Source organism: Triticum aestivum, chromosome 4D, assembly GCF_018294505.1.
Source record: "Triticum aestivum cultivar Chinese Spring chromosome 4D, IWGSC CS RefSeq v2.1, whole genome shotgun sequence".
In the NCBI taxonomy this organism is placed as follows: Eukaryota; Viridiplantae; Streptophyta; class Magnoliopsida; order Poales; family Poaceae; genus Triticum; species Triticum aestivum.
The window spans coordinates 120,202,255-120,274,343 of NC_057805.1; positions in this window are offsets into that span (position 1 = coordinate 120,202,255).

Here is a 72,089-nt window from a genome sequence, read left to right on the forward strand (position 1 = left end):
CTTGCCAACAGCCTGCATGTATTTCCGGGTTAATTAACAGTTGTTATATAAGTCCCAAGCGCTTTCCAAGCAAAGGCACTTGGCACTTGGGGGCTAATGCATATTGAACGTATCTATCTACGTACTGCCGGCTCAGTTGAGTAAGCCGGAACCTAAGTCTACAACATATTCAAGTAGTATAAGTCGTCGACTTGGGGGCTAGCATGGCAAAGGTAGCTATGCAGTAAAGTAAGAAGACAGTAGAAGGGTACCTCGGATTTTTGTTGGATCTGGTTGACCATGGCAACCTCGGCGTCCCGGCTCTTGTGGACTTGGTTGATGTAGCCAGAGACGAGCTCTCCAATGCTCAAGTCGGTGTAGCCGGAGAGGTCCAGGTTCACCCGGTGGGGCTGCAGTAACTCCCCCTTCACGGAGCACTTGGCCAACGCGGTCGGTCTCCCCGGCTCAACGAATTCCGTCCGGGTGATTACCACGTCCGGGTCGTCTGCTGGTGGGGCTGAGCCGGAGGCCTCCGGGTTAACCGCCGCTTCGGTCCTTGTCTTGGTAGTCGGGGCAGGGGCCTCAGGCGCCGTGTCCATTGGAATGGTGGCTTCGGGGGCGGAGGTAGCTGGCGGCTCTTGAGCCGTCGCCTCCGGGTCAGGCAAGTCTGGCACTCCGGCTGACCTGGTTTTCTTTGCTCTTTTGGTGAGCTTTGCCTGGGCACTGAAAAGACAGAAGTGTTAGGCACACAAAGAGTAAGTACAGACAGGTAAGGTAAGGAGATTGTTATTACCCGGGTGCAATCTTGAAGGTCGGCAGACTCGACTGCATGGAGTCACCCGAAGAGGGGGAGGTCTCCTGATAATTGGAGTCAGAAGAGTTGAGTGGCTGACGGATAACACCCGCCAACGGATGAAAAGGGTACAGGTGAAAAAAACCTCAGTGCAACGCTTCCTGGTTGCGTCGGGTAACCCGGCGGAGAGGTCGGTGTCTTTGCGGGCCCGGGTGTGACGCCAACTTTCGTGAACCTGCTGCTTCAAAAGAAATTGAGGGTCTTGATGAGCTAATGGATGTGAAAAGCTTACTTTCCGGGTTACTCTTCGGACTTTCAGCTGTGGCAAAGGCTCCGAGTTGGAGGAAAGTGACATTACCTCTTCAACCACCGGGTTACTGGCGCTGGTGTCATCCTGTCAATGAGCAAATGTTGATAAGGCGGACAGCAACAAACAACAAATATGGCAAGAATTTAAAGGTTTAAGGATTACCTCTGACTCGGAGCTGTCGCTTAATTGCAGTAGCTCCGAAGCAGTGGGTCTGCTTCCCTTTTTGTGAGGGGCGGCTTTCTTGGCGGCTTTCTTCGCCTTCCTGGCCTTCTTGGCCGCCTCATGGTCATATTTGACCCGCCAGAATTTATCATCAGCCTGAGAAATACAGTAATGAATTCTTAAAATGGTTCAGATCAAGGTGACATGCAAAAGAAGTTGAAAGGTTAAAGTCAGCGGCTTACCGCTGGGGCTGGATTGGTCTTGCAGAACGGGGCTAGCCCGGTCCTTCCACAGTCTGCCAGACTCTCATTTAACAGAGCCTTGGTCTCTTCTTCAGCAACGTCTTCTGGAAGATCATTGCGACTGTGCCTCTAAGGGTCATCCTTTCGCCCGGTGTACTCACACATTAAGCCGGGGCGGCGGCTCAATGGGATCACCCGCCATGAGATCCAGACCCGGACCAGATCAATTCCGTTCAGACCGTTGCCTAGCAGGGCCTTGATCTTATTGATCGTTGGAAGCAGAGGCTGGCGTTCCGCGGTAGTCAGTTTGTCGGATAGCGGATGAGTCGGCTCTAGGCGCGTTGGGCGAAAGCCGGGCAGTGGGTTCTCGTTAGCCGGGGACGTATCTTGGCAGTAGAACCAAGTCATATTCCAGTCCTTAGGGTGGCTCGGCGGCTCTGCGTAAGGGAACAGACAGTCCCTACGCCGCTGGATGGAGATGCCGCCTAACTCCAGACTTGGCCCGTTGGCACATTCATTTTGGCGGTTTAAGTAGAACAATTCTCTGAAAAGCAGCAAACTGGGCTCTTCTCCAAGGTACACTTCGCAAAAGACTTGGAAGTTGCAGATGTTGGATACGGAGTTGGGTCCTATATCCTGAGGCCGTAGGTCAAAGAAGTTGAGCACGTCCCTGAAGAACTTTGAGCCGGGCGGTGCGAAGCCCCGGCTCATATGGTCTGCGAAGATCACTACCTCCCCGTCCCTTGGCTGTGGTCTCTCTTCCGACGAGTCAGGGGCACGGTAGGACATGATTTCCTTTTTAGGTAAATATCCGGACTTAACGAAATTGGCCAGGGTCTCGGCGGTGACGTTGGACCTCATCCAGTTGCAAGTGATGGGAGCCTTGGAAGCATGGTGAAAGTTGGTGGTCTATGATAAAGAGAAAAGTGTCCGGGTTAATTATAAGCCGGAAATCTATTGTTCAAACTAAGATGGCGGCTTATGAAGGGGACTAATGATATATATTCAGATACGGTGGTTATTTAAGCCGCAGGGGGATTCAGAGTAAATTGGTTATTTACGGCTTTACTACAGTTAAGCCGGAGGATTCTACAGAGCATGATTCTCTTTAAACCGGAAAGTTCTACTGCGCGTGTTTTCTTTAAGCCGGAAATATAAGCCGCCAAGATTCAATGGTTGCATTTTTTACTAAGTGTGGTAAAACAGGTTTCGCATACTACCGTAACTTTTTTGGATCAAAATGGTTGGAGCAAAGAAAATTTTCTAGACCTAAAATGCGGACGCAGGGAGTTCTTGAGCTCGAAGGAGATTTTATGCAGTGGAAAGAAGTGTGTTTTGCAGGTGAAATGAGTAATAAACAACTACTGCAGCAAGTCTATACATATCTAAGATCAAGCAAGGGTGGCAACTACAAGAACTACTGAAGCCTGCGGACCATGGCGAAGAACACGGATGAACTGTTTGAACTCTACCACAGGTCTGTTCTAGCAAGGCAGAGGAGACTCACCGGAGTTGGGGAAGAGCAGAAGTCGCCGCCGTTATCTGGTCCGAGTCAGGTTGATGCAGCGGCCGGGTTGATGAAGATCAAGGGCGCGACGGCGGCGACAGTGGCAGAGCTTGGGCAGAGGAGCGACGGCGCGAGGAGGAAGAAGAGAGCGTGAGAAGAGCCTGTTGGGCCGGCCTATTTATAAGGCGAGGTCATAAGTGGGCGCGAGATTCAAGGAGACCACGGTGTGGTTATCTCCCCCCCACGACGCCTCGATTTTCGGAATGGCAGTAAAAGCAAAGATCCGTTGCGGATCTGGCGGAGTAAAAAACGGACTTAATGGAGGATGACGTCACGGCGGATTATCCGGAGTCCAGAGGATGACGTCACTCCGGGTTATGGCCTTCACATGAATGGTAAGCCGGAGATTTTTTCTGTCAGAAGGGTTGAAGATTGACATGAGCCGGCTCAAATCAATCTGGGGCCTAATGTTGAGGATATAGACCTTAGAGTCACCCGCCAGGAGGGGCCGGGTTACTCATACGGTCGTTGCCAGAAGCCCGGAGCCAAGTTTCAAGACGATGGGCCAGAGATGGGCTGAGACCCGGATATGGCTTAAGGCCCGTAGTTACAATCATTGTTATAGTAAAACTTGTAGCGTAAGGCATGTATAGTTTAGAGTCTGAGCCGGACACTCTTATGAGCCGACCGGGACTTTAAAGGCTGCTGGGCGTCAGCCTCCCTATATAAAGGGACGACCCGACAGCGGTTTAAGGGCGACAACAATCTCATCGAGAGCCGGGGATAGTTGTTTAACTCCTGGCGATCGTAACCCTAATCAATATCACCCCAAACTGGACGTAGGCTTTTACCTTCACCGTAAGGGGCCGAACCAGTATAAACCCTCGTGTTCCTTGTCCCGCATAACCCCTTCAAGCTTCCTAGTTGCGATGGCTCCACGACTAAGTCCTAGCTCAAGGACATCTGCCGTGACAATTCCATGACAGTTGTGGTCTTTCTTCTTGGTGGCATACACATCCAAGTCATCTTCATGTTCTTCAGGGGCATTGATTAGCTTGGCCCATTCTTATACTGTGGATTGGTACCTAGTACCCTCAGACATCCATATAATCCTCCCATCTGGATAGAAATGGGCTGTAGAATAGAATTGCATGATCAGCTCATCATTCCACTTGGTGAGCTTCTGTCCAACAAATGTATCTACTCCACAAGCCTTGAAGCTGTCATAGACTCCTGGATAGTGATCTTCATTTTCCTTGATGTACTCCCAATCTATCCATCTCATGTCACATACTATAGGCTTCTTGTCAAGAAGGATTGTCTCATAGAAGTCTTGATGTTACTTTGTGTGGAACCTGTAATCAACTGCTGTTCTCCTCCTGACAGCATATGGATCAGACTGTCTCCACAGTCTTAGTCCTACATCCTTTCTGATCCTCATATCTTCTGCAACAGGATGTGCATCATTATGATCTGGGATCTTTGGTTTCAACGTTCTCAAGACAAGAGAATCATCATCTTCTTCTTCTTCTGCTTCAGGCACCGGGGCCTTGTTCTTTTCCTCAGCTGGAATACTCCTGGGTTCCTCTTGGGCTTTGGGGGCTTCTGAGTTTGAGCTTTGAGAGCAGACTTGGGCTTAGATGGAGCAGCCCCCGATCTGATTGCATCTCCCATAAGCTTCTGAGCTTTGGGTGCTGGTGCAGCATCCTCTTCTTCTTCCTCTTCTCCTTCAGAATCTCTCTTCATTGAGGGCTTGCCAAGAACTCTGGCAGTAGTGGTTCTTGCCCTCTTGTTCTTCTTGTCCTCACCAGCTGCCTCTTCTTCAGATTCAATGGTGAACTTCATAGTTTCACCTGTGGCAACTTCCCTTGGCTTTGACATTGGCATCCTCCTTGCAGGTGCCTTCTTGTTCAGTCCTGGATTAACTGCAGCAGCTGTGCCATACTCCTTCTTTAGCACCTTCTTCTTGTTGCTTACTTCCTCCTCAGTGGCCACATAGTCCTCATCCTCTGATTCTGAGGTTCTCTTCTTCCTAGACCTGGTGGCTGCCTTTGGCAAGTTTCTTGGAGTGCTCCTGCTGCCATCATCAGAAGTGCTAGAGGGATCTGAGCCCTCACTCATCTGCACATGTTCCTTAGACTTGTTCTGGCTGTCACTTTGATCAGACATCTTGCAGGCAAACTGTCAGCAGACCCTATGAATAGGTTGTAGATGAGGTAGAATAGATGAGCATCACAAAGTACAGAGGTTTTTCAAAACAATTGAGTCAAAAAGCTTAGTTTTAGTTCTCTACAGAAGTGATCTCGGAGCTACCGAATTGACAAACTCGGTGATACCGAAGCAACACTTGGAACCTAAACTAGTGAACTCGGTTGGGCCGAGTCACAGTTCGGTGGCACCGAGATTGCTAGGGTTTCATAGAATCTTGAACTCGGTCACACTGATTTGCATGTTTCGGTCGGACCGAAAAGCGCATGTGCAATGGCCTAAGCCGAATCGGTGAGACCAATTTCTACAGTTCGGTCGGTCCGAGATGAGTTCTGCGGAGAGCTAACCCTAAATTTTTTGAATCAATCTAGTCCTAAGGAAGTTTTAGCTAGATGGATCAATCTCAATCATGGCAAGAAACATGGCATTGTCCTTGTGCTAGGAATCGGAGTGAAAAAGACAGCACAAGGGGTCGAACACTTACCCTAGAGCGGCGAGTGTTTGCTACGGCAGCATCGGCGGGGCAGATTGCCGTTGACGGCGGCGGAGACCAGTGGCGGGAGGTCGCTGGCGGGGAGAGGACGATCCGGAGACCCGAAGAGGCAGAGCAGGTCACGCGCAGGTGAAGGCTTTCGGAAATTTTTCCAAAATTTGACCCGTTAGTATATATAACCTGACCCTGTCGGTGTGACCGAGTGGAACAACTCGGTGGCACCGAGATGCAAAACTGCAGGCAGTTACTACAACTCGGTGTGACCGAAAGGTTCTAATCGGTTGCACCGAGATTGAAAACCTAGATCAACTAAGTGATCTCGGTAGGACCGAAAATGATGAATCAGTCAGACCGAAATTCACAAAGAGGTTTTGGAAGTTTAAGTCTATGACAAATCGGGGACTCCGAGTGCTCCTCACACAGAGTGGTTCGAATCTGACTTGATCAAACTTTGTGATGTAGCATGAATAGAGTTTGAGACGAGGAAAGCATAGATAGCTAGAGGGAGTTCTTAGGCATTCTTGTCCATCCATTTGGCAAAAGAGAAAAAGCCAAACAATCAAAGCAACAAATGGATGTCCTCGAATGAGAGAAATATGCATCCAGCATGCTCACACAATAATATGGCAAAAGAAATATGTGACAAAGCATGCACGAACACTCTAGCATCTATCAAGCAATTGGCGATGACTAGGTCATCTATATATGAGTATATTGACTTAGGAGTCAAATGAAAACATTTGATCATAGGTCATACTCATCGTTTAAGCACAAGTGGGGTTACCACTTTTACATAAAGCATCGTTGTGTTCACATCATTAGAGTTGCTTTAGCTCAATTCTTAGAGTAAAGCTCCCCCTAGATGTGATATCCCCCCTAAGAGGGATGAACTAACCTTGGGTTTTGTCGATGATGACTTCATGTAGGTAATGAAGATGCAGATGCTCAATGTTGATGTAGATCATTCGGAGCATTCCCTTGGAGTGAGTTGCACTTTCAATACCTTCACGGGTTAGTCCCACAAGGAACAAGCAAGGATATCCATAGACATAGAGTGATGTATACACAAGATGATGTCCATGAAAGCATTAGGTTACCTTGTCCCTTGTCTTACCAACAAGAGGGTTTGTGACTCCATGAACTAGTGCAAGATATGGAAGATGTTTGCACTTGTCCTTGCCAAAATGATAAGAGTGAAGTATGTTGGCGGAGTCACCCTCAAGAACTCTCTAGTTCTTCTTCTTAGGGATCCACACCATCTTGATGGGAATCCTTGGAGTTGTAGTCGTACTTGACGAGGTAGAACTTGATGTAGTCTTGGGAACCCACTTGACCAAGGCCTTAGGAGCTTCTTCAAATGGATCAATTTCCTCTTGAAGCTTGTCCTTGCCTTTTAGCTTGTAGTCTTGTGGTGGAAGATCATATTGATTTTGTGTTCCTTTGAAAGAAGTAGGATCATACTTCTCTTGTTGAGGAACAAACTTCGTCTTGGGGTATTGATCTTCTTCCCACTCAACTCCATTGGCATTGAACTTTCGTTCAAAACCAACACCTTGATTCTTCCGGTGCCTTCCTTGCTTGCGTACAATTTCCTCAAATTGCTTACTTCAGGCAAGGCTCTTGTAAACACCTTTCTCTATGATTCCCTTCAATAAGCTATTTTCTTGCTCAAGTGTAACTTGGCTAAGAGAATCATTAGTGGAATCAAGAGAACTACTAGAAGCAACAACATTGGATTTAGCATGATTGTTATTACTACTAGATGAAGAATCTTTCTTGTTCTTGTTGCTAGATTTAACTTGTGGCATGTAAGTAGACAAGAGTAAACGTTTGGTAATATAAGAAGAACTTTTCTTGCGAAGATCATCATTGATTGCTTTTAAGAACTCATGCTCTTGCTCAAGGTTGAGCTTTTCAAAGCGTAGCTTCTCATGAGTCTTTAAAAGTTCTCGATGATCTTCCAAGGTAGTTTCATGAGCTAACTTAAGAGTATTTAGTTCTTTAGTTAGACGCTCAATCTCCTTCTTATCATCGTCATTCGTTTTATCTTGATTAGCATGATTAATAGCAAGTTCATCATAATTTTCATAACTAGAGTTGTCAACAAGTAAATCATCATCTCCTAGCAAATCATCTTCATCACTATTGAAATCAACATACTCGGGATGTGTTACCTTTGGACCTTTAGCCATGAAGCATCTTCCAATTCCTTCATTTGGTGAGTCAAATATGTCGTAGGAGTTGGTTGTCACAAGTGCTAGTCCGGCAACACCTTCATCTTGAGTATATTCGGAGTCGGAGTGATAACTTCTTTCGGAGTGATGGTCGGAGTCGGAGCCGGATACCCATTCACCAACATGAGCTTGATGTCTTCGTTTTGTGTAGCTCCTTGATGACTTGTCCTTCCTCTCCAAATCCTTGCTTCTCCGAGAGGGTCTTCGTTCATAACGATCATCTCTACTCCTCCTCTCTCTTGATGGTGATTCTTCTCTCCTACTCCTTCTCTTGGGAGAATCTTCTCTTCTTTTGTAGGAGCCGTACACTCATTGGAATAGTGTCCGGGTCTTCCACAATTGTAGCAGTTACGCACGACTAGAAGATCTTTTGTCATTGTAGGACCTTGACTTGGAACTTCTTTCCTTGCTTCTACTCTTGTAGAACTTTTTGAAGTTCTTCACCATTAGGCTCAATTATTCATTGAAGGTTTTCTTCTCACTTGATGATGTGGGGGCATCACATGAGGCTTTGTAAGCACCACTTGACTTGTTGTGAAGCTATTCCTTATCCTTAGGTGACATCTCATGAGCAACAATTCTTCCAATGACTTCCATTGGCTTGAGATCTTTGTAGTTGGGCATCATTTGGATCAATGTGCACACGGTATCATATTTTCCATCCAAGGCTCTTAGGATCTTCTTGATGATGAATCTATCGGTCATCTCTTCACTTTCTAAGCCGACAATCTCATTTGTGATGAGAGAAAGCCTAGAGTGCATTTCAGCGACGCCTTCACCATCCTTCATTTTGAACTTGTCAAGTTGACTTTGAAGCACATCCAATTTGGATTCCTTGACAGAGTCGGTACCTTCGTGCATATCAATCAAAGTATCACAAATTTCCTTTGCATTCTCAAGATGGCTGATTTTGTTGAATTCCTCGGGGCACAATCCGTTGAAGAGAATATCACAAGCTTGAGCATTGTATTGCAGCATCTTCAACTCTTCCGCGGTAGCTTCATGGTTCGGTTCTCTCCCATCAAAGAATTCACCTTGCAAGCCAATACACACAATAGCCCAAACGGCGGGGTTATGTCCAAGAATATGCATTTTCATCTTATGCTTCCAACTAGCAAAATTTGTACCATCAAAGTAAGGACCTCTACGGTGGTAATTTCCCTCGCTAGACGCCATACTCTCCTAGGTTGTGAAACCAATGCTATGACCACCAAAAGCTATGGAAATCAAAGCAAATGGAGACCAAAGCTCTGATACCACTTGTAGGATCGAAAGTATGTCTAGAGGGGGGGGTGATTAGACTACTTGACCAAATAAAAATCTAGCCTTTTCCCAATTTTAAGTCTTGGCAGATTTTAGCAACTTAGCACAAGTCAAGCAATCAACCTACACATGCAATTCTAAGAGTATAGCAGCGGAATGTAAAAAAATTGCATATGAAGGTAAAGGGAGGAGTTTGAGGGAGCAAACGCAGTGTTGACACGGAGATTTTTTATCCATGGTTCCGATAGGTGGTGCTATCGTACATCCACGTTGATGGAGACTTCAACCCACGAAGGGTAATGGTTGCACGACTCCATGGAGGGCTCCACCCACGAAGGGTCCACAAATAAGGAACCTTGTCTATCCCACCATGGTCGTCGCCCACGAAGGACTTGCCTCACTCGGGTAGATCTTCACGAAGTAGGCGATCTCCTTGCCCTTACAAACTCCTTGGTTCAACTCCACAATCTTGACGGAGGCTCCCAAGTGACACCTAGCCAATCTAGGAGACACCACTCTCCAAGAGGTAACAAATGGTGTGTTGATGATGAACTCCTTGCTCTTGTGCTTCAAATGATAGTCTCCCCAACACTCAACTCTCTCTCATAGGATTGGATTTGGTGGAAAGATGATTTGCGTGGAAAGCAACTTGGGGAAGGCTAGGGATCAAGATTTATGTGGTTGGAATGGAATATCTTGACCTCAACACAAGTGTAGGTGGTTCTCTCTCGGAAAATATAGGTTGGAAGTGTAGGCATGTTCTGATGGCTCTCACACGAATGAAGTGTGGGTGGAGGGGTATATATAGCTTCCACACAAAATCTAACCGTTACACACAATTTACCAAACTCGGTGGGACCGAATCATGAAACTCGGTCGGACCGATTTGGTTCATAATGTGACCGTTAGGGTTTTCGGTGGGACCGACATGTCAACTCGGTAGGACCGACTTCGTTAGGGTTAGGGCATAACGTAATCTCGGTGAGACCGATTACACAAACTCGGTGAGACCGATTTTGGTAATAGACAAACAGAGAGTTGGTCAGGCAAACTCGGTGGGACCGATTCACTCATCTCGGTTGGGCCGAAACGTTACAAAAGGGAAACAGAGAGTTTGCATTGCAATCTCGGTGGGACCAATCGCTCATCTCGGTTTGACCGAAACGTTACAAAGGGAACCAGAGAGATTACAATCCCATCTCGGTGAGACCGAGATCCCTATCGGTGAGACCGAAAAGACTAGGGTTTCTGGCAGTGGCTATGTCAAGTGAACTCGGTGGCGTCAGATAGAAATTTTTGGTGGGGTCGAGTTTGACTTTTGGTTTGGGACATATGTGGATATGAGAAAGTAGTTGAGGGCTTTGGAGCATATCACTAAGCATTTTGAGCAAGAACCTCATTAAGCAACACCTCACCCCCTCTTAATAGTATTGGCTTTTCCTATGGACTCAATATGATCTTGGATCACTAAAATGAAAAAAGTAGAGTCTTGTGCTTTGACCTTGAGCCAATCCTTTTGTCCTTAGCATTTTGAGGGGTCCACTTTTCTAATCCATGCCATGCCAATCATTGAGCTTTCCTGAAATATTTATCTTGAAATAGCATTAGCTCAATGAGCTATATGTTGTTAGGAATTACCAAAACCACCCATGGATAGTTGTACTTTCAGTAAGGAAGCCATGGCATCCGGCCGCGCCGCGTTCCTTGCCGCCCGCAACCGCACACATGGTAAGGAAGCCATGGCATCTCGCCGCGCCGAGTTCATCACCGCCGGCGGCCACACAGTTACGTGGGCGGACTTTGAGGCTGCCATGGCCGAATGGGCGGTGGATCTAGAGGCGGCCAAAGCCACACGGAAGGAGCGGAAAAGGCAGAAAGCAGTCAAGAAAAGGAAGTCCCGCCACCGCAAGAAAGAAGAGGTTGCACGACGTGCTGAGGAGAGCTTGGCGGAGATCGAAGAACGGTGGGCTGCCGCCTACAAGGCCGGGAAGGAGAATGCCGACGTCTGGCAAGCATTCCCGATGGCAGCATGTGAGAAGTAGTTAGTGCGTGTGTTGCCTGTAGTCTTAGAGAAAATTACCAGTAGTACTTTAAGGTTGTACTATATATTATTAACTTACAATGTCGGTAAGCGCATCCTTTGAGGGCTTTGAGCGTTGATTAGCATGTGTTCACTGAAGTTTTGTAGCTGTACCCCAGCCCCAAATACTACCAAAATGTCCGCCCGCAGCCACCGGAGGAGACTAGAGCCAGCCACAGCTGGTTTTTAGTCCCACCTCGCCGTGCGAGTTGGCCGCACACTGGCTTAAATTGCCGCGCCGGTGGATGGCAGCAAGCTTCTCTCTTGTTGCATAGGATCAAATCTGGCTACGCGAGCGAATCAGGTTGACACTTGATTGCATTTCATAAACCGACGATTGCTCATTGGATGTCAGCTTGCCTCGTTCATGTATATTGAATAATCCTGATACAATGAAGGAGATTTTTGAAATTAGGTGCGGTTGGAGATGCTGATATATATATATATATATGTATGTATTATATATATAAGAATTATTAGAAGATCACAAAACACACGGTTTTTATGGCGTACCCATGTGCATTTTTTTGCGTTAATGATCCATAAGTCAGTTACCTGTGCGATGTTTCCTAATAAACCAGGCGTACCATTGACCGAAAAAATCAACTACCCGTGTACATTGTTTGGAGATGGGATCTGTCAATTTTCTCTTTTCTCGCACACGAGTATTTTCCGCGCTTCGTCTGCGTTGTGTGTTTCCCCGCCCAAGTTTCATGTTTTGCAGCGAAATTTTCATTAGGCGCGTGATTTCAGAATTTATTCCTCCAACCACATCCAACCATCAAGTTTTCTCAGTATCGCCCCACCCCCCCCCCCTACCGGCAGCTCAAACCGCCGCCACCGCAACCACAGCTTCAACCACATCTATGTTCTGCTCGGATCCAGTCAGGTAACCCACCGATCTCTATCACGGCCCCATCCTGATTGCTTAAATGGCGCCTGCGAAACATCCTCATGCCTCTAAATCCCCACTGCCCCTACCTCCAGAGCATCGTCGTGCAAGCCCAACCACATATCACGTGGAGGTCGAGGAGTTGATGGCGGTCCATGACGCGATGGCCGCTGTGCGTGTTGAGGAACACCTCGCCTCCGCCGCCGCCAACATGGTGCAGGATCTGGCCCAGATGAAAGTGCCCCAATGACTACCCCCGAGGACTTAACAGGTATGATCTGGCCAGTTAAATCTTACCAATACCACTTGCAATGGCTATGTTTTGTACGGTTGATGTATTAAGCATGTTCGTGCCTTGTTTATTTTAGTAATGCACAATGTGTGATGTTCAAGTATTAACTGTAACATCCTAAAATTCTAAATTTTGGAATGTTATATTAAATAGATAGATTTGATTGATTGTTTGATTGATTGTGTGAAATTGAGTGAAATTTGAAACTTTTTGAAAGTTAAATGAGAGGGAATAAAAGGACTTTCCCAAACTTTCATTTTTTGCATTTATGATCTCCATGAATTCAAATTCATTTCATCATAAAACCCTAGAGAGAAGATGACATGACTTCTTCCATTTAAATAAATGAAAAGGGTTTTGAAAAGATTTGAATTTCATTTGAAAATATTTCAAATTCAGAAACTTTATACAACTCAATGATTTTCACGAGAGGAGATAAAATGACTTCTTCAAAACATATGAAATATGAGTTGGAAGTTTCGAAGAACTCAAATTTATAGTCCTTTTGAAATTATTTCCAATTTGGAGTTATTTGAGTTTTATTCAAATTATTTTTCTCCAAAAATAAAATATATGGAAATTAGGGTAAAATGATTCCCTACATCAGAAAAGTGGATATAAATAAATTTGAATTAATTTTGGTATTTTTAAAATGATTTTTATTGGGTTTTATTGCAACAGTAGCACTATTTGCTTTATTTAAATTTTTTAGGATTTAATTTGATTTTATAAAAATGTTCATGTCATAGAAAATCTTTTTCTGAAAATTTTGATATATTATATGCCTAGGTTCTATTTTATTTTATTTTGCTTTATTTTATTTCTCGTTGTGTTTTAAAAAAACAAATCTCTTCGCCGACTGGGCCGGCCCAGCACCCCGCCAGGCCGCGGCCCAGCCAGCCCAGCTCCGCGGCATCCCCGACCTGGAGACGAAGACCGCCGCCCGCACGCCTCGCCGGCTGAGGGAGTCCTGGATTAGGGGGTCCTCGGACAGCCGGACTATATCCTTTGGCCGGACTGTTGGACTATGAAGATACAAGATTGAAGACTTCGTCCCGTGTCCGGGTGGGACTCTCCTTGGCGTGGAAGGCAAGCTTGGCAATTCGGATCTGTAGATCTCCTCCCTTGTAACCGACTCTGTGTAACCCTAGCCCCCTCCGGTGTCTATATAAACCAGAGGGTTTAGTCCGTAGGACAACAATAATCATAATCATAGGCTAGCTTCTAGGGTTTAGCCTCTACGATCTCGTGGTAGATCAACTCTTGTAATACTCATATCATCAAGATCAATCAAGCAGGAAGTAGGGTATTACCTCCATCGAGAGGGCCCGAACCTAGGTAAACATTATGTCCCCCGCCTCCTGTTACCATCTGCCTTAGACGCACAGTTCGGGACCCCCTACCCGAGATCCGCCGGTTTTGACACTGACATTGGTGCTTTCATTGAGAGTTCCACTGTGCCGTCACCATAAGGCTTGATGGCTCCTTCGATCATCGGCAATGATGAGATCCAGGGTGTGACTTTTCTTCCCGGACAAATCTTCGTATTCGGTGGCTTCGCACTGCGGGCCAACTCGCTTGGCCATCTGGAGCAGATCGAGAGCTACGCCCCTGGCCGTCAGGTCAGGTTCGGAAACTTAAACTATACTGCCGACATCCACGGAGACTTGATCTTTGATGGATTCGAGCCCATGTGAGGTGCGCCGCACAGTCACGACGAGCATGATTTAGCTCTGCCATCGGACGGTGTTCGGGAGATCACACTTGTGGCTACTCCGGCCCTCGATCCGGAGCAGATTGCGCCGTCCGAGGATGGGTGGATGGACCCCGCCACGGAGGCCGCACACTTAGTGGCGATAGAGCCGAGTACTGACTCCACCTCCTATGAGACCTGTGTTGCCGGACTCTTGGATTCGTCCCCGGCCACGGGCTCCGAACCGCCTGCGTCAGTGCCTATCGAGTCTGATTGGGCACCGATCATGGAGTTTTCCTCCACGGATATCTTTCAGCACTCGCCCCTGGGCGATGTGCTAAATTCATTAAGGTCTCTCTCCTTGACAGGAGGCCCTTGGCCGAACTTTGTCCGGCTTGAGTGGGAAGCGGACGACGAAGAAATTCGTTCCCCACCCACCACCCACTTAATAGCCACTGTCGACGACTTAACCGACATGCTTGATTTCGGCTCCGAAAACATCGACAGTATGGACGACGATGTAGGAGAAGAACAGGAACCACCGCCCACAGGTCGCTGGACTGCCACCTCATCACATGATATATACATGGTGGACACCCCCAAAGAAAGCGATGGCAATAAAGCAATAGAGGATAATCCCCTCGAGAAGCAATCTAAGCACCGGCGTCAACGGCGCCGCTCTAAGCCCCGCCATAGCAAAAGCGGTGATACTGGCACAAGAGACAATAACGCTGCGGATAGTGCCGAAGACGAAGACAATCCCCTCCAGCCAGGCCTCGAGCGGGAGGATGGGCAAGCTAGCCCTAAGGAACAGGCAGCAGACGAAGAATCAGAGGATGACAATTACATGCCTCTCTCCGAAGACGAGGTGAGCCTCGACGACGAAGAATTTATCGTGCCTAAGGATCATGTCGAACAGGAGCGCTTCCAGCGCCAGCTTATAGCCATAGCAAAAAGCCTGAAGAAAAAGCAACATCAGCTTAAAGTTGACCAAGATCTGCTAGCGGATAGATGGACTGAGGTCCTAGCGGCCGAGGAATACGAACTCGAGCGCCCAACCAAAAGTTACCCAAAGTGCAGGTTGCTACCCCAACTCGAGGAGGAAGCATTAAAGCCTACGCCTCCAGCGTATGATGCGGCTGACCGGCCACCTCGTGGCCGAGACAAAGCGGCATATCAGGCCGAAGTCCATCCCGCACCCCGGCGCTAGTCAAGCAAAAATACCAAGGCCCGGGGTAACACGCAGGACCTGCGAGACGTACTGGAAAAGAAAGCAGGACATGCAAGATCGATCTACGGATCACGGGGGCGCGCCTCAACGCGTGACCACAACCGTCACGCCGGATATACTAAAAGCAAATCCGGCCGGGCCGAACACAGCAGACAAGACTCGTATGAACTGCGTCGTGATATAGCCCGGCACAGAGGCGCCGCACACCCCCTATGCTTCACTGATGAAGTAATGGATCATGAATTCCCAGAAGGGTTTAAACCCGTAAACATTGAATCATATGATGGCACTACAGACCCCGCGGTATGGATAGAGGATTTCTTCCTCCACATTCACATGGCCCGCGGGGACGATCTACACGCCATCAAGTATCTCCCGCTAAAACTCAAAGGACCAGCTCGGCATTGGCTGAATAGCTTGCCGGCAAACTCCATCGGAAGTTGGGAGAACCTGGCAGACGCATTCCTGGAAAACTTCCAGGGCACTTATGTGCGGACACCGGATGCTGACGATTTAAGTCACATAACATAAACAGCCCGGAGAGTCAGCCAGGAAATTCTGGACTCGGTTCCGAACTAAAAAGAACCAAATTGTCGACTGTCCAGATGCCGAAGCCCTAGCGGCCTTTAAACATAACATCCACAACGAGTGGCTTGCTGGACATCTCGGCCAAGAGAGGCCAAAATCCATGGCAGCCCTCACGACATTCATGACCCGCTTTTGCGCGGGCGAAGATAGCTGGTTGGCCCGTAGCAACAACACAACAAGCAACCCTGGCACATCAGAGGCCAGAGATAGCAACGGCAAACCTCGACGCAACAAACACAAGCGCCGCAAATATGGTGAAAACGCCGAAGATATGACAGTTAATGCCGGATTTAGTGGCTCCAAGTCCAGTCAGCGGAAGGGGCCACTCAAAAATGACAATTCGGGTCCGTCCAGTCTGGACCGCATACTCGACCGCCCATGCCAAATTCATGGCACCCCGGGAACACCAGCCAATCATACCAACAGAGAATGCTGGGTCTTCAAACAAGCCGGCAGGTCAGGCGCCAAAAACAAAGATAAGGGGTCTCAAAGCGATGATGGCGACGAGGAGCCCAGACCACCGAGTACAGGAGGGAAAAAGAAATTTCCCCCGCAAATCCAAACGGTGAACGTGGTAAACGGCACCCACACTCCCAATCCGGACTGGATGCGCACCCTTAGGGATATCGACTTAACAGAGCCAGTCGTCCCACAATATAAACTTAGGCCGATCACCTTCAACCGCACGGATCGTCCGGTTAACACCTATCAGGGCAATCCGGCCGCACTAGTCCTCGACCCAATAATTGACGGGTTCCACCTCACACGAGTCCTTATGGATGGAGGCAACAGTCTAAACCTGCTTTACCAGGACACAGTGCGCAAGATGGGCATCGATCATTCAGCGATCAAACCCACTAAAACCACCTTCAGAGGTATTATACCAGGTGTGGAGGCCAGCTGTACAGGCTCCATCACCCTTAAGGTAGTCTTCGGATCACCAGAAAATTACCGTGCCGAAGAGCTAATCTTCGACATCGTCCCCTTTCGCAGTGATTATCAGGCACTGCTCGGACGAACCGCGTTCGCTCAATTCAACGCGGTGCCACATTATGCCTACGGATACGTCTCCAATGTATCTATAATTTTTGATTGCTCCATGCTATATTATCTACTGTTTTGGACATTATTGGGCTTTATTATTCACTTTTATATTCTTTTCGGGACTAACCTATTAACCGGAGGCCCAGCCCAGAATTGCTGTTTTTTTGCCTATTTCAGAGTTTCGCAGAAAAGGAATATCAAACGCAGTCCAAACGGAATGAAACCTTCGGGAACGTGATTTTTAGGAAGATTATGATCCGGGAGACTTGGACCCTAGTCAAGAAACAAAAGAGGAAGCCACGAGGTACGGGGGCCGCCAATGCCCCAGGGCACGCCCTCCACCCTCGTGGGCCCCTGTTGCTCCACCGACGTACTCCTTCCTCCTATATATACCTACGTACCCCCAAACGATCAGATACGGAGCCAAAAACCTAATTCCACTGCCGCAACCTTCTGTACCCACGAGATCCCATCTTGGGGCCTGTTCCGGAGCTCCGCCGAAGAGGGCATCCATCACGGAGGGCTTCTACATCAACACCATAGCCTCTCCGATGAAGTGTGAGTAGTTTACCTCAGACCTTCGGGTCCATAGTTAGTAGCTAGATGGCTTCTTCTCTCTTTTTGGATCTCAATACAATGTTCTCCCCCTCTCTCGTGGAGATCTATTCGATGTAATCTTCTTTTTGCGGTGTGTTTGTTGAGATCGATGAATTGTGGGTTTATGATCAAGATTATCTATGAACAATATTTGAATCTTCTCTGAATTCTTTTATGTATGATTGGTTATCTTTGCAAGTCTCTTTGAATTATCAGTTTAGTTTGGCCTACTAGATTGATCTTTCTTGCAATGGGAGAAGTGCTTAGCTTTGGGTTCAATCTTGTGGTGTCCTTTCCCAGTGACAGTAGGGGCAGCAAGGCACGTATTGTATTGTTGCCATCGAGGATAACAAGATGGGGTTTTAATCATATTGCATGAATTTATCCCTCTACATCATGTCATCTTGCTTAAGGCGTTACTCTGTTTTCATGAACTTAATGCTCTAGATGCATGCTGGATAGCGGTCGATGAGTGGAGTAATAGTAGTAGATGCAGGCAGGAGTCGGTCTACTTGTCTCGGACGTGATGCCTATATACATGATCATACCTAGATATTCTCATAACTATGCTCAATTCTGTCAATTTCTCAACAGTAATTCGTTCTCCCATCGTAAAATACTTATGCTCTTGAGAGAAGCCACTAGTGAAACCTATGGCCCCCGGGTCTATCTTGATCATAATAGTCTTCCAACACTTAGTTATTTTCTTTGCTTTTATTTTACTTTGCATCTTTATCACAAAAATACCAAAAATATTATCCTATCATATCTATCAGATCTCACTCTCGTAAGTGACCGTGAAGGGAATGACAACCCCTTATCGCGTTGGTTGCGAGGATTTATTTGTATTGTGCAGGTACGAGGGACTCGCGCGTAGCCTCCTACTGGATTGATACCTTGGTTCTCAAAAACTGAGGGAAATACTTACGCTACTTTGCTGCATCACCCTTTCCTCTTCAAGGGAAAACCAACGCAATGCTCAAGAGGTAGCACCTACCATAAGCTCAAGATGCCCGGTCCGCGCGGCGTCATCACGGTTAATGGCAAGGTCGAACTTTCCCTTGGTACCAAAGAGTATACCGCTGCTTCAACAGCGGAAGAAACGAGTGGCACCTTTCAATCGAACCTCGAGTCGACGGCCAGGCCCTCGGGCACCGCCAAAGGACTCAGAACTGCCTCGCGGCAGAATGAAAAGGCTTGTCCAGAGCTCAATTAAAAACACACCGGCGAAGGCCAGGACAGGCCACATACCGCGGCTCAACCGCTCTGCGCCACACAAGCATTTCTTACGTTTTCCTTGCAGGATCAACTTTGCGCAGACCAGGACTGGCGATACGGAAGCAGCTTGAACGCGCGAGGGAATCCTTAGACATTCCCCACGATGACCATCCGACTATACTCCGGATCCGCACACAGCTTCTTCCCCCTGGTCTCAGCAGGTTCCACAGTCATATTTCTTTTTTATCACATTACCTGTACTCATATGTATCGACGTACTATTCAAATACAATATGTGGATTTATATGATGCTTATCTGCTGATATTTCTTATTGAAATTCTTTTGTCAAGTGGCATCCGTATATCGCGATATGCCTTAAATACGCCAGGGCTTTGTTTTACCCATAATACGGCAATAAAGTCCGAACACCTTCATGGAAGTTCGGCACCCCAAACTAATAGCATTATATGCATTAGCTCCAAATCATGTCTTGGGTCAAATGTTGGGTTTGCCCGGCTCCCATGTTTTGCTACCTTACGTTCCGCTATATCGGCTAAGGCGGCACAGGGAGAACTATTGCGATTGTGTCCCGGTTCTTCCGGACGAGCACCTCAGTAGAGAAAGTCGAAAACTGACTGTCATGATACGGCAAGAGCTGGTCAGCTGTTCTAGAGGTTGCAAAATCTTTAAGGATTTCTCCCGCATAATGCCATAACCAATGCAGCGTGCGATGGATCAGTTTTTCTTCCGATCAGGCGCTCATAAGAGCCCCTCGTGCGGTCTTCCGAACACCAGGGGCTGCGCCTACCTTCCTTTCCTAAAGCTCCTATGGCTAAGTGAGAGTGATAAAGCCCTATAGTCCGATTGACTGGTTCGTTGTGCTGAACACCTCCTTCGAAGGACCCAAAACTGGGATAAAGAGTGATCAGGGTTATCCCAAACACCCCCGTACTTCCTACATGGGGGCAGAAGCCGACGACTGGCCAACTCTCAGGATTAATATATAAAACGGCCGCACAGGAGGATAAACTTTTATACAACAGGCAACAATGACCTTGTTTAAACATTACAACATGATTTGCATTCATGGAAATATAACGTCCTTGGTGCATAGCTCCGCCGCAAGGTAGGATCCCTTCAGGACACTTTCATAATATAATTCGGGCTTGCGGTGCTCCTTCCCCTCTGGCGGTCCCTCGGTCATCAGCTTTTCAGCATCCATCTTCCCCCAGTGCACCTTTGCATGGGCGAAGGCCATTCGCGCACCCTCTATACAGACCGACCGCTTGATGACGTCAAGTCGAGGGCAAGCACTTACAAGTCGCCTCACGAGTCTGAAGTAGCTGCTTGGAATCGGCTCGGCAGGCCATAGCCAGATAATCAAATCCTTCATGGCTAGTTCCGCCGCCTTATGCAGTTCAATCAGCTGTTTCAGTTGATCGGCAAAAGGCACAGGATAATTCGGTGCCAGATACTGCGACCAGAAGAGCTTATCCGCAGTGTTCCTTTCTTCAGCTCGGTAGAATTCGGCGGCATTCGATATGCCGCGGGGCAGTTCCGCAAACACCCCTGGAGAAATCCGAACTCAAAATTAGCAACATGATTTTCTCCTCAAATACTTAATTTACATGGAAAAAGCCTTACCCGCTGCGATCTTCCTCGCCTCTTGGATCTCCTGCAGGGCGCCTTGGGTTTCCCCCTGGGCATCGCACGCGGCTTGATGAGCCCTGGTGAGTTCGCATTCTTTCTCCGTTAAACTCTGCTCCTCGGTCTCATATTTCTTAACGGCCTCTTGAAGCTTCTGCTCAGCCTCAATAACCCTGGCCTCGTGCTTCTCACGAAGGGCCTGCTCTGCGGCTGCCTTTTCCTCGGCCTTGGCCACAGCCTTCTTAAGAGCCTCGACTTCGGTCATCATCCCTAGAGAAAATCATGGAACATATTTTATCATACTGGAAATTTGTTCGCACCAAACGCAAACAAGGCTTACGCATACCTTGCTTATCTTCCAACTGCCTTTTCAACTGTCCAAGTTCTTATTTGGTCCGCTCCAGACTTTGATTTAGTCCGGAGACCTCTGCAGTATGCGAGGCAGCAGACGCCGTAGACGCCTGCTTATAAAAAAGAGATAGATGTCATCAAATGAGTCTTCCTGCAAAAATAAATTTGATCCTCTGTCCGGTTCTTTCACCGAACAGTGTATCAGGGGCTACTATCCATACTATGACATTCTTCGAAACCTCATAAAATATACCTCAAAGCCTCTTATAAGGCTGATGCAGGCTTCATTCAGTCCACTCTCAGCAGACTGAATCTTCTCAATCACCGCACCCATAAGGGCACGGTGTTCATCGACGATGGAGGCGCTCTTCAGCGCCGCCAACAAAGCATCCGGCACCTTTGGTTGGACGGAGATTGCCGGTGGAACAGGCATGCCCCTCTAGCCGAGGGAGGCCGTCTGCTTGATTCTAGAGCCGCATTGGCCTCCGGAATTGCGTCCGGCTGGGAGCCGAATTCAAGATGGCTCCCGCCGATGACTCCCATGGGAATCTTCTCCCCCATGTCACCGGCCCTTATGGGTGCCGCCGCTGGGGATTCGTCTTCTTCCTCCTCCTTGTCCTCTTCGGTGGCAGAACGGGCGTTGGAACCTTCGGATATTGTGTCTGAAGTGCCGCGGCGACGAAGGCCACCCCGGGTCTTTTTGGCCTCCTTCTCGGCCTTCTTCTTCGGCGCCTTGTACGGCGCCGGGACTAGCATCTTCGTCAGAAGTGGGTCGGCCGGTCCTTCGGGTAGTGGGGCCGGAAAGTGGATCCGCTCCGCCTTCTTAATCCAGCCCTAGGGGAGTTGAGGAAAACACACTAAGCATTCCCTTGGGTTATGCGGATAAAACGTAAAATAACTTACCGAGCTTGCAGGGCGGGACAGTTGGTACCCGCGGTCCTCGGCCGAGTCCGGCCATGATTTGCCGGACTTGAAAAGCACCTTCCAGATGTCTTTGTGTGAGGAGCCAAAGAGCTCTCGCAGGGTCTGGTGCTTGGCCGGATCGAATTCCCATAGATTGCAAGCCCGGTGTTGAAAAGGCAGTATTCGGCGAACTAACGTCACCTGGACTACATTGACAAGTTCGATGTTCTTGTCTTCCATATCTTTAACGCGCGTTTGGAGCACCGACAGTTCGTCAGATGAAGACCAGTTCAGGCCCTTCTTGGGCCAGGACGTAAGCCGCAGAGGGGCTCAGGATCGGAACTCTGGAGCAGCGGCCCATTCCGTGCCACGTGGCTCAGTGATGTAAAACCACTGTTGTTGCCACTCTTTGGCGGAATCATTAAAAGTACCTGCTGGCCACGTGACGTTGGGCATCTTGCTCACCATAGCGCCCCCGCACTCGGCGTGCTCGCCGCTCACTACCTTGGGCTTCACGTTAAAGATCTTCAGCCATAAGCCGAAGTGTGGCGAGATGCGAAGAAAAGCCTCGCACACGACGATAAATGTCGAGATGTTGAGAAGGAATTGGGGGGATAGATCATGAAAATCAATCCCATAATAATAAATGATGCCGCGAACGAACGGGTGGAGGGGAAACCCTAGCCCGCGGACAAAATGAGGGAGGAATACAACCCTCTCGTGGGGTTCCGGAGTAGGGACGATCTGTCCCGCTGTCGGAAGACGGTGGCTGATTTTCTTGGCCAGGTACCTGGCCTCCCGAAGCTTTTTGATATCCTTCTCTCGGACGGTAGAGGCCATCCACTTGCCTCCTGCTCCGGATCTGGACATTTTTAGAAGGCCTTTGTGGGCGGAGAAGACGAACGCTTGGGCGCTGGAGCTCGGGCGAAGGGGAATGAATTGGGAAGAGGAAAGCGTGGGTGCGAAAGGGAGTCCTTATCCCTTATAAAGACAGCAGGGATTCTGCGCCTCCCCACTTGCCTGGTAAACTCACTTATTCCCCAAGCGCCGTGATTAATGGCGCGCTTGGGTTACCCATACCCATATTGATGAGAATCCCGTGATAAGGGGACATGATCTCTGCTTCGACAAGACGTGCCAAGAAAACCGCCTCGCGATATGTGCAGTAGTTGGTTGAGAAAAATGGTTCGAATAATGACCGGGCCATGGCGTGATGTCACGTCATGAAAAGTTGTCAGGGGATTAGATTTGTGGAAATATTATACTCTCTACGATGGTATGTGGAATTTGTTTTGCAGAGCCGGACACTATCCTTGTGTTCAAAATCTTCTATGGAGTATTCGGAGGAAGAACCCGCCTTGCAATGCCGAAGACAATCTGCGCGCCGGACTCATCGTCATTGAAGCCTGGTTCAGGGGCTACTGAGGGAGTCTTGGATTAGGGGGTCCTCGGATAGCCGGACTATATCCTTTGGCCGGACTGTTGGACTATGAAGATACAAGATTGCAGACTTCGTCCCGTGTCCGGGTGGGACTCTCCTTGGCATGGATGGCAAGCTTGGCAATTCAGATCTGTAGATCTCCTCCCTTGTAACCGACTCTGTGTAACCCTAGCCCCCTCCGGTGTCTATATAAACCGGAGGATTTAGTCCGTAGGACAACAACAATCATAATCATAGGCTAGCTTCTAGGGTTTAGCCTCTACGATCTCGTGGTAGATCAACTCTTGTAATACTCATATCATCAAGATCAATCAAGCAGGAAGTAGGGTATTACCTCCATCGAGAGGGCCCAAACCTGGGTAAACATTGTGTCCCCCGCCTCCTGTTACCATCTGCCTTAGACGCACAGTTCGGGACCCCCTACCCGAGATCCGCCGGTTTTGACACCGACACCGGCCGCCGCCGTGGCCAGCCCGGCCACCTCCGCGCCGCCTTGCCCCCTCCGCCAAGTCTCCCTGCCCCTGGCCCCTTTATAAGCTCTCCCTCTCCTCCTCGCGGTCGCCGCTGCCGCATCTCGCCGCCCTCGCATCTCGCCGCCGAGCGCCGCATCAGCCGCCGTCGCCTCGCCCCGCGCCGCTAGCGTCGTCGCCGCCGAGCCCGCCGCTGCCGGAGTTGCTGCCCACCGTCGCCGGAGATTGCCCGAACCGCCCGCCGCCCGATCCGCCGCCCGACCCGCCGGTTTCCTCTGGTCCGGTATAAAACCGTCCCCGGTTCGCCGGTTTTCCTTTAGGTTTAGGTTTTCTTCGGTTTTGTTTAAAACTATTTTTTTAATTTTAGATAAGTAACGAATGTTTTATGTTTAGGAAGCTTTAGTAAACGTTTTCGTTCTATAGATCTGTGTAGCGAACGTTCGTTATTTGGTCTTTTTCTTTTCTTTTTATTTTCGGCCGGGGACCTATCTGTGATGTTTTGTTTACAGATTAGTCCCTGTTCTTCAATCGATCACTACTTTTTGCTCGTTAGTCGGAATTAGATGAAACCAGCGCCCACTTCTTCGTTACGATCCCCTCTATCCAGTTAATCAACTTAAACATGTTTTTGAAAGTTTTAAAATTTGATTTCAAACAGATTTGTATTTGAACTTCCTTTGAGCGTAACTCGAGTTTTATAACTCCGTTTGAGTTGATTCTTGTTGCAAATTAAAGCTCTTGACCTAAAATTTCTGATAAGTCCAAATTCACATAATTTTGGCACTATTATAAATTGTTTTATGTTGCAAGAGTTATTTGCTTGGTTTTGATATTTTCCGAATCGTCTTCTTCGTTCTTTCCGATCTTCTGAGTGATTGCTTATGTGTGGTTACTATTGCTTGCTTACGATAGATTGACCGGAGTGTGATGAGTAGAACTATCAAGAGTTTTGAGTGCGAATCATCTTCATCAACATTGCAGGCAAGTTCACACTTTGATCATATCCCTTTCATACCCAGTTTTTATGCATTAGTTTCACCCTCAAACATTGCATAAGTAGGATTGATAACATGTGGGTATTGGGAAGTAGTTGATGAGGTAGGAACCTATTGCCCTGCATTCAAACCTTGGGAGTTACCATTACGTTATGCTTATATTGCCATGCTATGCTCGTAGACGTGGATTGGGTTTGAGTGTATTCATGACAGATGTGAGTATTCTTAATTAATGGTTAACTTAAGGTGGCAACTTTAATACACATCTGGGTGGATTGAGGCACCTGGGGTACCCAGTGATTGCCTGTATTTTTGGAAATCCTGGGGTACCGTGTGATTCTCCTATGGACTGCCACCCAGGCTCAAAGGGATCATAAGATTATTCATGCTAGAAACTTCCGTGTGCAGCCACATGCCATTATGGGCTCTGGCATAGTTGAGTAAGTTGTGGGAAACCTTTCCATGATGGGCTAGCAGATGTAGGGGATTGTAGGTGTACAGGCCTATCTATCAGTTAAGGGGACCTCTTCGGAAAGATTGTGTCTCGGTCATCCGTTTCTCAAACATTATGTAGTGTGAGAAATCCAACGGAGGAGATCGAGTCTTGTGGGAAAAGTGCACAAACCTCTGCAGAGTGTATAAACTAATCATGGTTAGCCGTGTCCCCGGTTATGGATGTCTTGAGTATCTAGTTCTTGGATTATCATGTGGATCTCATCACTCTATTACAAGATTAATTTTGATTGGGTTATTAATTATCTTTTAATTGGGATTGAGATGGGGTTTACCTTCTCAATATTTTTCAACCAACTTTGTAGTTAAATAAATTACTGCTGCAGCTCCACATCGCTGCGTCTAGTTACTGCTGCAGCTCGGCACCTCACCCCTGTGTAGTTCGGCCCATGAGGTCGACGGCTTCCGGTGACTGCAACTCCGCACATCGGCGCGCAGTTTTGCCAACGGGCGAGTGTAGCTCGACCAACGGGAGTGTGCAGTCCAGCCCATGGCTTTTCGACGAACTCGCGTGTGCACGTGCAGTTCCCTGGACTCTGCACACGTCATCATTTTTTATTGAGAGGTTCACTCTGTATGTTGGAGATGTTCTCTCCACGCGGGTCCTTTTTTCAGTAGTTAGCTTCTTTCACGAGTGAACTCTTTTAACACTTTTTTTTTGTTTAAATCCGGTCCAGTGCAGTTCGTTTGGTATGTTAGAGAGATTCATTTTCATGAAAAAAGGTTGATATAGCCCACTACGAGGAATACTATGGTCCACTTAAGTCAAATGTATTTTTTTGTCAAACTAGATGCAGTCCGTTCAGGCACTGCTTGCGGTTGCGCGGCTCGTGTATGAAGTTCTTTTTTTCTTTTATTTGTATAGAAAAAAAATTCATCTCATCGGCACACAAGTAGCCTATTTTATTTTGAATATGCAGTCCAGTGGCATGGTCTACTTTGCAGGTGCAGTACGCCGCTGGGGTGGGATCTAGTGCAGCTCGTCTACTCCTCAAATTGCGGTTCGGCTGGTGACAGTGTCGATTGTGTGTATGTATTTGTGTGGCTGTGTAAAAAATAATGAATGGGTATATATATATTGTGAAGCTCACTTTGTTCTCCCATGTGGTTCACTATAAAACTCCTCTGATGGTTCACCATATAAATACAACACCTGCAGTGTGTTTGGTCCTTGTATGTGGTTCACTTTTGAGAGTGATGTTGTTCACTTGCGCACATGTTGGAACTGCGAAAAAAATAGCGAAACAACAACATAGTAATGCGGTTCACTACGATATATGTCGCGCTTCACTTGCCCTGTCTCTGCGGTCCACTCTTGTTCATAAAAAAATTGAGAAAAATACAACAAAAACTCATCTGAGAAAAAATTACGTTCTAGAAAAGAAATCATGAAGTTCACTTGGCCGTCTGATGCAGTGCGGTTTTCAGTCTAAAGTAGTGCGGTTTTCTGTCTGATGCAGTACATACGACGATTTGGTGTCGCGAAAAAACAGTGTCCGCATTTTGTTAAAATCAAAAATGCTCTTAAACCGTAAGGAATCGGAGAGAGTGTTCTACATGAAAAAGTTGCGCCTCATCAATATCTCTCCAACAGCGTATAATTTGGATCATTTCGACCAGCGGTTTGTAAATATTTCGCGAAAAACGGCCGCTCCCTCTCGTCGTCAGCCGCACGATTTTCAAAATTAACTAAAAATCGTAAGGAATCTCAAAAACATTTCAACATATGAAAGTTGCGCCTCGTCCATAGCTTTCCAAGGGCGTATCATACACCTCATTTCAACAAACGGTTCAAAAACTGGAGCAAACACAGTACCGAAAATTGAAAAAATTGAAAAAAACTGAATTCCATGATTTAGTAAATTTAAAACTGCTCTTAAACCGCAATGAACTAAAGAAAATAATAGATATTAAAAATATGCGCCTCGATGATATATTTCCAACGGTGTATCATTTGCTTCATTCCGACGAGCGGTTTAGAAAAAAATAAAAAAAAACGCTCGCTGCCATTCGTCCTAAGCCGCACCGTTTTTGAAACTGCTCTTAAACTATGATGAATCAGGAAAAGTGTTCAATATGACGAAGTTGCGCCTAATCCATAGCTTCTCAACGGTATATTTCACGCGTTGTTCCGCTAAACGGTTCAAAACTAGAGCGAACAAGGTACCGAAAAAACACCGTCTGCAGTTTTTTCCGACACGAAGTTCACTAGTCTCTGTATTGCAGTACCTTTGCTACTGATAGTGCAGTGCCCTCGCGTTGAGCGTGCAGTGCGGAAGTGTTATCATAATAGTTATTCTACTAATAGTAGCAGAATAGACCGGCTATATAAACACTATTCTGATCACGGGATATATAGCCGGTCTATTCTGATCGGCTATATAAACACTATTCTGATCATGGGATCAGAATATTATTCTGATCACAACCTGAACTTCCTGAGTTACACAACATGAACTCCCCTCTATAGGAACTCGACCTTCAGGCTATCTTCGCAACCGTGTCTCCTCGCGCGAATTATTCTGGTCAGTCGTGTTCTATGTGATGTAAGTGTAATCTGCAAACGGTTTTTACCAACTAAATGCCTGCTTTAAATAGGAATCTCGCTCATTGGCGGATTTTGCTTTGGATCATGATGAACATGCGTCTGTTGCAATTTTACTGCCTGAGTTGTTCGACCTGAACTTCCCCTAGTGCTAGGTTGAACTTTGGCAAACATTGCCCAAATGGGGCTTGCGATATACTGTTGGAAAGATAGGGACACTAGTATCATGACCCAAGTTAAATTTTTGGCAAAATGTAAGCGGTTTAAGAGCAATTTTGAAAGCTGTTTTTTCTTCATACAAAAAATGTGAATTGTATTTCTGATCGCATTTTTAAACTGTTTATCGGAATGAGGCAAATAATATGGCGTTGGAAAGCTGCTGTAAAACCGCTCCTTCCACATGTTGAAAGCTTTCTCTAATTCCCTATGGTTAAAGAGTAATTTTGAAAATCGTAAAATTTCACATACCGAACAACCGGGCTCGTATTTTTGGCGCCATTTGAAAACGGCTAACCCGTTCGAGGCAAATGATGTGGTGTTGGAAAGCTTATGAAAATGCGCAACTTTTTCATGTTGAAAGTTTTTTTTGTAATTTTGAACAATTTAAAAGTAATTTAGAAAACGGTACAAGTTCCACCGAGATCGTATTTTCGAGCTAATTTTTTAACTGTATGTCCGAATGCAGCAAATGATATGGCGTTGGAAAGCTTGAGGAAATGCAAAACTTTTTGGTATATATTGGTTTTCCCAATTCCTTACGGTTTTCAGTCAATTTTGAAAATGACAAAAAAAAATTGGCCATAATTTCTACAAACTTTATCGGAATGGGGCAAATAATATAACGTTGAAGAGCTACGGAAAATGTGAAACTTTTTCATGTAGATGGTTTTCTCTGATTCCTAAAAACTCATTCCAAGAACTCAAAAGTTCTGATAGAATAATCCCAAATGCTCCACCTCAAGAGAGTCAAGAGACACCTTCGCCTACTAATAAAAACAACATGTTGCTTAAATTTGTAACTGGAAGTTTGCTCCCAGTAGTATTAATATAAAAATTGATACAAAATCCAGTTCAACCTTAAATAATTCTTGAGAGAATCGTCGTTTCACTTAGCCAATGATTGCAGATAGTGAACCAGAGCATATGCTGAAGTCTATTCTATATCAACATGACTTCATCCTGTTGCAACAATTAATGCCCAGGATGAGAATGGATAATGTATCAGCAAGAACTTTGACCATAAAGCATTGGCAGAAAAATATAACCATAAAGAATACTCCTTTTGCATATAGAAATGATAGATAAAGAAAATAAATTGAACAAAGCATTTTTGTTTGACCGGCATGGTGTTGGGTGAAAATGAAACTATGACCAATATTACCTATATTCGCTGAATTGGATGTTCAATATAGACTAATGGTAAATTTTGAGCCTGTATAGCCTGCCCGTGTCTCAGATCTTAAGATGTTCTATGTCCCTGTCACCAATAGCATCAACGCTAAATCTGAACTACAATATATACATGGAACTTGATAGTTAGAATAGGAAGAGGTTGATCTAAGTAAATGTTAGTTTGTCAACGGTATCAAACAATAGGTGACTGAGTTGTTCTTGCAGGATTTATGGTTTTTAGGTTGGTACTGTTTCTAATTCACAATACATATTCACCCTACGTAAGTTGTAAATAACATGGGAAACATTTCGAGGTTATCTATGAGCAAGATGAGAAATAGAGCAGTAAATAACTAAAAGGACTTGGGAGCTCAGAAAGACTGAAAATTACCGACTTCGGAGGCCTAGATGGATGAAAAATCATAAGCTATAATGCATAGAATACGACATCTGCAAGAAAATCACATAATGTATAAATATTGAGGGAAATCAGGGAAAAACCGACATTGTTTCTCTCCGCAAAGACTATTTAATCCTGCAAATAAATTAGATCAGATGAGTAGTGAAGGGTCATCATAGATTCATAGCAGTCGATAGAGAGACTCTCACTGGCGTGGCATACCAGTATATGGTCACCGGGATCATTGCACAATCCATGAAACCTCCATAGAAATCTGCAGAGTGGCTGAAGTAGTGATCTGGGTACGTTTGCTGTGACCTTTTTATGAGAGAGGAATACTGAAAATAGAACGCCAAATACTGAAAAACAGAGTATGTAACCTTGAACTTCAGAGATGTCGCTCGCTGTATTCAGAAGTTAGCCACAAATCCATCACCAAAACAAAGGAGCAGGACTTCCAGCCGAGATGCAGCATGTCAGCTTGCAAAAGGATGCCGCCAAAACAATCTTGTCTATGAATCAGCCAGGGCGGCACCTATGGGAGGAGGTGGATCCAACGCTACTCCAAGTTGTGTATGTGAACAGAGGTCCCACCCGGCGTCACTACCAGCCCGGTCACATGGATGGGAACCTGCCCAACATGGTGTCAACTCCATGGCCGAGCCTAGCATCACCACCAGAGCGTCGGTCCAGGCCGGAAATAAAGCCAGGTATGGACCTCCAGCGGCTTCACCTTGCCTGAAACAGAGACATAGAAGGGAGAGGAGGACCAGGTGTCGACAATGCATGCACCAGAGGGGAATCCCGATGAGGCTCGGAGACGAGGCGGACCGTCGGTATTTCGGAGGATGGCGCATGCACCAGAGGGGAATCCTGATGAGGCGCAAAGACGAGGCGAATCGGCGGTGATGCTGGAGGAACTCCCTCAAACGAAGATTGATCCCAGCCGCCACGATCTAATGTAGATGGGGGAAAATTAAAGGAGGGCCTGATGGGTTGCGACTTGCAAGGGCCTGAACCGCTGGGAGAGAGACGGTCGTTCTGTCTTCTGTTTTAGATAGATTTTGTTTTTTTTAAGGAAAATGACGAGGTGGGACTGCATAAGGTGTGACGTGGCTTAGTGTGAATGGATGCTGAGGTGTCTATGCTGCATGTTGAGATAAATCAAGTAGTGGGGGTGAACTTATTAAGTATATAGGATTACTTTCAACATTAATGGGCGTACCTGAGATATAATGTTTTATTCATTTCCCATTAACAACCTTCGGGTTAGTACCTTCGGCATTATTTATTTTGATGGCTCCAGGCCGATAAACCTCCTCGATAACGTAGGGGCCTTCCCATTTTGAGAGGAGTTTTCCTGCAAAGAATCTGAAACGAGAGTTGTACAAAAGAACAAGTTCTCCGACTTTAAACTCGCGCTTTTGGATTCTTTTGTCATGCCATCTTTTAACTTTTTCTTTGAATAATTTTGCATTTTCATAAGCCTGGGTTCTCCATTCATCTAAGGAGCTAATATCAAATAACCTCTTTTCACCAGCAAGTTTGAAATCATAATTAAGCTCTTTGATGGCCCAATAAGCTTTATGTTCCAACTCAAGAGGCAAATGACAAGCTTTTCCATAAACCATTTTGTAAGGAGACATACCCATAGGATTTTTATGTGCTGTTCTATAAGCCCAAAGTGCATCATCTAATTTCTTAGACCAATTCTTCCTGGACCTATTAACAGTCTTTTGAAAAATTAATTTTATTTCTCTATTGCTAAGTTCAACTTGACCACTAGACTGAGGATGATAAGGTGATGTAATTCTATGGTAAATACGAAAAGCACCATGAATAAAGTGTGAACCACCATCAGTCATTAAATATTTAGGGACTCCAAACCTTGGGAAAATAACTTCCTTAAGCATTTTAATAGAGGTGTTGTGATCAGCACTACTGGTTGGAATAGCTTCTACCCATTTAGTAACATAATCAACAGCAACCAAAATATGTGTATACCCATTAGAGGAAGGAAAAGGTCCCCTATAATCAAATCCTCATACATCAAATGGTTCAACAGCAAGTAAATAATTCATAGGCATTTCTTGACGCTTACCGATATTACCTATTCTTTGACATTCATCACAAGATAAGATGAACTTATGGGCATCCATGAAGAGGGTAGGCTAATAAAATCCAAATTGCAATACCTTGTGAGCAGTTCTATCCCCAGCATGATGTCCTCCATAAGCTTCGGAGTGACATTTCCATAGGATTTGTCCCTGTTCATTCTCAGGTACACAACGTCTAATAATACCATCTACTCCTTTATAAAGGTGTGGGTCATCCCAAAAGTAACGTCTTCAATCATAGAAGAATTTTTTTCTTTTGTTGGTATGTAAAACTAGGTGGTAAATATTTAGCAACAATGTAATTAGCATAGTCAGCATACCAAGGAGTACTATGAGCAACATTTATTGCAGCTAACTGCTCATCGGGAAAACTATCATCAATAGGTAGTGGGTCATCAGGCACATTTTCAAGCCTAGATAAATTATCAGCTACAGGGTTCTCAGCTCCTTTTCTATCAATCATATGTAAATCAAATTCTTGTAACAAGAGAACCCATCGAATAAGTCTAGGTTTAGCATCTTTCTTTTCCATAAGATATTTAGTAGCAGCATGGTCTATGTGAACCGTTACTTTTGAATCAACAATATAAGGTCTAAATTTATCACAAGCAAACACCACTGCTGAGAATTCCTTTTCAGTAGTTGCATAGTTTCTTTGAGCACTGTCTAGAGTTTTACTAGCATAATGAATAACATTCAATTTCTTATCAACTCTTTGTCCTAGAACAACACCAACAACATAATCACTAGCATCACACATAATTTCAAAAGGCAAGTTCCAATCAGGTGGTTGAACAATAGGTGCAGAAATTAAGGCTTTCTTGAGTGTTTCAAAGGCTTCTAAACAATCATCATGAAAAACAAAAGGAATATCCATTTGCAAAAGATTAGTAAGAGACCTAGAAATTTTAGAAAAGTCTTTGATAAACCTCCTATAGAAACCAGCATGACCTAAGAAACTACGAATACCTTTTATATCTTTAGGACATGGCATTTTCTCAATTGCATCAACCTTAGCTTTGTCCACTTCAATACCTCTTTCAGAAATTTTATGACCCAAGACAATGCCTTCATTAACCATAAAGTGGCACTTCTCTCAATTCAAGACAAGGTTTGTTTGTTCACATCTCTGCAAAACTCAATCAAGATTGCTTAAACAATCATCAAAAGACCCCCCATAAACAGAGAAGTCGTCCATGAAAACCTCAACAATCTTTTCACAAAAATCAGAGAATATAGCAGTCATACATCTTTGATAGGTAGCAGGTGCATTACATAAACCGAAAGGCATACGTCTATAAGCATAGGCTCCAAAGGGACAAGTAAAAGTGGTCTTTTCTTGATCAGGTTGAGAAACAGGTATTTGTGAAAAAACAGAATATCCATCAAGGAAGCAAAAATGTGTGTGCTTAGATAATCTTCCAAGCATTTGATCAATAAAAGGCAGAGGGTAATCATCTCTTCTAGTTGCTTTGTTTAATTTTCTAAAATCAATTACCATTCTATAACCTGTAACAATTCTTTGTGGAATAAGTTCATTCTTATCATTAGGAACAACAGTTATACCTCCTTTCTTAGGGAAACAATGAACAAGACTTACCCATCTACTATCAGCTATAGGATAGATTATACCTGCTTCCAGAAGTTTTAAGATTTCTGATCTTACCACTTCCTTCATTTTTTGATTTAACCGACGTTGGTGATCAACAACGGGTTTAGCATCAGGTTCCATATTAATCTTGTGCTGACATAGAGTGGGACTAATGCCCTTTAAATCATCCAGAGTATATCCAATAGCAGCTCGGTGCTTCCTTAGAACTTTCAATAATCTTTCTTCTTCATGTTCTGAAAGGTTAGCACTAATAGTAACAGGATATATCTTCTTTTCATCAAGATAAGCATATTTCAAAGTGTCTCGCAATTGTTTTAATTCAAACACAGGATCACCTTTATGTGGAGGAGGACCTCCTAGAGTTTCAATAGGCAAATTGTGTTTAAGTAGAGGACGTTGTTCAAAGAAAATCTTATCTATTTCATTTCTTTCATGCATATGAAAATCATTTTCATGGTCTAGCAAATATTGTTCTAAAGGATCAATAGGTGGCACAACAATAGAAGCAAGACCAATTAATTCATCCTTACTAGGCAATTCTTTTTCATGAAGCTTTCTACTAAACATAGAAAAATTAAACTCATGAGACTCATCACCAAAACTAACACCGACAGTTTGTTTCTCACAGTCTATCTTAGCATTAATGGTGTTCAAGAAAGGTCTACCAAAGATAATGGGACAAAAGTCATCTTGTGGGGAACCAAGAACAAGAAAATCAGTAGGATATTTTATTTTCCCACACAAGACTTCAACATCTCTAACAATCCCAATTGGTGATATAGTGTCTCTATTAGCAAGTTTAATAGTAACATCTATGTCTTCTATCTCTGCGGGTGCTATACCATTCATAATTTCTTGATATAAGTGAAGGAAATATGCCCTAGAGGCCATAATAAAGTTATTATTTATAAGCCTTGCAAGCAATGTAACTAATGAGCCTTGCAAGCAATGTAACTAATGAGCCTTGCAAGCAATGTAACTAATGAGCCTTGCAAGCAATGTAACTAATAAAGTTGTTATCTCTGGGCCCTCTCGGTAATGCACATCACTATAAGCCTTGCAAGCAATGTAACTAATGAGTTAGTTGCGGGATGATGCATTACAGAACGAGTAAAGAGACTTGCCTGTAACGAGATTGAACTAGGTATTGAGATACCGACGATCGAATCTCGGGCAAGTAACATACCGATGACAAAGGGAACGTATGTTGTTATGCGGTTTGACCGATAAAGATCTTCGTAGAATATGTAGGAACCAATATGAGCATCCAGGTTCCGCTATTGGTTATTGACCGGAGATGAGTCTCAGTCATGTCTACATAGTTCTCGAACCCGTAGGGTCCGCACGCTTAACGTTCTGTGACGATTTGTATTATGAGTTATGTGACTTGATGACTGAAGGTTGTTCGGAGTCCCCGATGAGATCAGGGACATGACGAGGAGTCTCGAAATGTTCGAGACGTAAAGATCGATATATTGGAAGGCTATATTCGGATATCAGAAAGGTTCTGAGTGGTTCGGGTATTTATCGGAGTACCGGAGAGTTATGAATTTGCCGGGGAGTATATGGGCCTTATTGGGCTTTAGGGGAGAGAGAGAGAGAGAGAGAGAGAGAGGGGCTGCCTAGGGCAGACCGTGCCCCCCCAAGGCCTAGTCCGAATTGGACTAGGGGGAGGGGCGGCACCCCCTCCTTCCTTCTCTTCTCTCTTCCCCTTCCTTCTCTCCTACTCCTACTACTTGGAAAGGGGGAATCCTACTCCCGGTGGGAGTAGGACTCCCCAGGGCGCGCCATAGTAGAGGGCCGGCCCTCCCCCTCCTCCACTCCTTTATATACGGGGGAGGGGGCACCCCATAGACACACAAGTTGATCATTGATCTCTTAGCCATGTGCGGTGCCCCCCTCCACCATAATCCACCTCGGTCATATCGTCGTAGTGCTTAGGCAAAGCCCTGGGCCGGTAACTTCATCATCACCGTCATCACGCCGTCATGCTGACGAAGCTCTCCCTCGAAGCTCTACTAGATCGTGAGTTCGTGGGACATCACCGAGCTGAACGTGTGCAGATCGCGGAGGTGCCGTACGTTTGGTACTAGGATCGGTCGATCGTGAAGACGTACGACTTCATCAACCGCATTGTCATAACGCTTCCGCTTTCGGTCTATGAGGGTACGTGGACAACACTCTCCCCTCTCGTTGCTATGCATCACCATGATGTTGCGTGTGCGTAGGATTTTTTTTTGAAATTACTACGTTCCCCAACAGTGGTATCAGAGCCAGGTTTATGCGTAGATGTTATATGCACGAGTAGAACACAAATGAGTTGTGGGCGATAATAGTCATGCTGCTTACCAGCATGTCATACTTTGATTTGGCAGTATTGTTGGATGAAGTAGCCCGGACCGACATTATGCGTACGCTTACGCGAGACTGGTTCTACCGACGTGCTTCGCACACATGTGGCTGGTCGGTGTCAGTTTCTCCAACTTTAGTTGAATCGAGTGTAGCTATTCCCGGTCCTTGTTGAAGGTTAAAACATCACATACTTGACGAAAAATCATTGTGGTTTTGATGCGTAGGTAAGAACGGTTCTTGCTCAGCCCATAGCAGCCACGTAAAACTTGCAACAACAAAGTAGAGGACGTCTAACTTGTTTTTGCAGGGCATGTTGTGATGTGATATGGTCAAGACATGATGCTAAATTTTATTGTATGAGATGACCATGTTTTGTAACAGAGTTATCGGCAACTGGCAGGAGCCATATGGTTGTCGCTTTATTGTATGAAATGCAATCGCCATGTAATTGCTTTACTCTATCACTAAGCGGTAGCGATAGTCGTAGAAGCAACAGTTGGCGAGACGACAATGATGCTACGACGGAGATCAAGGTGTCGCGCCGGTGACGATGGTGATCATGACGGTGCTTTGGAGATGGAGATCAAAGGCACAATGTAACATCCCAAATTTTCAATTTGGAATGTTATACATAGGCGCCTAGATCTTCGTCTCGAAGCCCTCTTTCTGTTTAACCAACTCGAACAAGATTTTGGTACTGTAAAATTTGACTTTAGTTCAGATTAGTAAACGGATCTTGTTTCTTTCGTAGTTTGAGTTTCGTTGCTCTGTTTGATTTGATTCTTTTTGCAAATCGAATCTCTTCAGTTGAGTTTTCAGATTCAATCTTCTTATTTGAGTTTTACCCGTACATCTTTGCTTGAGTGCTTATGTATGCTATTGTTTGGTTGCGATAGAATTCCCGGAGTGCGTAGCGTGCTACTACGAGTCACTAGGTTTTGCAGATCGTCAGCAAGGCAAGTAACACATTGATCATACTCTTTTCATACCCAGTTTTTATGCATTAGTTTCAATCTCAAACACTGCATGATTAGGATGTGATTAACTTGTGGGAATTGGGAAGTAGATGATGAGGTAGAACATATTACCTGTTTTATTATCAAACCCTTGGGAGTTACTTCTACGTTATGCTTATATTGCCATGCTATGCTCGTAGACGTGGATTGGGTTTGAGTGTATCCATGACAGATGTGAGATTGTTTATTTAAATGGTTTAACTTAAGGTGGCAATGTTAATACACATCTGGGTGGATTGTTGGTTTTGGGCACCTGGGGTTATACCAGTGTTGTCCAAGGAGATCCCGGGGTTATACCGTGTGATCCTCCTATGGTCCGCCACCCAGGCTCAAAGGGATCATAAGATTATTCATGCTAGAAACTTCCGTGTGCAGCCACAAGCTATTATGGGCTCTAGCATAGTTGAGTAGGTTGCATGACCTCTTCCAGTGGTAGGCTAGCAGATGTAGGGGATGTAGGTTGGTACTGTCTACCCGGGGTTAGAGTTAATGCTTCTGAAAGACTGTGTCTCGGTCATCCGTTTCTCAAACACCATGTGGTGCGAGAAATCCAACGGAGGAGATCGAGTCTTGTGGGGAAAAGTGCGCAAACCTCTGCAGAGTGTACAAACTAATCATGGTTAGCCGTGTCCCCGGTTATGGACAACTTGAGTATCTGGTACTTGAATTGTTGGATTGATCTCATCAATCTAAATTAATTTGTTTTGTTGGGTTGATAATTACTTTTAATTGGGATTGAGATGGGGGTACCATTCTCAATGTTTCAACCACCATGATAGTTAAATAAAATATATTCCTTTGTTGTAGGGAAAAATTGGCCTTTCGCAAAACAGTATAACCATAGAGCCTCCACCAGCCATATATGCATGTAGTAATAGCATTTATCTATTCATTGCTCTACTGTGTTATATTGCCAGCATATTCCAAGTGTTGACCCGTTTTCGGGCTGCAACGTATCATGTTGCAGACTTTTCAGACAAGGAGTAAGGTGCGCTAGGTCGTTTGTCATGCACTCAGCTATGCCGTTGGAGTTGATGGAGTCACTTTATCTTCCAAGCTTTCCGCTGTTATCTTATTTAGATGGCCTTAAGCCATATTTATTGTAATAAGTTCTCTTTTGAGACATTCGATGTAATAAGTGTGTGATTGCTACACTTTTATAAATCCATTTGAGTACTGTGTGTGTCAGCATTACCGATCCAGGGATGACACTGAACACAGAGATTTGACCGTCTGAGGTCGGATCGCTACACACAAGATGATGATGGCCATATCATATCACTTATATTGATTGCATGTGATGTTTATCCTTTATGCATCTTATTTTGCTTAGTACGGTGGTAGCATTATAAGATGATCTCTCACTAAATTTCAAGGTATAAGTGTTCTCCCTGAGTATGCACCATTGTGACAGTTCTTCGTGCTGAGACACCACATGATGATCGGGTGTGATAAGCTCTACGTTTACATACAACGGGTGCAAGCCAGTTTTGCACATGCAGAATACTTGGGTTAAACTTGACGAGCCTAGCCTATGCAGATATGGCCTCGGAACACTGGAGACCGAAAGGTCGAACGTGATTCATATAGTAGATATGATCAACATAGTGATGTTCACCATTGAAAACTACTCCATCTCACGTGATGATCAGACATGGTTTAGTTGATATGGATCACGTGATCATTTAGGTGACTCGAGGGATGTCTATCTAAGTGGGAGTTCTTAAGTAATATGATTAATTGAACTTTATTTTATCATGAACTTAGTCCTGATAGTATTTGCATATCTATGTTGTAGATCAATAGCTCACGATGTAGTTTCCCGTTTATTTTTTGATATGTTCCTAGAGAAAAATAAGCTGAAAAATGTTAGTAGCAATGATGCGGACTAGCTCCGTGATCTGAGGATTATCCTCATTGCTGCACAGAAATATTATGTCCTTGATGCACCGCTAGGTGACAGACCTATTGCAGGAGCAGATGCAGACGTTATGAACGTTTGAAAAGCTCAGGATGATGACTACTTGATAGTTTAGTGCACCATGCTTTACGGCTTAGAACCAGGACTTCAAAAATGTTTTGAACGCCACGGAGCATATAAGATGTTCCAAGAGTTGAAATTGGTATTTCATACTCATGCCCGTGTCAAGAGGTATGAGACCTCTGATAGTACTTTACCTACAAAATGGAGGAGAATAGCTCAGCTGGTGAGCATGTGCTCAGAATGTCTCAGTACTACAAACAGAATCAAGTGGGAGTTAATATTCTAGATAAGATAGTGATTGACAGAGTTCTCTAGTCACTATCACCAAGTTACTAGAACTTCGTGATGAACTATAATATGCAAGGGATAACGGAAACGATTCCGAAGCTCTTCGTGATGCTGAAATCGACGAAGGTAGAAATCAAGAAAAGCATCAAGTGTTGATGGTTTACAAGACCACTAGTTTCAAGAAAAGGGCAAAGGGAAGAAGGGGAACTTCAAAAAGAACGGCAAGGAAGTTGTTGCTCAAGTGAAGAAGCCAAAGTCTGGACCTAAGGCTCAGACTAAGTGCTTCTACTGCAAAGGAAATGGTCACTGGAAGCGGAACTGCCCCTAGATACTTGGCGGATAAGAAGGATGGCAAAGTGAACAAAGGTATATTTGATATACATGTTATTGATGTGTACTTTACTAGTGTTTATAGCAACCCCTCGGTATTTGATACTAGTTCAGTTGCTAAGAGTAGTAACTCGAAACGGGATTTGCAAAATAAACAGAGACTAGTTAAGGGCAAGGTGATGACGTGTGTTGGAAGTGATTCCAAGGTTGATAAGATCACCATCGCACACTCCCTTTACCTTCGGGATTAGTGTTGAACCTAAAATAAGTGGTATTTGGTGTGTGCATTGAGCATGAATATGATTGGATCATGTTTATTGCAATACGATTATTCATTTAAGTCAAAGAATAATTGTTGTTCTGTTTACATGAATAAAACCTTCTATGGTCATACACTTAATGGTTTATTGAATCTCGATCATAGTGATACACATAATATTGATGCCAAAAGATGCAAAGTTGATAATGATAGTGCAACATACTTGTGGCACTGCCGTTTAGGTCATATTGGTGTATAGCGCATGAAGAAACTCCATGTGGATGGACTTTTGGAATCACTTGATTATGAATCATTTGATGCTTGCGAACCATGCCTCATGGGCAAGATGACTAAGACTCCGTTCTCCGGAACAATGGAGCGAGCAACTGACTTATTGGAAATAATACATATTGATGTATGCGGTCCGATGAGTGTTGAGGCTCGCGGCGTATCGTTATTTTCTAACTTTCACAGATGATTTGAGCAGATATGGGTATATCTACTTGATGAAGCATAAGTCTGAAACATTTGAAAAGTTCAAAGAATTGCAGAGTGAAGTGGACAATCATCGTAACAAGAAAATAAAGTTTCTACGATCTGATCGTGGAGGAAAATATTTGAGTTACGAGTTTGGTCTTCATTTGAAACAATGCGGAATAGTTTCACAACTCACGCCACCCGGAACACCACAGCGCAATGGTGTGTCCGAACATCGTAACCGCACTTTATTAGATATGGTGCGGTCTATGATGTCTCTTACTGATTTACCGCTATCGTTTTGGGGTTATGCTTTAGAGACAACTGCATTCACGTTAAATAGGGCACCATCTAAATCCGTTGAGACGACACCATATGAACTGTGGTTTGGCAAGAAACCAAGGTTGTCGTTTCTTAAAGTTTGGGGTTGTGATGCTTATGAGAAAAAGTTTCATCCTGATAAGCTCAAACCCAAATCGGAGAAATGTGTCTTCATAGGATACCCAAAGGAGACTGTTGGGTACACCTTCTATCACAGATCCGAAGGCAAGATATTCGTTGCTAAGAATGGATCCTTTCTAGAGGAGTTTCTCTCAAAAGAAGTGAGTGGGAGGAAAGTAGAACCTGATAAGGTAGTTGTACCTTCTCCCGAATTGGAAAGTAGTTCATCACAGAAATCAGTTCCAGTGATGCCTACACCGATTAGTGAGGAAGTTAATGATGATGATCATGAAACTTCAGATCAAGTCACTACCAAACCTCGTAGGTCAACCGGAATACGTTCTGCACCAAAGTGGTACGGTAATCCTGTTTTGGGAATCATGTTACTAGACCATGACAAACCTACAAACTATGAGGAAGCGATGATGAGCCCAAATTCCACGAAATGGCTTGAGGCCATGAAATCTGAGATGGGATCCATGTATGAGAACAAAGTGTGGACTTTGATTGACTTGCCCGATGATCGGTGAGCCATTGAGAATAAATGGATCTTCAAGAGAAGACGGACGCTGATAGTAGTGTTACTATCTACAAAGCTCGAATTGTCGAAAAAGGTTTTCGACAAGTTCAAGGTGTTGACTACGATAAGATTTTCTCACTCGCAGCGATGCTTAAGTCTGTCCGAATCATGTTAGCAATTGCCACATTTTATGAAATCTGGCAAATGGATGTCAAAACTACATTCCTTAACGGATATCTTAAAGAAGAATTGTATATGATACACCAAGAAGGTTTTGTCGATCCAAAAGGTGCTAACAAAGTGTGCAAGCTCCAGCAATCCATTTATGGACTGGTGCAAGCCTCTCGGAGTTGGAATATACGCTTTGATAGTGTGATCAAAGCATATGGTTTTATACAGACTTTTGGAGAAGTCTGTCTTTACAAGAAAGTGAGTGGGAGCACTACAGCCTTTCTGATAATTATATGTAAATGACATATTGTCAATCGGAAATGATGTAGAATTTTCTGGAAAGCATAAAGGAGTGTTTGAAAGGAGTTTTTCAAAGAAAGACCTCGGTGAAACTGCTTACATATTGAGCATCAAGATCTATAGAGATAGATCAAGACGCTTGATAAGTTTTTTCAATGAGTACATACCTTGACAAGTTTTTGAAGTAGTTCAAAATGGAACAGTCAAAGAAAGAGTTCTTGCCTGTGTTGCAAGGTGTGAAGTTGAGTAAGACTCAAAGCCCGACCACGGCAGAAAATAGAAAGAGAATGAATGTCATTCCATATGCCTCAGCCATAGGTTCTATAAAGTATGCCATGCTGTGTACCAGACCTATTGTATACCCTGCCCTGAGTTTGGCAAGGAAGTACAATTTTGATCTAGGAGTAGATCACTGGACAGCGGTCAAAATTATCCTTAGAGGACTAAGGAAATATTTCTCGGTTATGGAGGTGATAAGGAGTTCGTCGTAAAGAGTTACGTCGATGCAAGCTTTGACATCGATCTGGATGACTCTAAGTCACAATCCAGATACATATTGAAAGTGGGAGCAATTAGCTAAAGTAGCTCCGTGAAGAGCATTGTAGAGATAGAAATTTGCAAAATACATACAAATCTGAATTTGACAGACCTGTTAACTAAACTTCTCTCACAAACAAAACATGATCACACCTTAGTACTCTTTGAGTGTTAATCACATGGCGATGTGAACTAGATTACTGACTCTAGTAAACCCTTTGAGTGTTGGTCACATGGCGATGTGAACTATGGGTGTTAATCACATGGTGATGTGAACTATTCGTGTTAAACCACATGGCGATGTGAACTAGATTATTGACTCTAGTGCAAGTGGGAGACTAGAGGAAATATGCCCTAGAGGCAATAATAAAGTTGTTACTTATATATTTCCTTATATCATGATAAATGTTTATTATTCATGCTAGAATTGTATTAACCGGAAACTTAGTATATGTGTGGATACATAGAGAAATAGAGTGTCACTAATATGCCTCTACTTGACTAGCTCGTTGAATCAAAGATGGTTAAGTTTCCTAGCCATAGACATGAGTTGTCATTTGATTAACGGGATCACATCATTAGAGAATGGTGTGATTGACTTGACCCATTCCGTTAGCTTAGCACTTGATCGTTTAGTATGTTGCTACTGCTTTCTTCATGACTTATACATGTTCCTCAGACTATGAGATTATGCAACTCCCGAATACCGGAGGAACACTTTGTGTGCAACCAAATGTCACAACGTAACTGGGTGATGATAAAGGTGCTCTACAGGTGTCTCCGATGGTACTTGTTGAGTTGGCATAGATCAAGATTAGGATTTGTCACTCCGATTGTTAGAGAGGTATCTCTGGGCCCTCTCGATAATACACATCACTATAAGCCTTGCAAGCAATGTAACTAATGAGTTAGTTGCGGGATGATGCATTACGGAACGAGTAAAGAGACTTGCCGGTAACGAGATTGAACTAGGTATTGAGATACCGACGATCGAAACTCGGGCAAGTAACATACTGATGACAAAGGGAACAACGTATGTTGTTATGCGGTTTGACCGATAAAGATCTTCGTAGAATATGTAGGAACCAATATGAGCATCCAGGTTCCGCTATTGGTTATTGACCGGAGATGAGTCTCGGTCATGTCTACATAGTTCTCGAACCCGTAGGGTCCGCACGCTTAACGTTCTGTGACGATTTGTATTATGAGTTATGTGATTTGATGACCGAAGGTTGTTCGGAGTCCCAGATGAGATCAGGGACATGACGAGGAGTCTCGAAATGTTCGAGACGTAAAGGTCGATATATTGGAAGGCTATATTCGGATATTGAAAAGGTTCTGAGTGGTTCGGGTATTTATCGAAGTACCGGAGAGTTACGGGAATTCGCCGGGGAGTATATGGGCCTTATTGGGCTTTAGGGAAGACAGAGAGAGGCTGCCTAGGGCAGGCCGCGTGCCCCCCCCCAGGCCTAGTCCGAATTGGACTAGGGGGAGGGGCGGCGCCCCTCCTTCCTTCTCTTCTCTCTTCCCCTTCCTTCTCTCCTACTCCTACTACTTGGAAAGGGGGGAATCCTACTCCCGGTGGGAGTAGGACTCCCCAGGGCGCGCCATAGTAGAGGGACGGCCCTCCCCCTCCTCCACTCCTTTATATACGGGGGAGGGGGCCACCCCATAGACACACAAGTTGATCATTGATTTCTTAGCCGTGTGCGGTGCCCCCTCCACCATAATCCACCTCTTTCATATCGCCATAGTGCTTAGGCGAAGCCCTGCGCCGGTAGCTTCATCATCACCGTCATCACGCCGTCGTGCTAACGAAGCTCTCCCTCGAAGCTCTACTGGATCGTGAGTTCGTGGGACGTCACCGAGCTGAACGTGTGCAGATCGCCGAGGTGTCGTACGTTCGGTACTAGGATCGGTCGATCGTGAAGACGTACGACTATGTCAACTGCGTTGTCATAACGCTTCCACTTTCGGTCTACGAGGGTACGTGGACAACACTCTCCCCTCTCGTTGCTATGCATCACCATAATCTTGCGTGTGTGTAGGGTTTTTTTTGAAATTACTACGTTCCCCAATAATAAGGTGTAAGGAATAGCACTCACACTAGCACCTGTGTCACAGAAACCATTGTAACAGTGATCTCCTATTTTAACTGAGACAACGGGAATGCCAACAATAGGTCTATGTTTATCCTTTTTATCAGGTTTGGCAATTCTAGCAGCTTCTTCACAGAAGTAAATAACATGCCCATCCATATCTTCTTCCAAGAGATCTTTAACCATAGCAATACTAGGTTCTACTTTAATTTGTTCATCAGGTTTAGGTGTTCTAATATAGCTTTTGTTGACCACAGTTGAAACCTTAGCATGTTCCTTTATCCTAACAGGGAAAGGTGGTTTCTCAATATAAGCAGTGGGAACAACTGGATCAATATTGTAAAGTATAGTTTCTTCTTTAACTGGTACCAGTTCTTTGATTTCTTCTTTAATAAGTGGGTGATATTTAAACCACTTCTCTTTAGGGAGATCAACATGAGTAGCAAATGATTCACAAAAGGAGGCTACTATCTCAGAGTCAAGTCCATATTTAGTGCTAAACTTTTGAAAAGCATCGGTATCCATAAAATATTTAACACAACCATACTTAAGTTTAATACCTGACTCTTTACCTTTGTCGAGTTCCCAATCTTCAGAGTTGCGTTTAATTCTTTCCAAAAGATCCCACCGGAATTCAATAGTCTTCTTCGTAAAAGAACCAGCATAAGAAGTATCAAGCATGGTTTGATCATTATGAGAAAGACAAGCATAAAAGTTATGGATAATGATTTCTCTTGAGAGCTCATGATTGGGGCATGAATATAACATTGACTTCAGCCTCCCCCAAGTTAGGGCAATACTTTCTCCTTCACGAAGCTAAAAATTATATATATAATTCCGATCACGATGAACTAGATGCATAGGATAAATTTTTTGGTGGAACTCCAATTTCAATCGATTCCAATTCCAAGATCCAATATCATCGGATAGCCTATACCATGCCAATGCTTTTCCCTTCAAAGATAAAGGGAAAAACTTTTTCATAACTTCATCTCCGGGTAAACCTACAAGCTTGAACAATCCACAAATTTGTTCTACATATATCAAGTGCATATCAGGATGTTCTGTTCCATCTCCTGCATAAGGATTAGCTAGCAGTTGTTCTATCATACCCGAAGGAATTTCATATTCAATATTTTCAGTAGGTGCAGTAGGTTGAGGGGTAGCTAATTGTGGTTCCGGTCGAGGTGAAGATACCCCAAACAAACCCCTCAAAGGATTGTTTTCCATAGTAACAAGTGACAATAAATTTCAGCACACTATATAAATGTTTCCTTACCAAAGGTGCTTCACTCCACGGCAACGGCACCAGAAAATAGCCTTGATGACCCACAAGTATAGGGGATCAATTGTAGCTCTTTTTGATAAGTAAGAGTGTCGAACCCAACGAGGATCAGAAGAAAATGACAAGTGGTTTTCAGCAACGTAATGTCTGCAAGTGCTGAAATTGTAAGTAACCGAGTAGTTTGATAGCAAGGTAATTGGTAACGAGCAAGTAATGATAGTAGTAAAAAAAGTGCAGCAAGGTAGCCCAATCCTTTTGAGGCAAAGGACAGGCCAAAACAGTCTCTTATGATAAGCAAAGCGTTCTTGAGGGTACACGGGAATTTCATCTAGTCACTTTCATCATCTTGGTTTAATTCGTGTTTGGTACTTTGATAATTTGATATGTGGGTGGACCAGTGCTTAGGTGTTGTTCTTACTTGAAAAAACCTCCTACTTATGATTAACCCTCCAGCAACCATCCGCAACTATGAGAAAAGTATTAAGAATAAATTCTAACCATAGCATTAAACTTTTGGATCCAATCGGTCCCTTACGGAATAGCGCATATATTGGGGTTTAACCTTCTGTCACTCTCGCAACCCATCATCTAATTTCTACTCCACAATGCATTCCCTTAGGCCCAAATATGGTGAAGTGTCATGTAGTCGACGTTCGCATGACACCACTAAGGTAATCACAACATACATACTATCAAAATATCGAACACATATCAAATTCACATGATTACTTGCAACATGATTTCTCCCGTGACCTCAAGAACAAAAGTAACTACTCACAAATGATAATCATGCTCAAGATCAGAGGGGTATTAAATAGCATAATGGATCTGAACGTATAATCTTCCACCAAATAAACCATATAGTAATCAACTACAAGATGTAATCAACACTACTAGCACCCACAAGCACCAATCTATAGTTTCGGTAACAGGATTGAACACAAGAGATGAACTAGGGTTTGAGATGAGATGGTGATATTGAAGATGTTGATGGAGATTGCCCTCCCCAAGATGGGAGAGTTGTTGGTGATGATGATGACGATGATTTCCCCCTCCGGGAGGGAAGTTCCCCCGGCGGAATCGCTCCGCCAGAGGGAAAAAGTGCTCCTGCCCAAGTTCTGCCTCGAGACGGCAGCGCTCCGTCCTGAAAGTCCTCTCCTTATTTTTTCTAGGTCAAAATGACCTATATACCGGAAGATGGGCACTGGAGCTGGGCATGGGTGAGCACAACCCACCAGGGCGCGCCTGGGCTCCCTGGCGCGGCCAGGTGGGTTGTGCCCACCTGGTGGGCCCCCTCTGGTAGTTATTTGCTCCAATATTCTTCAAATATTCCATAATAAATCTCCGTGAAGTTTCAGCTTGTTTGGAGTTGTGCAGAATAGGTGGCCTGACATAGCTTTTCCAGGTCCAGATTTCCAGCTGCCGGAATTCTCCCTCTTTTTGTATACCTTGCATATTATGAGAGAAAAGGCATTAGAATTACTCCAAAAAGCATTATTATGGATAAACACATTATAAATAACAGTAAGAAAACATGATGCAAAATGGAAGTATCACGACCCCTCCTTATAAATACCCAGCCCCCTTGCGGTCATTAAACTCACTCCCCTTGCTGTCTCGCTCAAACCCTAGCGCCATCGCTAGCATCCATCATCGCCGGAGACGAAGCGTTTCGCTGTCGCGACTTCTCCGTCGCCGTCGTCACTCCGGTAGCGGACATCTTCCTTCGGTCGCCGTCGTAGGTATCTTCCATTGCCAAGTTAGGGCGCGGGAAATTGGACTGCTCGGCCTCCATCCTTGACTCGTCTAGCAGTTCACGTTTGTTCTTGACCGGTACTTAAAAGTCTATTTTTACCGCACGTTTGATCCGTTAAAACTTTCTATATCTTCAGAAAGTTGTTTCTTCACTTCCAAATCTGGATCTTCCATACTATGCATCTCATAACTTGCAAGTACTTTCACTTATGCTTAACAACTAGTTAGATTCCTCACTTGTACTTATTCATGGATTCGTACAAATCTGGAACCAGCTCATGTCAATAAGTGAATGTCTTCGCACTATGAGGTCAATGTCTTCAAATTGATTGATCTTCAAAATCCTCTGAGAATGCATATGACCTCTTCCCCTTCCCTCGCATCTCTAATGCCATCACAGGTACATGTCCGTGGGAGAGTCTCTTGGTTCTCATAGTCTGCATTCATTTACAGAATTCTTACAGCATCATATTAAATCTCCTGAAGCCAGTTCTTGTCTGACTAGTAGAGCGAAGCCTAACTCTTGGGTGCAGCCTTTCAGACTTGTGAAGCCAATGGAAACTGGTAAATCTACAAAGAAAGGTGGCAGACAGCACCGTGACAACACTGCAAAGGACCTACCACCAGATCTCTATGAATTATACAAGACAGATCCTGAAGAGAGATATGGTGAACGCAAATCTCAACTCCAATGGATTCGAAGATATTGGGCAGAGCAGTGGTTTCTGTACCACTTTGTGACTCCTGAGTACGCGGACAAGAATGATGTGAGGCCACCCTAGGCTGATATTGTATACAGGAAACTTCACCCCAGGACCAAAGCTGAAGCCATTGAGAGAGGCTTCTTTCCTTGCATGGTTTGAGGACCAATGCCTGAGAATGCCGACCCATCCAGTCTTCGATGGTGTCGTGAGGATGATCTGTTTGAATCCAATCTCCAATTTGCTAAAGCTTCAGCAGTTCAGAACAAGGACTTTGGGATTGACTTCAACCCAGGTCCAGTTGCACCAAGGCCCGATGGCAGTCGCGAGGCTGAGCCAAATCTTATTGTCCACTTTGATGACTTCGACTCATTTCTGGCACATTGTGCAGCACAAAGGGCCAGCATTGAAGACGCTCCTAAAGATGAGGAACAAACTGCAGCTCCAGAGCCCCCGAAGCCAATGAAGAAGCAAACGTCTTCTAAGACTATTGCTGCACCTAAAAGTGCGTTATATCGACTAGAGGGGGGTGAATAGTCGATTTTTACAAATTCGTCACTGAGGAAATTCTAAGTGAGGAATTTCCTAAGCAACGAACTACAAGCAGCAGAATAAGTACTCAGGTGCATGTATAACAAAGCACTAGCATAGTCATCATGAGGAAATGAAACATACACAGAGCACAAGTAGCGTGTAAACAGGATAAGCGGGCTGAAGACAAAGTGACTCAAGAATTAGGATTGAGGAAATAGAGAAAGTCTTCAGTCAAAGTCTTCAAATAGTAATGATCAATTTCATCAACACATGAATGAGGAAATGAAAGGATTGAGGAAATAGAACCGGTAGCTTGGTGAAGATGATGATTTGGTAGACCAGTTCCAACTGTTGTGACAGTCGTACGTCTGGTTGGAGAGGCTAGGTATTTAAACCCGAGGACACAAAGTCCCGGACACACAGTCCTTACTGTATTCTCCTTGAGCTAAGGTCACATAGACCTCGCCCAATCACTCGTGGTAAGTCTTCAGGTGACTTCCAAACCTTCACAGACTCGGTCACTCGGCGATCCACAATTCCTCTTGGATGCTCTAGACCATGACGCCTAACCGTCTGGAGGATGCACAGTCCTCAAAGGTAACAAGCGTCGGTTCCACACTGGAACAATCTCTTCAGTGATGCTCAATCACTTTGGGTTGTAGGTGTTTGGGTTTGGGTTTTTCCTCACTGATGATTTTCGCTCAAAGTCCTCGGAGGATGGGATGCTCTCAATGACAAGTGTCAGTTTCTCTTGGAGCAGCCAACCAACTAGTGGTTGTAGGGGGCGGCTATTTATAGCCTAGGAGCAGCCCAACATGATAAGACATACACTACTGCAGGATGCTGCTAACGCGACACTACGATCAGAGACCCTTTGACGAAACTGTGTGCAATGCATTAATCGCAAACGGGGATGTAAAAAACCGTCAAAAAAGGTGCAAAACGTTTGCGATGGCGGAGCCATCAAACACGATTCAGATTTTAGTTGAATGTGCGATGCAGGGCACACGGTTAATCCATTCGAACTGTTTGCGATGAGGCAGAACAACAGAAACGGGCAGCCATATCAATGTGTGTGCGATATACGGCATACAGTTCGCTTTGATGAACTGTTTGCTATTAGGGAGTGCAACAGAAATGGTTAGCCAGATCAAGGTGTGTGTGATATACGGCATACAGTTCAGTCGGACGAACTGTTTTCGATTAGGGAACACAACATAAATGGTTCAACTTAACAAGATGTGTGTGATACGTGGCAAACAGCCGACTGGGATGAACTGTTTGCGATGAGAAATTACAACACAGACGGTTAATACAGTTAGTTCATGTGCGATTCTGTGTGTACAAAAAACTTTGAAAAATGCAAACCAGTTGCTTGCGGTGTGACACCATGCCACCTTTGATGACTTTCTGGTGAGTTTTGGATTTATGGGGATTTAAAAACCGAGATTCGAAATGTTTGAGGACGAGCCAGGACGCCGGTACTGTTGTAATTCGTTTCCATTCCTAGCATGGGACCTAAACATGCACCCAAGGACACATGTATAATTTTTCTAGCCATTTTGGTGAACTGGAGCATGTATTTGTAGTTCAGATTTCAATTATGGACATTAAATGCCTAGGAAACTCAATTAGTGTGTAAAAAGGCCAAACAAACCCTGAATAAGTTTAAATTTCAGCATGGATATCCTGTCGCTCCATGTTGCCCATAAAATAAAATACAAGGCGAAAAGAGGCCGTGATTACATTTTGCCCACAAGGGGAACACGTTTCCCTATCGGAACCATGAGGCTTCTTTGAGAGAAGCTCCGGTTTGTAAGAGGTTTATAATAAAGATTGGCCCAAATTGGACAATGTTTTTACCACGACATACATGTGCCATGACGTGACACCATGCCACCTTTGATGACTTTCTGATGAGTTTAGGATTTACAGGGGATTTAAAAACCGAGATTCTAAATGTCTGAGGACAAGCCAGGACGCCGGTACGGTTGTAATTCGTTCCCATTCCTGGCCTAGGAGCTAAACATGCACCCAAGGACACATGTATAAATTTTCTAGCCATTTTGGTGAACTGGAGCATGTATTTGAAGTTCAGATTTGAATTATGGACATTAAATGCCTAGGAAACTCAATTAGTGTATAAAAAGGCCAAATGAACCCTGAATAAGTTTAAATTTTAGCACGGATATCATGTCATTCCATGTTGCCCGTAGAAGAAAATACAAGGCAAAAAGAGGCAGTGATTACGTTTCGCCCACAAGGGGGACACGCTTCCCTATTGGAACCACAAGGCTTCTTTGATAGAAGCTCCCGTTTGTAAGAGGCTTGTAACAAAACTTGCGCCAAAATGGACGAAAAAAATTCCTCAACATATATGTGCCATGTCGTGACACCATGGCAGGTTTCACGATTTTCGGGTGAGTTTTGGATTTACGAGGATTTAAAAACCAAGATTCTTCTCACGAAATGTTTTCAAAATAGCACACGGTACACTCACGAAAGTCGTGTGCCTACCAAAACATGGCTGATGACCCCCTCCCCCTACTCCGCATGTGATTTGAATCGTGCGTTCTGATTGGCCAGAACCCAAACCCCACGGATCGTACGTGTGCACCGTTGGATGCTCCCAGATCGAACAGCAACCCTCAGCCCTTTCGACAACACATGCAGTACATGGGTAAGCACTGTGCGTATGCGTGTGCTAGCTCACGCTTCCTTCTCTACTATGTTTTCTAAACAGGATACCGTTTCCCGCCATTCCTCTCATCGGTTTCCCGCCTCTTCTCCCATCGTTTTCTCGCTACCAGTGTCAGTGCTCAGTGAAGGCTAGCGGCAACACACCGTCCATGTAAATATCGCACATAGTTTCTAAAAGCAAAAATGTGTGTGATAGGAGGGAGTAGGTCCCATAGGGTGACCAGCGTGAAATGCCTTAACGACAAGGAGGCAATTCCTATCAGCAAGGGGCAACTTCCCATCAGCTAGCCCAGCCGAATAGAACGCAGAAGTTAAGCGTGCTCGGGCTGGAGTAGTCCGAGGATGGGTGACCCGGTGGGAAGTTGCATATCTCAAGCTTCATTTAAATGCCATGACACGGTCATTATAGAGATAAATATATCCATAGTGACCTATCATGGCAATTATATAAACCTTGGGATCCTTGTTTTGCTAATTTGTAGACTATGTTTTTATTTGTTATTTTTTGCTCTAAAAAATTAAAGAATGATTGACTTGACCTGTCATCGCGATTATATAAACCTTTTTCAGGTCGCATGTAGGGTATAGGGGCAGGGTATTCTTATCGAGCATGTCTCCCTTGTGCAGCTTATAGACGCTGCACATATATGTGGGCTCCCCGAGGTATATACACTATCCTTTACCGACAATGAGGGGGCCCCACACAATCTATCCCTTTGACCCATCAACGAGAAGGGTTTGACCATGATGGTTTCCTATTGATACTAGTAAGGTACACGTGCAGTTTATGCATGAGATTTGGTAACCAAATTATGAATAAATACCACACTATAGCACGTAAGCATTGAGTCATATATGCATGATGTAGATGTTCGTCTAATTCTTATAGTTCATCTCATTCAAAAACAATTAGTTTTATAAAAAATATTTTAAGATTCATGGAATTGTGCATTGTAAAGCATAAAGTAAAAATAAATAGTGACAATTCATTTAGAAAAAAAAGTTTGGGCAATTAAGATATGGAAGATTCTAGAACAAAGGAGAAGTGCTTATGTTTTGAGGTTTGTGCATTATGCTTAAGTTCAACCATGGAGTCTTCTAGATTGTACATGTGGCAAAATCTGGTGGAATGTAGATGATATCCAACGACCAGTAGTGCTCGGATTTGCCATCTCTGTACCGTCGGATTGGCTTCATCCAACGACCAACTTTCAAAGTTATTCGCACACTATATAGGGGTATAGATGTGTGCCATGCTAGACCAAATAAAGTTTGAGCGCATGTGTGGCACGACCCCCCCCCCTGCTGCCTCGAAGTTGGGAAACCAACATCGTACATATTGAACCAGGCTTGGAGTCGAGTACGGTGTTCGGTTTGTAATGTAGTTGCTAGCCCATCGAAGTTGTGCATTCGGGATTTAAACACATCACACACCACCGTATCCATACATATTTTCGGGCCGCATGCAATGTATACGGGGTCTTCTGATCGACCACATCTCCCTTGTGCGGTTTTTTGTGACAACACGCATATCTGTGGGCTCCGCGAGTAGTGTATATATATATATATATATCATCCCTTTGACCGATAACGAGGGGTATGTGTTGTCCATGAATGGATTCCTCCTACTTCGTGTTAGGGCTGGTCACCATCACATGTCGCTCAACCAAAGATCAAGCTCATGCGTTGTCAGGATTCCCTCCCACATGCTCGGATTGCTGGGTTCGACCTACATCGTACCCTGCGTATCTCGTCCTGAACTACCTTGCCTTCATGCTTGTTGTCTGTATCGAGAGGTAGGCACCACATCTAAATTGTACATTATTCTATATTGAAAACACACATCACCCCTTCCCAACTTACATCATTTTGGGCCGCATGCAAGAGGTGCTGGTTTTGTGGTCCCTCTCGTGTGATTTTTATGATGGTTCAATCTATTGGCCCAAGTGGTTTATCGACAACAACAGTTGTCATTGACCAAACGATAGATTCATTGGTCCGTCTTATGGTAGGTTATGGCGACATGCATGTATGACCAAAGTATCATTACGTGCATCTGCACCGCTGACACGAAGTGGGAGGTGGTGGGCCAAGCATCCTAGCTAGAGCTACGACATTATGTCATTATAGATATATCCAAGGGTGCTTTCGGGTTTGTGAGGCAGGTGCCACCAAAGTTATGCATTATCTATTTAAAGTTTTAAACATCACACCCAATATTCCTACATATATTTGGCCACTTCCAGGTGGTTCTTGACTTCTGGGCCCTCACATCGATCTTCGATGACGCGCCCAACCGTGGGCCCATGCGGTCAAAGTTGTGCATCGGAATTTTGAACATCACAGACCACCCTTTTCACTCATATATATTTGGGCCACATGCTGGTGTGGCTGTCTTCTGACCCTCTCTAACGTTTTTTTGCTGCAAAGACTCTGATGACGCTCAACGGACACGGGTATAATATCTTAACCGTGTGTGATGCAAGTGCGCCGTGAATCATGACAATTGCAGAAGCGTGAGCGAAGGTGGAGGTACTGGCTCAACCGTGTGTGATGCAAGTGCACTGTAAAATCACCACGACTGCGCAAGCACGAGCAAAGGGTGAAGGTACTGGCTTAACCGTGTGCGATGCAAGTGCGCAATAAAATCACCACATGCGCAAGCCTAAGGCGGACGCTCAACGGACACGGGTATAATATCTTAACCGTGTGCGATGCAAGTGCATTGTGAATCACGGCGACTGCGCAAGCGTGAGCGAAGGTGGAGGTACTGGCTCAACCGTGTGCGATGCAAGTGCGTTGTAAAATCACCACAACTGCGCAAGCGCGAGCAAAGGGTGGAGGTACTGGCTTAACCGTGTGCGTTGCAAGTGCGCTGTAAAATCACCACCTGCGCAAGCTAACCTTGTGTGATAGACCAGCTAGCTAGAAATATAAAAACAAACTACCTGCCTTGAGCGTTGCAAAAATCGGTGGTTCCACCACTTTCCCTTATTATCATACATGCATATTCTTATTGGACCATGCGCGATCTTGGGCACTCCCGCCCCGCATCAATTCCTTTACCCAAATTTTAGTAGCCGCCGTACTTCAACCGTCGCCCACAGTCCTCCAACACCGACCTTATAGTAAAATTGCAGTAGCGGAGGCATTTGAACCATTGCCCTCCCTCGTCCACCACCATCTCCACCCACCATTACTAAAAATTTCAGTAGCCATGGCGTATCCTCAAACACCCCCGTCCACAGTGCCCCCACCTGGCCCCCTCCCCCCTCGAACCCTATCTCGCGGCCGCCGCTAGCGCCGCCGCCAACCCCTGCTGGTGTGCCCGTTCCTCCTAGCTTAGATAATAAAGTTCAGGTTACCCAGCGATTCCCATACCGTCACCCCACTCCCTTGAGTTTTTAGATGAGGCATGCAGTGTCCCTCCCCACCAGATCCACATCCCCTCCTCCAGAATGTCGCAGCCTAAGCTCGACCACGTATCTCGGGGAGCCCAACGAGCGTTCGGCCAAGAAGAGGTTTACCATGGCCTCTCCGGCGGACGTTGGCGAGGTGGCCGCCATTTGCCCCGACCTGTCGATCCCGGAGCAACACATCGCCGCAGAAGCCGGCGAAGACGTTGACTTAGTTGCCATGCCAAAGGCTTCATGTCAGCGGGCTAGCATATTACTGTATCTCGGGAAAGCTGGCTACGACATCAAGCTCGTCGACGGCGATGGCTTCACGTGGGCCATGTCACAGGTTAAGTGGTCCATCCCCAACCCCTCTGGTTCAACCGTCGTCGATCTCTTCGACGGCCCTGCCGCTGATCTCCTCCGCCAAGCGGTCAAGGATTTGCGATCCTTATACACCATTGAGCCTATTTTGTCATTTCTGAAGGACACGTTCTATGGCGGCGGCTTGGCATCCTCAATTGCCAAGTCAGATCTCATCGACCACGACCACGAGGAGGGCACCCACGAAGGTTCTTCCAAGGTGAAACAACCCATCTGTGACATCAAAGAGCGCACCATGGGTCTGTGCTCTTACAACTGGAAGGATCCCGTCCATGAAATGTGAGGCAACATCCTAATAGCAAATCTTACCTTTTCTAGCTTGCCAACCCGTACCCTTTGTTGTAGTAGCATTTGTCGTGCGGTGCTTTAATTGTGTCGTGTTTAATTATTCCAGTTATGCAAAATGTATTGTTCAATAGGGCTATGTGATGTTTAAGTATGAATTGTCCACTTCAGTTTCACGAATGGCTATATTTGGTTGTTTATAGTGAGTAGATGCCTTGTTTATCTGTATATGGCTGTTAGGTTGGTTGCGGTGAGCATTTTTTCAGTTATCGAGCAGATGCCTTGTTTATACTAGCAAAAGAGCCCGTGCGTTGCAACGGGAGAAAAAATAATACCACATGCCTTAACCCAATAAGTTAAATCAGGGACGTTGCAACAGGAGGAAAAAAATCATATGTACAACCTAATAAACATGGCTCAACCTAATAAACATGGCTCAAGACCCGTCATAGGTCTACATCCTCTATTTCAACTGAGTGGCGCACGCGTGTGCCTATTTAAAAACTCTTTCGCTGCAATTTTTCTTTGTTCACTTATTGCATAAGCTACATATCAATCTCGAAAATGTGATTGCCAACATAGTACCATCGTTAACTGAACCAATGTTTTCAAACCTTGGTGTACACTAAACATTGGCGCATACTCAAAATAGTGAAGTTCAATTTCAGCAATCAATTTGATCCATTCATGTAGAGCTGCGCAGTCAGAATCAGATGACATGTGGTTATTACATATAGACCGAGCCTACAAACACATGTTCACCAAGTAAGAAGAAAAAATAAATAAACTGAAGTCCTAGTGGTTGGGTTGTTTTTCTTATACCATAGATAAGTAATGCATACTTGGGGAATCAGCAACTACCAGACCCGGTGATGGACCATGCGCACCATAGGCTTGGGGTTGCAGACATTTCTGAAACTAAAGTTGACATCTGGCACCTTCTCGCGACCACAACCCTCTGGTTGAAAGAAGATTACTAATTTCTCTACCTTTCTCATTTGGCAGGTTTATCCTGGGGTAACTCCATTTGAAGGATTAGCTCAGGAGTTGCTTCAATTTTTTTGGCACCTTCCTGCAACGAGCCTTGCTATTCTTTTTTGTATCCATAGCCAATGATTAGCTCCGAAGAGAATTGGGGCAAGTAAGTGAAGGGAGGAACATCCTCAATCCTCCCAGCAAAAAAGTAATAAACGCCTGTACTAAAGGAGTATGCCCTGACCTTGTGCAAACAAAACATGAGCATGTAGACGACTATCAGGAAATTCCACGTTTAGCTTCATACATACCTCAAGTTTTCCGGCAAAGTTAGAAGCATGGCAAAATGGTGGATGGTGTTCACGGACAGAGACTCTTAAGAGTAAAAATCAGATTCAGACAAAAAAATCTCAGCCCATACAAAATCCTACAGGACTCTAAGAGTACAAAAATAAACTAAATTGTTATCACCCATAATTACTTGCCCTCCTAATTAAATTCTACTGCAATTAGCTAGAAAATAATTTATTTAGTACCCAATGGAATGTATGCAACAGGAGGTAGCACTCTTATCATACAAATTCAGCAAGGGCTTTCATGGACACAGAGAGAGAGAGAGAGAGAGAGAGAGAGAGAGAGAGAGAGAAATATGTGAATGCAGAAGTTCATCGGCGGAAGTTAGACCAGATGAATGGATGCAGTTCTTGCTAAAGATTGCTTGGCTTGACCAGAACTGCAAAGTCACCTGAGAAAACAACAATATTTTGACCTCACATTTTGAAGGGCCAAAGGAGTAGGTTACCACAGGTTCAGACGATTACTTCATCTCATTGGAGATGGCTAGGAGGAAGGATTTATGCCGAGCTGGAGCGGCAACACGCGACGGTGGAGGAAGCACCGCAATGAAGTAAGTGCAGATGGCGGCAAGATTGCAAGTAGCCACATGTGCTGACGCTAGCCGTGAATGACCTTCCATCGTGCAGCGGAAAGGGGAGGAATTTGGACACAAACCTGGGTCTGGCGACCGGAGCCGCTGTCGGAAGCAGCAGGTAGCCGCGCCGTCCTGACTCTCCCTTCTCTTCTCTCCATCTCACCTCCTTTCTCTCCCTCGTCTCTTCTTCCCAGGAGGCCGAGCCGCCATGGCCATGGAGTTTAACACCTAACAAATTTATTGGTGCGTGCGAGTTTTGGTGGTCTCGTCACTATCACCCTCTCCTTCCATCCTTTTCCAACTATCAACACAAACACGCCCGTAAGATTTTCATCATGATCATTGCATGATTTCTTCGCTGACCACAATGGTCATATGCTCTTTTATGCCTCTTTGTTGGCTACAACATTACAAAATATGTGTGTGTGTATCCTACTACAGTATATATGAATAGAAATAACTCAACTTGTCATGTGTTGAGAATAAATAAGGATGCAATACCCAACAAATAGGAGGAATAGCTTGCCGCGCATTGCCTGCCTTCTGTGCGGCAAGAATAGCCAGAAAAACAGTTTCACAACTCTGAAATAACAACTAATGCATGCCTTTTCAAAACACCATCTAATAATGTGCGTGAAAAAAGAAGTTCAAAAAATCAGGACATATTCAACTGGACCCAGCAAAAGCTACTTACCTACACAGTATACGTGGATCAGTTCTAATGGCTATATAGGAGCGGAGGTAATTAAGCAGCAAGATAGTTATTACAGTACCTGGAATTAAGGTTGGACGAGGTCCACCGCAGGCCGCATCAGTTGTTCTTTATCCGTTGTTGCCGCCGCTGAGACGGTGTTGATTCCTTGCAGTGATGGCACGCTGATATAAATCCCCTATTTTCCGAGAAAGAAGATTGTAGACACTGACTGATGATTGTACCTTGCAGTGAGGGAAGTACTTGTTCATCTCCCCGCACTTGCACCACGAAGCTTCACAATATTCTCAGGTTTCCACAAGCACTATATGAGGTTGTGAGCTACCAAAAAACAGTACTATGAAACATCAACAACGCTAGTCACAGTCAACACTTACCAATCAACAATATCCACTTTAAAGGCAGGCAAAGCATCACAATTAGCATCCCAATTCAGTAAAAAACATCTTAACTGAGGAACTCGGCCGGTTGTGCTGAAATTGTAATCCTGGTGCATGAGGGGTGCAAATGTAGAGGAACCTGCTCGCAATCTTCATCAGTTTCCTTTTCCTCTCCGTTCCTAATTGCTGCTGCAAAGTCAATCACTTACCCGCTGTCGCATAGGCATACCAACAAACACTGACTGTGCACCACTCAAACAATCAGGACAGCTAGCTTTACACCATCGAAGTGGCAGGATGCATGGAACAGGAACAATCATACACACGAGCAATCCGGCAATGTGTTCCCATATCAGAAACATCTGAGATCTAGAAGGGAGGTCCACACTGGTGTAAGTCATCCTACCTCTCCCTTCTCTTCTCTCCATCTCACCTCCTCTCTCTCTCCCTCGTCTCTTCTTCCCAGGAGGCCGAGCCACCATTGCCATGGAGCGCCACCACCGGCGGCCTCCACTACATACCGCCGCGCTAGATCCTGACCTGATACGCCTCGCCCCGACGTCTGCCGCTTCCTCTCCGTTTCCTACCTCCCGGAGCTCTGCCGTCGTCGTCGTGCATCATGTCCCGATCGGATCTAGAGCGCCACTGCTCGATCTGCAGACGAACATGCAGAGGATTGAAGAAACAACTTGAACCGTTTTTCTTCACTAATTGAGGACTGCGGGTTTAATTCATAAAAAGCACAGGGACCTTTGTGTAAAAACGCCGTGACGGTGAACCCGACAGACTCAACCCATGCTTTATTATTAGGGAAAGATGTATTTGGTTCTTAGTTTGGTTGCAGTGAGCATTTGTCCAGTTATCAAGCAGATGCCTTGTTTATCTGTATTTGGTTGTTAGGTTCCTTTTTTTAGCATTTGTCCAGTTTTCAAGCAGGTGCCTTGTTTACCTGTATCTTCTTCTTAGGTTGGTTGCAGTGAGCATTTGTCCAGTTTTCAAGCATATGCCCTGTTTATCTGTATTTGCATGTTAGGTTGGTTGCACTGAGTCTCTGTCCAGTTTTCAATGGCTATATGTGGTTGTTATACTGATCATTTAAGCCTTGTTTATTTCAGTCATTCACAATGTGTTGTTCATTATGTGCAAGTCGGAAATGTGCCGCTCGACTGCATCAATACCAGTTTGAACGGCTATATTTGATTCCAGTTATGCCTGGTGTAGTTAACACAAGCCCTTTATTTCAGTTTTACACATTTATCCAGTGTGATGTTTAAACATTACCTACGTTCTATTCATTTTCAACAATACCAGTTTGAATTGCAACATTTGATGGCTGTTAAGCCTGCTGTCGGTAACATTGCCTTCCATTTTATATCTGCTTTAACAACATGCTGAAACCAACACATTCAAGCTATCATTTGGAGATGACGTTGTTTACCTTTGCTATATTTGTTTGATGTTAAGGTTGATGTACTTATCATGCCTTTCCACTACTTATGCAGGACAATAACGGGAGTGGCCACCATTTTCCGCCGAGGTTAGCTTCATCCATCGGCTTGTACTCCCCTCGTCGTTCCATAATGTAGTGCATATAGATCCAAGCCTGGACACTTCTTAGCTTCTAATATTGACTTGTTGCTTGTAGGTACATATGCCCTTGGCAAGGATCCACGCATCTACCATTTTTACGTATGGGGCAATGAGATATTCATGAACAAGCATCAAGTGAGAAAACTGATAAGGATTATTAGCAAAAAGATACGAATGGTGTCAAGCAAATTATTTGTTTATGCTCTATCCAACACAACAGTGAGTTGTAGGATGGTAACTACAAACTCTGCAGCCTTCTCTTTTTACTGCCCATAACGAGTTGTTAGACAACAATGTCTGAATCTTTTTCGTTCGCAGTGGTTCCCGAAGCAGTTCACCCAAGATTACCTCGCAAAGTACATGATTGGTGGACATGCAATGAAGGTTAAAGTATTTCATCTAGACTACAATGAGCATCGAGAAGTCGTAATGAAGACAGTGAAGGATGGACGGGCAGCCATCACAAGGGGTTGGCCTAGAGTCATGCGTGCATTACGCATGGAGGAGGGCACAATATGGGCATTCCGCTTCACCTTCTCCAGCGACCAGAATGTCTTTCTCCTCTCTCTTTACAGTCTTTAGTACAACTGTGGTTCATCATTCTTTACTTGGTGCTTCTGTAGTTCTTCAGTATATGTACCTGTGCATCGAATTATGCATTCGTGGTTGAACCTATATTTGTAATAAACATGGTTGGATATGAAATAAGTGATTGCCTACTTTCAAATTCAAAACATGTGATTTTTAAATTAGGGATTACACTGCAGACAGTTTGCAAAAATGAAACGTCTGCGATAGACGTGGATATCAAACACGTTTCTAGGATCCACTACGTGTGCGATCAATCTCCACTGCACACACGACATCCTCTTGAAAACTGTTTGCGTTAGGCCACCTTGCGCAAACGTTTACCACATAAAAATTGTGTGTGATGGAGAGCCTTTGTCACACAGTTTCTTCTACACATTGTGTGTGATGCATTCAATAACGCAAACGATAAAATTGTTAATATCATGTGCAATGGCAACGCTAACACAAATGATTTAACGGGGAAAATTGTGTGTGATGTACCTGTGAAGGGAAACATTTTCCTTGGAGCTACTGTGTGGGATGTTCATACGAACAGAAACGTTTAGCGGGGACGGACTGTGTGGGATGTACTTACGACCGGAAACAATTTCGCTTGTAAAATTGTATTTTTTAGCACTACTGTACGCATAACTGTATTTCAGCACTCGCCGGTCGCACACGACCTCATTTTGCCGAGCGTGTGTGCGAGGAGGGCATATCCCCGACGGTTTCTGGGTCGTGTGGGAAGGACCCCCTATCGCCGTCACTCACTTGGCGATGGTTCCGAACGCTGTCGCGGAAAGGGGTTAAAAACCATTTGTATAGCACTGACGCGTACCAGTGATAAATGCCCTTCAATGATATGACCGTTAGGTGAGTAGGATATTTTGGGACAGCTGGCGCATAGCACAGCAACGGTAGGAAATTTGAGCTCTCAAATTCCTCAGGACTATCATGTTCCTCACTTGTAGGCAATCCGCACTGGCGAATTCCTAACTCCTTAGTCAGAACAAATTCCTCAGAGACCAGAAGATCTCCATCTCTGTCACTGAAGAAATTGGCTGAACTGTATGAGATTTCCAATGGCTTCACTCGGAAGGATTGGGTAGGTGTAGGATTTTGAGATGAGCACCACTTGGAAAGTGTTTCCTTAGTTTTACCTCGACCCCCTTTAATAGTACGGTGTTTTCTATGACTCAAGAAAGGGAAATGAAACTACGAAAACAAAAGTCTTCACGCTTCATAATCCTCGCATCAATATCAAAGTCTTCAAGGTCACACCAATTTCCTCATTTTCAAAGTCTTCAAGAAACCAAAGTCTTCAACTGAAGACATTCATTTTTAGGGGTCGACTTTCATCGTAAATATCAAACTCCATATACACTTATAGAACCTGTGTACACTCACAAACACATTAGTCCCTTAACCTGTAAGTCTTTAATACACCAAAATCACTAAGGGGCACTAGATGCACTAACATCACCAAAAGCTTCGAGAGTGAAGCCATTGAAATCTGCACCTCCTAAATCTAGTGTGTAGTCTGAAGACTAGTCTCGCACGTCTATGAAAACTAAGAAGATCTCTAGGCAAGGCCTTACTCCTGCTAGCATTCTGCGAAATGAAGAGGGTGTTATAGATCTATCCAGTGATAAAGATCTTGCTGATGATATCCTTGAGCTGCTGATCAAGTGCAAACAGGAGGTAGAAATCTTCAGAGATTTGCCTCTATTTGATGCTGACATTTTGAACAACTTCATCGATGAATGGTTTGAAGATACAGCTCTCACCATTGATGATCTGTAGCGTCTCATTCCAGGGCTGCATAACCAAAGAGCTTGCTATTGCTCAGAAGGTTGTTGAGCAGAAGAACAAGATTGACCATGAGAAAGCTCTCTTCAAGAAGCACATGGCCAAGCTCAGTGTCACTGATGTGCAAAAATTCCAGAAGATGATGGCAGATCTCAAGCCTGAGTTTCCATAAGCATCGTAATGAAGCCAAAGGCTCCCGAGAGCACCTCAAGTACTATGTTGAGAAATGTGTTCAGGCTCACAATGAAGCCATTAAGAGAAAGGCACTTGGGCATCCAGGCATTGACCCAAGGTTGGCCGCCAAGAAGAAAAAGCCAGCTAAAGCTGAAGCTGAGGTTCCAAGGCAGGAAAGACCAAGCATTGTCTTCCCTGCCGGTATGACTGGCTCGAAGCCTAAGGTTCCATCAACTGCTTCCGAAAGGAAGAAGACAAAGCTGGAAGAGGCTGAAGCCAAGAAGCGCAAGCATCAAGAAGCCTTTGATGCCGCTCCATCTCAGAAAGGCTGAAGACAAAGCCCTCTAAGGCTTCAAGAAGGGCCCAAGCACCAACTGCCTCATCTGCTCCTGAAGAGCCGCTACTAGTTGAGCCCATCTCAGTTGCCTTACCAGCCTCCTCCAACCATGAAGGTCGTCTTGTTGTCCATGAGCCTGCTACCACAAAGGCTCATGAGTCTGAAGATATCCCAGCTGCTGACACCATCGCAGCTGAAGACATTGGCCGTGAAGACAAAGTTGTTGATGATGAAGTCCTTCCTCAAGTTCCCCAGATCATGCAGAAACCGGTATCATCGCCTGCTCCCACGAGTAGTGAATAGATTAGCATTGGCGGTCCCATGACGCCAATCACTCAAGATGATTTCTGGGAAGAGCAACACCCCAACACACCTCTCCATGAAGTCATTCTACACACTCCACCTGCTCAAGTCACTACTCCAGTGCTTGAAACCCCCCAAGAAACCTCCGAAGACACGGAGAAGACCACTCCCTCTCCGCAGGCGTCGCCCTCATTCCAAAGGCTTCACCGAGGCCCAAGGTCATCAGTCTCCATGTCCAGCATTCCTGAAGAGGATGTGCATGCCACAAGCTCAGTAGCACGAGTGTTTCCTGAAGCCACCCCCTCAGAAATTGCTCAAGAGTCTGACGCCAAAGTGGCTGAAGGTATTCCGGCTGCATCAGCCAAAGAAAAAGAAGAAGAAGAACATGTTGTTATTCCCCCTACTAAACCAAGTGTGATTTCTGATGTGATTGTGCCTGACCCTACAGTAACTGAAACCTCTGAAGCCACTGCAGATGCTACTGCTACCACTAACACTAAAGCCAGTGATATTGTGATGGCTGAAGACAATGCGCAGCCTCAAGCCCCTGATGCCACAAAAGTTATTCAACCATCCACCTTGGATGTTGCTACTGCTCCACTTGTTCCACACACTATGGCAAGGGCCTTCAACTGTGAAGGTGAGCTAATCAGTGTCCGATGGCCCATTATGACACCTCCTGAAGCTCTTGGTCCCCAATATGACTACCACATCGAGCACAGGCCTCAGACACAGAAGCCAAAGCCAAGAATGCCACGGCTTCCCAGTGCTGTCACTACTCAGGGCTCATTCAGTGTCTTAAGCTTCAGAGAGCACAACACATTCTTTGACAAGGCCAAGAATCCCTACAAGAAGCCCAAGATATATTCTGATAGGTTCTGGAGTCATCAGCAAAGAAGCTATTACTCATGCATCTTGTACAACCAAGACAGAATCTTCCCACACAAGCGCATATGGTGTGATGGCATTGCTGGACTACTGTGCCTTGAGGAATCCCTTGATTGCTTTCGCGAAGTTGGCATGCTCCCCTTTGTTGTTGACAAGGAGCACCGGAATGAACAGCTCTTTCTTCAATTTTATGCCACCCTTCATATCTCAGGCTACAACAGGGATCCGAAGACATGGATCCTTGAGTGGATGTGAAAGTGCTAGTTATCGACTAGAGGGGGGTGAATAGGAGATTTTTATGAAAGTCTTCAAAACATGAGAGTTTTGAAGACAAACAATAGAAATGAACCTATTGATATGCAGCAGAAGGTAAACTACACTAAGCAAGCCATAGTCAAGTATGCAATGAAGTGAAAGCACTAAGACTAATAGCAGCTAGGTAGTAAGGATCAGGATGGAAGATGGTATGAAGCCAAACAACGATAGTAGTCACACAGTGAAGACAAATAGGTAAAGCAAACAGGCAATGACTTCACGAAGACAAACTGTAAGTAAAGAGAGGGAGAGGATAGAACCAGTCACTTGTTGAGGACACAGGATTTGTTGGACCAGTTCCAGATGCTGTGACAACTGTACGTCTGGTTAGGGAGGCTGAGATTCAACTCAGAAGACCGCGTCTTCACCTTATTCCCCTTGAGCTAAGGACACCCAGTCCTCGCCCAATCACTCTGGTAAGTCTTCAAGGTAGACTTCCAAACCTTCACAGACTTCGTTCACCGGAGATCCACAATGACTCTTGGATGCTCAGAACACGACGCCTAACCGGCTGAAGGATTCATAGTCCTCAATTGTAACAAGTCTTCAGGTCACGCGGACAGAAAGACTTCAGTGATGCCTAACACTCTTTGGCTCTGGGTGTTTGGGCTTTGTCCTCGCAAGGATTTCTCTCTCTCAAAAGCTTCAGAGGTGGGTTGCTCTCAAACGACAAAAGCCGTGCACTAACTCTGAGTAGCCACCAATTTATGGTGTAGGGGGTGGGCTATTTATAGCCACTAGGCAACCCGACCTGATTTGTCCGAAATGACCCTGGGTTACTAAGGAACTGACACATGTTCCAACGGTCAGATTTCAAACACACGCGGCAGCTTGACTTGGGCTACAAGTAAAACTGACTCATCCAACTCTGGATAAGATTTGCTCTCATTGTCTTCGCTCGAAGACATAGGATTTGGTTGAGCATCACTTCAGTCACTCTGACTTTGTTCACTGGGACCCCACTTAACAGTACGGTGGTTCCTACGACTCAACAAAGAAGAAAAGGAAACAACGAAACCAATAAGTCTTCGCGCTCCATAGTCTTCACGCAATGCCTTCTCATGTCATAGTCTTCAATGTGAATATATTCACATACCACCATTGTCTTCAATGTCTTCATACATTTTTAGGGGTCATCTCCGGTAGGTAAACCGAATCAATGAGGTACTACTACCTGTGTTATCCTGCAATTCTCACAAACACATTAGTCCCTCAACCAGGTTTGTCGTCAATACTCCAAAACCAACTAGGGGTGGCACTAGATGCACTTACAATCTCCCCCTTTTGGTGATTGATGACAAACTGGTTGAAGTTTTCAACCCGGATAAAAGTATGTGAAATTGTAGAGGATTTAGGTATTGTCTTCATAAGTAGCGAAAGGCCCCCCCTGAAGATGTGCATATAAGTAATTCGCTTTTGGAATGCAAATGCACATGGCAGGTTGTACTTGTGGAGATCCTCTTCAACTTATGAAGACAATTCATCATGCAAGATTTGATATAACGAAGATAATGATATGCATAATGAAAAATGGACGTCTGCAATATGACTTCGTGCGGGATTTATCATCGCACATGCGGAATTTATCATCGCATCACAGAGTAGCAAACAAGTAGCAGACGACCATCAAGTTTAAGTGTTAAAATTCAAAGAACCAAATGTATCAAAAGCGAGAGTTGTAAACACTAGGCAAAATATAAAGCAACCGCCCATTTGGACCCGCTTGAAGACTATCAACTCATATGCTTCTCCCCCTTTTGTCAGTAAGGACCAAAAAGGTTTGAAGACATAGAGCCTCTACTCGTTCCCAGAAGGAGTAGGAGAAGATGCAGGGTCGGCGTCGGGGTTTGGCGGTGCAGAAGAACTTGGAGCAGTGTCGATACGCGCTGAAGTTGGAGGTGGTGAAGTAGCATCATCTTGATCATCTATCACTCTGGCATTCACCGTTGCAGCGCAGGAGGAATAATCAGAGTCTTCAAGAGAAGGAGTTCGACGCAAAACAACATTCCTTGGAGGAGTGGTGTCAAACTTGAATCTTTCAGTGAAGCCATCGTCTTGAAGATCTGCTTCAGCACTCAGCAATGTCAAACTCTTCCATGACCTCCGACAGGTTTCATGTGTAACAAAGGCATTCTTGGTGGCAAGATTGCGAATGCGATTGACGTCCACCAAGAGGCTTTGCATCTACCGCTTCAGCCCGTAGTGATGCTTATCTTGTTTCTGATGCAGGGCAACGAGAAGTTCTCGGTCATTGAGAACACGAGAGCGCTTCCGAGGCCTTTGAGCAATAGTGCTTTTAGTGGCTTCAGTTTGAGCACGGTGAGGTAAGTGTGTATTGCTAGCCAAAGGATAAACACGAGTGACTGCCTGGACTCCTTCAATGGGTTGCGTGAAGCTTTGGTGATCAGCATTGTGAAGACAAACAGGCTCCTTGGCAGGCTCTGGGTATATGGCTTCAACTGACATATTAACCTCTGGCAGAAAGATCAGATGGTAGCTTGATGAGGCGCATGACCCATGGAGCGTAGAACTTCAGTCCAAAGAGATCAGAGCCTGATGCAGCCAACTGCCTGATAAAGAAGTCTTGAGCATTGAAGTTGATGCCATTGAAGATATAAAAGACCAAAGTCTTCATTGCTCCTTCAAGTTTTGCTGCTGAAGAATGTCCTTTGACAGGCCATAGAGTTCGCCTGACGATATGATAAATAGTGCGGGGCAGATACTCTAGGTCTTCGACAAAGAACTCCTTTGGGTAATCAGTGTCATGTTGCAATGGCTTCATCATGCTCAGCATTTGGCTCATGTTGGGCTCTGGCTTCTGAAAGATGCTCTCCAAGGCATTGCGGTGAAGCTGACAACCAGGTTCATATAGTTCACCTGGAGTGGGCAGACCAGTGAGCTCAATAATGTCAAAAGCTTTAGCTTCATGGTGTACGTTGCCTGTCATCCACTCAAGGACCCATGTCTTTGGATCCCTGTTGTAGCCGCGAATGTGGAGGGTGGCATAGAATTGCAGCAGAAGCTCTTCATTCCAATGTTCCTTATCAGTCACAAAATTCAGCAATCCAGCATCACGGAAGCAGTCAAGGGCTTCTTCAAGGCATGGCAGTCCAGCAATGACTTCACATTCAAGACGCATATGAGGGAAGATGCGCCCTTGATCATAAAGAACACAAGAGTAATAACTGCGTTGCTGATAGCTCCAGAACCGATCTGATGAAATCCTTGGCTTGGAATAGGGGTTCTTGGCGCTATCAAAGAAAGTGTTGTGCACAATGAAGCCATTTGCATTGAAGGACCCTGGTGAAGTGGCAGTACCTGGAAACCTGGGCAATCTTGGCTTTGGCTTCTGGACCTGAGGCCTATGCTCGACATGATAATCAAATTGTAGACTGGCAGCAGGAGGAGGAAACAGAATAGGCCATCTGACAGTGACTAGCTGACCATAGTTGTATGCTTGCTCAATAGTATGTGGCCTGGGAGGCGGTACAGGAGCAGTGGTAGTGGCAGTGGCAGTGACTTCAGGCTACAGATTTGCATCAGGTGCAGCATTGACTTCAAGTGCTATCACTTCGGGCACCACATTGACTTCAGGCGCCACATTAGCTTCAGCCATGACAACGTCATTGGCTTCAGTGTTGGTGTTGGTGGTCGCCTCAAAGTTGTCAACCTCCACTTGAGTAGCTGGAGGGTCAGACACGTTCTCCTCGAGAACAACTTGGTTGGTTGGGGGTGTAGCAACACGTTCTTCTTCTTCTCTTGGTTCTTCTTGATCATCGGCTGATGCAGCCGGAATATCTTCAGTCGCTTTGGCTTCAGACTCAGGGTTGTTCACAATTGGAGAGGCTTCAGGAAAGACTTGGCGTGAAATGGATTGGCGCTCTTCTCCTTCTGGAACACTTGATAGAGTGACCTGTGGCCTTGTTCCTTTGCGAAGCCTGCGGAATGCTGGCGACACTTGTGGAGATGGAGTTGGTTGGGCCACAAAGTCTTCATCTTCAATCACCGGACTGGTGACTTGAGTTGGGGGAGTAGCTAGTGTTTCTGCTTGACGGGGGGAGTCTTGTGGGTGATCAGCTCATGAGTCATCCTGAGCAATTAGCGTCAATGGAAGACCAATGCTGATGAGTTCGCTGTTCGTGAGAACAGGCGATGATACCACATTGTGTTCGATCTGAGGAAGGACTTCATCATCTTCAACATTGTCTTGATGACCAATGTCTTCAGCTGCGGTGGGGTCAACAGCTGGAATGTTTTCAGCTTCAGGAGCCTCTGTGGAAGCAAGCTCATGAACTATCATTCGACGTTCTTGTTGTGCAGATTCAGGACGAGCAACAGAAATCGGCTTGACGACAAGGGGCTCTGTGGGAGCAGCCCGATCTCTCTTCTTGGTCTTGCGCTTCTTGGTGGGTGGAGCATCATCAGGGGTGTTCTTGGTCTTGCGCTTTCTGGCCTTGGCTTCAGCTGCCCTTGTCTTCTGAAGCTCTGAAGCCACTGTGGAGACCTTAGGCTTCACGCCTGTCATACTGGCTGGGAAGACAATGTGAGGTTCTTCCCACCTGGATGGTTCAGCTTGGTCCACAGTAGGCTTCTTTTTCTTGGCAGCCATCTTGGGGTCGATGCCAGGACGCCCAAGTGTCTTGCGCTTCTTAGCTTCATTGTAAGCTTGAACACACTTGGCAGCAAGAATCTTCATGTGCTCACGAGAACCTTTGGCTTCATCACGTTTCTTGTGAAACGCTTCCTTGAGCTCATGCAGCATGACCTTGAAGTTTTGGACGTCTGCCACGCTGAGCTTGGCCATGTGCTTCTTGAACTAAGCTTTTTCATAATCGATCTTGTGCTTCAGCTCAACAATTTTCTGAGCAAGAGCCAGCTCAGGAGCAATGGCGCCATGGAAGGAGACGCTTAGGCCAATGGGAATTTGCACATCGTCAAAGCTGAGATTGGGGGTGCCAAACCATTCATCAATGAAGTTGTTCAATACTTCCACATCAAAGAGAGGCAAATCATTGAAGATTTCCGCCTCTTGCTTGCTCTTTATCAGCTGCTCAAGAGCGTCATCAGCAAGATCGTCGTCACTTGACAGATCAATGGCGTCATTCTCATTCCTCAGAACAGCAGCAGGGGTCAGAGCTAGACCAGTGGTGTGCATAGGCTTCTTTTTCTTCTTCTCAGACTTGGAGATGCGTGAGTGATCTTAGCAGTGGTCAGAGGCTTCACTCGCGAAGCTTTTGGTACAGGGGAAGGCTTCGAAGCCTTGGGTTTCTTCAGCTTCTTTGGCTTTGGTGGTGCAGGCGCTTTGTCAGAATCAGCGTCATCTACAGGTTGATCCACGTCTGTCCCTTGAACCATAATATTAGTGATAAGACCTTCTAGGTTGTAGAAGGTCCCAACAAGATTGGGTTCAGCTTCGCATGTGCCATCGGCACAAGGAGCAGAGGGACCTGGGTTGAAGTTTAATCCCCGCGATTTCTTGTTTTCCTTGGCCGAGTCCTTGGCAAACTGGAAGTTGCGCTTGAACAGATTGTCGTCACGACACCATAGTAATGAAGATGGGTCGGCATCTGCAGGCTGTGGTCCACGGACCATGCAAGGGTAGAAGCCTTGTTCAATGGCTTTAGCTCTGGACCTGGGTGGAAGATTCTTGTACAAGATGTCTCCCCAGGGTCGCTTGATGGCGTTCTTCTCAGCATATTCCTGGGTCACGAACCTGTACTTGTACCATTGTTCTGCCCAATATCTTCGAATCCATTGGATTCGGGTTTTTCGCTGATTGTAGTCCTCCTCTGGATCTGTCTTGTATAGCTCATAGAGGTCAGGAGGCAAATCTCTTGATGTGTTCCCACGGTGCTGTCTGCCACCCTTCCTTGCAGACTTCTCTGTTGCCATGAGGTTCAGATTGAATGGCTTCAACACTGTCAAAGGCTTCGGTCTGCTGGTCAGACAGGAACTGGCTTCGGGAGAGTTGATATGATGCTGTAAGAATTCTGCAAATGAATGCAGACTATGAGAACCAAGGGATTCTCCCACGGACATGTACCTGTGACAGCATTAGAGATGCGAGGGAAGGGGAAGAGGTCATATGCATTCTCAGAAGATTTTGAAGATAAATCAGTTTAGAAGACATTGACCTCATAGCGCGAAGACATTCACTTATATGTTGAGAGTTGGTTCCAGATTTGTACGAATCCAAGAATAAGTACAAGTGAGGAATCTAACTACGTGTGAAGCATAAGTGAATATACTAGGCATCATATGAGATGCAGACAGGATAGATCCAAATTTGTGGAGGCAGAAACCACTTTTGGTAGAAAGGATGAATCTATAGGATCAAAAAGATGGTAAAAAGAGGGTTTTAATTTACCACACGATGAACTGCTAGATGGAGTAGAAGATGAGGCCGAGCAGTTCGATCTTCCGTGCCCTAACTTGGCGACGGAGGACACCTATGGCGGCAGCGGAGAAGACGAGGTCCGCGGCCGGCGTGAAGACGGCGTCGGAGAGGTCGCGGCAGCTAAGCGCTTCATCGCCGGCGTCGTCGAGAGCTAGCGGTGGCGCTAGGGTTTGTCGAGGTGGAGAGGTGGAAGAAAGATTTTGACCGGGATTGGATGTGTATTTATAGGGAAAGGGACGGCACAACGCAATTACGCAGGTGCCCCTGGCGGTTCACATCTGAGGGACACGTAGCGAACATGCAACACATTGGGAGTTGTCCCACGTTCCCACGCCCGCCTGGACTGTCGGATGGTCGTTCCGGCTTCTCCAGGTTTCAGGCAATAAGAATTGAACATTTAAAACAGATTTAATGTTTGTCTGTGTATCTTCTGCTGACAAGGACGCAGAGAAGACATTCGACAGTTTCAACAGAATGCATATGATTTGGATAGATAGAGTTTGAGGTAGAAAGCATAGAGAGATTAGGGTCCGATCACATTCACTTAGTTCAAAAGATTCAAACGAGAAGACATAGCTATAAGTGAATGTTGTAGAGGACAAAACACTAATATATGTATATATATCAGAATACAACCAAATCAACATAGTGAAGATAATCATGAAGACATGTTGAAATTGAAGACAAACCAAATGCGAAGACATAGCAAATGTAACACCATGAGAAAAACACTTCAAACAAAAGAATTTGGTGGTGGCGTTACCCACCGTATAGGAAGTATTAGACCCAGACACGACGCACAATTATCGTGGTGCTCCGAAGTCAAATTCCGCGTTAATGTATTCACACTTAGAATGTAAGTCTTCATTGATTGAAGATATACTTTACTTCATGTGTTGCACATCTAAGTCATCAACATGCATAAGTGTTAGGATGTGTGCCTGATCATAGGACATTTGAGGATTCCAAGATATTTAGCTCACACCGCAACTTGCAAAACCTTTTCTCATCCAAGGGCTTTGTGAAGATATCTGCCAGTTGCTCTTCAGTGTTGACGTGTATGATATCAATATCTTCCTTCATGACATGATCTCTGAGAAAGTGATGACGAATTTCAATGTGCTTTGTCTTCGAGTGCTGAACTGGGTTGTTGGCAATCTTGATGGCGCTTTCGTTGTCGCAGTAGAGTGGTACTTGTTTCAGATGGATGCCATAGTCCTTGAGTGTTTGCTTCATCCATAGAAGCTGAGCGCAGCAAGATCCAGCAGCAATGTATTCAGATTCAGCAGTGGAGAGTGATACACAGTTCTGCTTCTTTGAAGACCAACAGACAAGTGATCGTCCCAGAAAGTGACATGTGCCTGATGTAGACTTGCGATCCACCTTGTCACCAGCATAATCAGCATCCGAGAATCCAACTAGATCAAATTCTGAGCCCTTTGGATACCATAATCCTAATGTTGGGGTGTAAGCCAAATATCGAAGAATTCGCTTCACAGCTAAGTGATGCGATTCCTTTGGTGCCGCTTGGAATCGAGCACACATGCAAACACTAAGCATAATATCTGGCCTAGATGCACATAAATAAAGTAAAGAACCAATCATGGAGCGGTATACCTTTTGATCGAACTCTTTACCATTGGCGTCAGGACCCAGATGACTCTTGGTTGGCATTGGCGTCG